Below are 72,089 nucleotides of genomic sequence, written 5' to 3' on the forward strand. Positions count from 1 at the left end.
GTCCGTATCCAGATCAGATAGTGGATCAGCACCTAGAGACGACCTCTACAACCCTGAACGTAAGCGGAGATCAGGATACCTAGATGAACCCCAGAGATAGATCCCCAGTGAGGGCCTCGTCACCTAGACAGACATCGGGACAAGACCACGGGAACCAAATGAGTCCTTTACAAAATCGGACTTTGCTGCAGTTGGAATTGAACTGCTGTTTCGTCTGGCCAGAGGAGAACTGGCACCCCGACTGAGCCTGGTTTCTCCCAAAGTTTTTTTCTCCATTCTGTCACCGATGGAGTTTTGGTTCCTTGCCGCTGTCGCCTCTGGCTTGCTTAGTTGCAGACACTTATTTTCCAGCGATATCGGTATTTAAACTGAACTGAGCTGGATGATGACATCACTGAATTCAATAATGAAATGCCTTTAACTGAAAACTGAGTGTTTAATCTTGTCATTTTACATTATTGACACTATTTTCCTATTCTGATATTGGAAAGTTGCTTTGACACAATCTGTATTGTTAAAAGCTCTATATAAATAAAGGTGACTTGACTTGATGTAATCCACTGCGATACTCAGCTATAATGACCAATAAAATGGTGGTTAAACTATCAGCATTAGCCTGAGGAGTGTCAGTAATTACAGTGACAATTCTGATAGGACTATGTACACCTGTCTCGCAGCAAATATAAAATTGAAAGCCCTTTCTGTGATAATGCCTCACTGTTTAAACTGTCCTGTGAGGACAGTGTGGCTATTAAAAATGTGGACATCAAGAGCCCTTCAGCGACAGAGTCGACACCATCAATACATGCCAATGTAAATGCTGGAAACAACCTGATGGGCATCACACCATGATCGACATAACCTTTCACCTACACTCTTCCAACAGCCTGCCACTCCCTCTCGGAGTAGTCTGGTCACAGTCTTGGAACTCGTTCTTCCTCACCCTCACACTGAGCAAGAAAATCTTCCCAAAAGACAGTGTACAGTTCACGTGACACTGGCATTTTCATCATCATCAATGGCATTTTCATTAGTGAATTCTATGCGCAGGACTTGTTTTAATACTTGGGGTTTTGAGAAGATTTCCAAAACATCTTTCACTATATTGACCCTTCTCACTTTCACACTTTGGATTTCTTTCATGCTCTCAGGATCCTCTGATTCTTCAATCAGCTGTTCTGCAGAAGATGATCCTTCTATCTGAGGTTGGTCAATTAATGGTGGATTCTGCAGGATTCAAAAATACTGTATTATAACATGAGAAGATAACATTAAAAACACTGTCCCTTTGTGGGGTTATTTACAATTAACTAAAACCACATCCAACCCATTTCATGAGTACTGTTGATAATTTAATTGTATTACATCTATGATGTCAGGTTTAGCTGTTATAAAGTTTAAATACATTAAGAATAGGAACATGTAAATATATACCTCTGTCATGAGAGTTATGAGTGTGATACAGTGACATTTTACAAGTTTCAGTAATGTTAAAATGATACAGTAATTCTGTAATAATTTACTCACCAAATGTAATTTCAAACCAGTTTAACTTTGTTTCCATAGAACACAAAATGAGAATTTGTGGGAAAAAATTAGGTTGAATTTATAAAGTGAACTGTCCAAAGTGAGAAAAAAGGAACCGCAAGCTATATTACATTATTCATTACATTGTAAAAAGATTCCAAGATTCTCCTGTTGTGTTCCACAGAAGAACAAAAAAAATCCAAACAGAGTAAATAACTGATTTTTAAGCATACTATCCCTTTAAGGGGATAATAAAAAAGTAATATATCATATCATAAATATAACTACCTGTCTAGGATCCCCATCTTCTGTATTCCAGGGGAGAGTTAAATCCAGAATGGCAAATTTATCATGTGGAATTCCAATCTGGATCTCTGAGTCCTCCAGTTCTAGATCATAAGATACAGCAACGAATGACCCTGGCTCTTCACTCAAACACACCACATCATCGGATTCATGGTCATCAGGAGTGGATGCCCAATTTTCCTCTCTGGAATTTTGACTGATAGAGAAGCTATCCTCCTCTTCAATGATTGATGAATGACTGACAGGCACAGGATCACTTGTTTAAAGAAGTGGTTGTCCTGATATTCATGCCATGCTTCTGGTTCTCTTAGTACTCTCTGTCTGTTGAAAGGAGGCATATAAACATCAGAAGATATACAGAGTATAGATGTTTATGTGCATATATAAGCAGGCATATAGACATCTAAAATATTCTCTCTCTCTCTCTCTAAATGGATACATAGAAAGCATATAAACATCTAAAGATATACAGTGTACATTTTATAACATTACACCATTCTCTCTCTCTTTCTCTCTCTAAAAGATACACAGGAAGCATATAAACATCTAAAGATATACAGTGTACATTTTATAACATTACACCATTCTCTCTCTAAAATAGATACACAGGAAGCATATACACATCTAAAGATATACAGTGTACATAACATTATTAACCCATTCTGTCTCTGTCTATAAATAGATACACATCAGACACGCACATAAATTATTTTATTTAATCCATAACTTACCACTCTTGGCCGTCGTTCCGGTTCGTCAAGAGCAAAATCTGAGGACGAGTCTGATGAATCTTGCGGAGAATTGACCAAGCCCTTTTCCATCGTGCATACATACAGTCGTAGCATTTTGAGTTTACTCTGCTCTGTAACAGTTACCTTCTGTTACAAGGTTTATTTTGGTGTTCCTTTGAGTGCATGATTGCACCTGTCCAAGGATTTTACCCAAAGCTTCCCGGCCTACCTCTGCAAGGATTTTATAGTGCATCTATCGTCTCATCAACAGATAAGACTGTTAAACTACTTATGAATTGCATTACTTACCAAGATCTTTACAAAACGTCATCCGCATATGTGGACATTCCGTATTTGAAACCCTACTCATCTATTCTGGACATTGTGGTTTACTTTTGTTTTGTGACTGTTTGCTGGGGTAATTTGTGTATTTTGGAAGCATGATGAACACCCAAGATGGCGGCGCGAGTACATCGCGAGGCTCTGGGTCTCTCCAGATTTTGCAATTTTGCGGTATTTTTCTTACTCATCTCGGGCCTGTTCATGCAGAACAGTTGTGCCTTTACATCGTACACCCGTTGTGAGCTTTTGGATATCGGTTTGCGAATTTCCGACATTTTTATGGACAATCTTCGACTCCTTCCTGAGATCGCTAGGACACCCGAGGCTATGCACCCTACCCGGCCGGGCGGAAGTGCTCGCAGGCGGCGTCGAGATCGTAAACAAAGGCGGGAGAAGCACGGAGGACTAAGAGCTAAGCTAAGGCTAACACCACACCGGCTCTCTTTACCCAGCATTTTCCTTGACAATGTACGGTCGCTAGTGAACAAAATGGAGGAGATTCGACTCAGCATCACACACAGCAAGAAACTTTTGAACTGTATCGTCCTAATCTTCACGGAAACCTGGTTAAACAGCGGAATACCGGACACCGCTATTGAGCTAGCGGGACGCCACACACTCCGGGCGGATAGAACATTAGATGGCTCCGGTAAGACCAGAGGTGGTGGATTGTGGATTTACATTAACAAAGCTTGGTGCACAAACTCTGCTATTGTTGGGAGTCATTGTTCAGCTAACCTTGAGTTTCTCATGGTTAAATGTAGACAGTTTTATCTACCGCGGAGTTCACTTCCACCATTATAACTGCAGCCTATATTCCCCGGATGCTGATGCCAAGCTTGCTATGAAAGAACTTCACGCAGCCATCAGTAAACAACAGACTGATCACCGGGCGGCTTTTATTGTTGCAGGTGACTTTAATCACTCAAACTTAAAGTCAGTGCTACCCAAGTTTCACCAGCATGTTTCCTGTCACACCAGAGGAAACAAAACCTTAGACCATGTTTACACAAACATGGCTGGAGCTTCGTTGCGACACCCTCCCCCACCTGGGACAGTCAGATCACCTTTCTTTGTTCCTCACCCCAAATATGCACCCCTCATCAACCGTGTGAAGCCATCAGTGAAGACCATCAAGGTGTGGCCTGCGGGGCAGATTCCACACTCCAGGAAAGGTTTCTACACACAGACTGGAGTATGTTTGCTTCTCAAGCCACCAGTGGCGCTCACACAGACATTGACTCTTACACCTCCTCTGTATTGGATCATATCAATATCACCATTGACAGTGTTACAACCCAGAAACAGATCACCACATATCCAAATCAGAAGCCTTGGATGAACAAGGAAGTGCGACTCCTGTTGAAGTCACGCAACACTGCCTTCAGATCAGGAGATGCACAAGCCTACAGCACATCCAGAGCAAACCTGAAGAGGGGCATCAAAAAGGCCAAGCACTGCTACAAGCTAAAGATAGAGGGACACTTTTCCAACTCTGACCCTCGACGCATGTGGCAGGGCATTCAGGCCATCAGTGACTACAAACCCACCCACTCCACCCCCGCAGCCACTGATGTCAACTTCCTGAACGAGCTAAATTACTTTTATGCTCGCTTTGAAAGAGACAACAGAGAAACTGCCACCCTCAGATGACCACCCACCAATCATACTCTCCTCCACAGATGTCTGCAAGGAACTGAGCCGGATCAGCGCGCACAAGGCTGCTGGACCAGACAACATCCCTGGTCGTGTTCTCAGGGCATGTGCGGAGCAGCTCGCTGGGGTTTTTACAGACATTTTCAATCTGTCTCTTGCCCAAGCAGCCGTACCAACATGCTTTAAATGCACTTCCATTGTGCCAGTGCCAAAACACTCTAGTCCGAGGTGCCCTAATGACTACCGCCCTGTAGCACTCACACCCATCGTCATGAAGTGCTTTGAGCGGCTGGTCCTGGAACACCTAAAGACTCTCTACCATCCACATTGGACTCACACCAGTTTGCCTACCGTAGCAATAGGAGCACAGAGGATGCAGTTTCCATGGCACTGCACTCTGTGCTCACTCACCTGGACAATAAGAACACTTATGCACGTATGCTGTTTGTTGACTTCAGCTCAGCATTCAACACTGTCATCCCAACCAAGTTAATAGCCAAACTTGGAGACCTGGGCATCAATACCTCAATGTGCAACTGGATTTTGGACTTCCTGACCAACAGACCCCAGAATGTTCGATCAGGATTCACCTGCTCCACATCCATCACACTTAACACTGGTGTACCACAGGGCTGTGTGCTAAGCCCGTTTCTCTACTCCCTCTTCACCTCCGACTGCAAGCCTGTGTATGGATCTAATTCCATTGTCAAGTTTGCAGACGACACCACGGTGATTGGCCTCATCAGTAACAACGATGAGACTGCCTATAGGGAGGAGATCCAGCACCTGGCCACATGGTGCACTGAAAATAACCTGCTCCTCAACACCACCAAAACGAAGGAGCTCATCGTGGACTTCAGGAAGGAGTCACACACGACACCATCCACATCAATGGAATGGCTGTTGAGCGTGTCTCCAGTTTCAAGTTCCTGGGGATCCACATCTCGGCGGACATGTTGTGGAAAACCAACACCTCCAGCCTGGTCAAGAAGGCTCACCAGCGCCTCTTCTTTCTGAGGACACTGAGGAAGAATCAGCTCTCCTCGGCTATCCTGGTGAACTTCTATCGCTGCGCAATAGAAAGCATCCTAACCAACTGTGTCACAGTATGGTATGGGAGCTGCTCTGTTGCGGAGCGCAAGGCACTGCAGCGGGTGGTGAAAACTGCCCAGCGCATCACAGGGACTCCACTACCTGCCATCGAACACATCCAGAGGAAACGCTGTCTGCATCGAGCTCGCAGCATCCTTAAGGACTCCTCTCACCCAGCCCACAGACTGTTTTCTCTCCTGCCCTCCAGCAGGCGTTTCAGGTGCCTCCGGACCAGGACCAGCAGATTAAAGAACAGTTTCTTCCCCAGAGCTGTCTCTTTACTGAACTCTAACCCCCGTTGATCCACTTCCTCATATATTATTAACTCTTCTCTCCTACCTCACATCGGCCTTATTTGCACTACTGAATGTAATTTTTTTTTACAGTAACAACTGTTTACTTTTGTATCTTGCACTACCATACCTAAATTGGATTATGCTCATTTGCACTGCCGACTGTTGTTTACATTATCAATGTTTACATTAACATTTTGCACCGAATGTCTAATTGTAATATGCAATCACTTCCACTGCACTTTTACACCTTGTTTATAGTAATAGCCATCTGTATATATATTATATTGATAGTACATATCACCTGTAAATTCTGTTTATAGTAATAGCCATCTGTATATTTATTCACTATACATATTCACCTGTAAATTATGTTTATATTAATAACCATCTTTCTATATATATTTATACATATATTCAGTACATATCCTTGTCCTGCACTTATTCAACCATTGTATATCCTGCACTTGCTGCTATTGCACTTCTGGTTAGACCTAAACTGCATTTCGTTGCCCTGTACCTGTACTTGTGTAATGACAATAAAGTTGAATCTAATCTAATCTAATCTAAAATGTAGTATGGGGTTTGTGAATATTTGGTGTAGATAGTTTAATACAGTTTGGAAAAGGGATATACATTGTCTTTGTTTTTTTTTAGCTTTAATCAAAACTTTATTACACTGTAACCTATAGGACCTCTTGCAAAAATGATTCCCCCCTCTTACCTGTAACAGGCCCGGTTTAAAATAGTCGGGACAGTTATAGCTCATACAGTTCATTCACTGTAATACTGAATGGAATTGTGGTCTGGCTGAAATCTCAAAAGTATAGCTTTCAGCTGGGCCTTTTGAAGAAATCCCTTTAGGAAAAAACAAATCCTTCCCAATCATCATCAGTTCCTCAACCGAAGTGTTCTTTTTAACCGTCACATGTTGCGTTCCTCCTCCATGTTTTGTCCGAACCTGGTGAAATTCTCCTTTATGAAAATGAAGCCACCCAATTTCCAGTCGTCTTGTCTCTTTAGATGCATGTTTGTTGCCGATACCTGAAAGTTTGCTTAATAAACCCCCGTCATTTCCCAGTCAGCAAACAAATTTGGCCCAGATTTGGCATGCATCTGGCACAGCTGGCATTCATCCGGAACTGGCATACAGCATGTGGGCCAAACATGGCCCGGGTTTGGCAGAGGTGGTACCGGGTTTAAGACGGCACACAAGACATGGGCCAGATATCAAATGTAGTATTTGGCCCAGATGTCAAATACAGATATGTGGGCCACATAAGTATTGCAAGATATTGACCCATATTTAAAATCCATTTCAAATATTTTTGAGTAAAATGCCAATGTTTTCCCATACAGAAAGGTAATATATTCACATAAATGTGAAACTGTTAAATATATTTTTAAAATATATTTTTAAAATGCATAACAGGAAGCTCATGTTGTGTGTTATTATGTGTTTACTTGTATGCAAAATTATATTCATGCCTCATATGATATTATATAGTATATTATAGAATAATATATTCTGTTGTTTTATATATATATATATATATATATATATATATATATATATTCATTCATATATTCATCTGCCATTCATCCGGCACTGGCATACAGCATGTGGGCCAAACATGGGCCGGGTTTAAGATGGCACACAAGACATGGGCCAGATGCAGTATTTGGCCCAGATGTCAAATGTAGATATGTGGGCCACATAAGTATTGCCGATCTTATATGTGAAACACTGTTAAATATATTGAAATATATTTTGAAAATATATTTTTAAAATGCATAACATAAAGCTCATATTGTGTGTTTAATTGTGTTTACATGTGAAATTATATTTATGCCTCATATGATATTATATTATATGTTATATTATAGAATAGTATATCCTGTTTTATTTATATACAACTGACTTGAAACAATGTTTTGCATTCACTGCTTTTCATATTCTCATTCAATTTACAGTTTGATGTAGGCCTACTAAACAATACATGATGAAATTTCAGGACATTTTATTTGACTTTTGTACTATTTATCTAAATGACTAACTTTGTTGTGTTTTAGGCCATGTTGGCCAATCAGAAGCCTGACAAAGTTTCAAGTAGGCGGCGATAACAGCGCAGGCTCCGACGTCACAAGCCAAAAACTCCGGTTTTGCGGTCTACACGATAACACTGCAACCGGAGTTTTTGAAAATCTTCACCCTGGCAGAAGTTTTCACAATGTTCGGTTTCAGTGAGTGCAGCGTTTGCGTGAGGACGAACGGCCAAACCCCATAGAAAAAGCTTCTGTTTTGAAAATAACCGCGTTCGTGTGGACGGCCAATGAGCGCGCGCGTTGAGCATTCAAATCGCATTTAAACTGGAGCGGAGGAGGTTACCATGGTAACGGTGTCAACTCACTCAGCTGACAAGCGGCGAGAGGCTGTCTCTCTGCTGTTTTCACTGCTTTCAGGTAAGTTTAGTCCCTAAAGTTACACAAATAATACATACAACTGTTCCTGACACTTTCTTACATGTTACTGACACGTTTCTGTTGAATCTTTACTTTACAGGAGTGGTATAGTGTCTTCCAAAAGACCGTTAGCATCACAACCGTTAACTATAGAGGCTAACAATTAGAGGTAAGCTAACTTATAGATTTGAGCTCTTATTAATTAACGTTTGAGCTTTTAAGCACCTTTTATGTGTAGATGAGCGGCTTTGATAGTTTGTAAATGTTTTGCTGATACTTTGTCAATAGATAAATGGAAGTCATAAGCTAATTAATTTAACCTAAAAGTCTGCACTGTGGGGGTCAATCGGTGACGTCACTTACATGAACTAATGGGCTGAAACTATTTCAAACACGTTTTGAACTTTCATTGCAAACAAATATTGATAAATTGTACTGTGATTTCAGGAGCATCAGAAAAAAATACCTAAAAGAGGGAAAGTTACAAGAAAATTTGTAATGAGAGCTGCTGACAGAGATACAGGAAACACAGGTGATCTGGGAAATCTTATTAAATAGCTTTATATGAATTTTTCACAATATATTTCAATTATATCATCATGCATCTGTAAAACTTAAAATATGAATTCTGCTATCTTAAGATTTTTGTATGTTTTGTATATTATTATTATTATTATTATTATTATTGCATTTCACTTCTGCTGTAGTTTGTTTATTTCTAATAATCCTGACATTATATACTACATTTTGTTGGCTATGTGACATATTGTTCCTATTCTTCCATGCTGATGGCTGTGCTGCAGAGCTGGAGTGGAGCGGATCTCCTGTCAAGAACATCTCCAAAGCGCCATGAACCATCTGACTAGTAAGTAAAACCTCAAACATTCAAAAGTTTGTCGAATATTTAAAAATATATCAAATAAATATCAATATTTCCCAGACAGCAAGCAGTGTCACATCCGGCCCACATCTGGCCCGCATGGATTTCACGCGGGCCAGATGTGGGCCGGATCTGGGCCGACACTATGTTGCTGTCTGGGTTCCTGTATGTCCTACAAGGCCATCTTGTTAACTCTGCTCTGAGGACACTTCATACCCAACAACCTACAGAGGGGTCAATCATAATTAAAAAAAAGACACATGATAACAAAAAAGTTCTTTGAAATTAAAATTAATAACGGTAAGACAGAACCAGTACTGTGAACGCACCTCACTTCAAACTGTAACGGTCTGTATATTATTTTCTAAACTTTAAATGTAGTGAAATTTTTGTTCAAGTAGACTTTGTTGCTCGTGGAAACCTCACGCGAGCCTGAAAGATACTTAAAACTTAAAATATTATTTGCACTCTTGAAGACTGTTCACCAAATACTAAACTTCAGTCCAGCAGAATTTTCTGCACACTTCACCACCGAAGCCAAAATGAGCATTGTGAATGTAAGAGCCTCACACTACATTGTTTGTTTGAATTGTATTTCAGGGCAGTTCGTGAAGACGGATAACCTGGACAGAAATCAGTTCCAGATCCAGCCTCCACACCAGACTTCTCACTCACAAGGATTTCTGTCTACTAGATATGTGTACTCTTCAGACTTAGGTTCATGAAGATATTATTCAGGGACATGAACACTTGAATACTGCAAAAATAGAGAAAGTACCTTATTTAATAATTTTGTGTTAATTGCGTGAACATTAAACAAATATATATTTCTTTTACTGTTTTTTGTTTTGTATTCCAAAGCACCTAAAAACCAATTCACACTGCCATACTCCAACAGGGTGAACACACTGACCAAGCAAAACAAATAAGCATGTTTTTATAGTTTTTGTGAAAGTGTGAACTGACAATGCTGTATGTTAGGTGTGAGATTCATCCAACTTGGTTTGCTGATTAAACATGATTAAATATTTGTTCAGAATATTGTCATTGTTGTGACTATTCATCTTGGAGGGGTGTGAATCAAGTGGCTTGGTTATGGTTTTGTTGAGGCTGACATGTGGAACCCATCTGGTCCAGCGAGTAGGACCAGAACAGAGCCAGCTATGGTCATACGGGTATGGTCATACAGGACCTCAGATCCCACATAGCAATTTTTCTCTGGCCCAGCTCCGGCCCACATAGCAATTTTTCTCTGGCCCAGCTCTGGCCCACACAATCAGCTTTTGCTTGGCCCACATACCGCAATGACTTACGGTCCTAGTGTGTACCAGGTCTGGATTTCAGACAAGGGCCACACATGGGCCAGAACTGGCCCAATTCAGGGCCAGTTATGGGTAATTAACTTGGCTGAGACTCGGGCCAGTTATGGCCCATGTGTGGCCCTTATCTGGAATCCAGACCTGGTACACACTAGGATCTGGGCCAACACTATGTTGCTGTCTGGGCCAGAATAGGGCCAGCTATGGTCATACAGGTATGGTCCCACATAGCAATTTTTCTCTGGCCCACACAATCAGCTTTTGCTTGGCCCACATACCGCAATGACTTACGGTCCTAGTGTGGACCAGGTCTGGATTCCAGACAAGGGCCACACATGGGCCATAATGGGTAATTAACTTGGCTGAGACTTGGGCCAGTTCTTGTGTGGGCCGGAGCTGGGCCAGAGAAAAATTGCTATGTGGGTTGCTGATGTACTGCCTCCTTTTTGGATCTTGTCTCTTTATTTCTGCAGTGCAGTGGATTTGGTGGTTTCACATGCTGCGAGTCTTTGACGGCAAAATGATCTAACTGCAAGATGATCCCCATATCTAACGATATATTTCGCAAGTTCTTCTTCAGTCATAATTGCAATGACACTTATGTTGATCTAAAAGGAAGTATCAGCTATAAATACATTGGCAATGAAAGCATGCATATGGATTAATTATAACTGTAACACAATTTACCTTATCCTCCTTTATTTTCAATTGAATTTTGAGACCTCAAAAAATCAACTAAATCTTTGTCCATTTTGCGACCTAAACACGCTCTAAACACGCTCACCCCCACATTACATTAGTAATGGTGCTAATGGAAAATACCTAAACCGGAAATTGCGACGGCGCGTGCATGCAATACGTTTTGTCATGCGCACGAGAAACTAGGCTTGCTTGAGATGAGCAAAATCTGCGCAGAACCAATCACCGGTGACCACCGCGAGATGCATGCCGGTTAGAAAAGTGTCCGAGTTAAGTCCGCCTTGCTCGGATGTCACGCTGCTGTGTGACAAAAAATTTACAGGGAAAAACCGTAAACTGACGTTCCCAGAATTCCCTGCATTGCACACACAAAAACACAAGAAATTTGTCTTGGTGACAGGAGCATCCAGTGGAGAAAGTACAGAGAGAGTGTAGTCATGCATATAATTTAAGGTAATAGAATGAAATATAAGGCTAATAATAAACAGAATAGACAATGCATTAAAAAACAATAACTATGGTAATAAAAATATAGATAAAATAGAATTATGAATGTGCAAATGTTTTAGGTTATGTACAACATATAGAGAAAATAGAAAGAATTATGAATGTGCTATTTTACTGATGAAAAGTTTTGAGAAGTTATGTACAGATGTACAGTCCTGAGATGTTAGGCTGTATTGTCCAGGTGGAATATAGCCTGAGGGAAAAAGCTGTTCTTATGCTGTTCAGTGATGATTTATCTGTGTCCGAATGCAAGAACAGAAACAATGTTTTAGTATTGAAGGCCAAAATAGATTTCAATTAGGCTAATTCATGCACATGCATGCTCTTGTTTTCTTCTTCGTAAGATGGCAGAAGTGATGCAACTGGAAACTGTAATACCTGAGCTCAAAAAAGTTTCTCATGCGCACGCACGATTAATTAGTGTACTTAATTAATTAACCCAAATTAATTAAGTACACTAAACATAAAAATTAAAATTAAGCTTATTTGAGTCTGTTGCCAATGGCAACAAAATGAGGAACGTGACACAAAGAAGCTCATTGGTCTGACCTGCTGTTTGAACTGACTCCTCGAGGGTGTGCATTTCTGTCAATGTTTGCTGGTGAGTTGAAACTCTTTCTTTCTTTACCTTTTGCTCTGAAACCATTATTAATAAATGAAAGGTATAACAGTTAGCTAATAAAAAATAAATAAAAAATTAAGACTGCACGAATGTCGATTGCAAACCTTTCACCATGGTCTTTTACTACGGAGCCCCTAAAGGGACATTGGCAAAAAAAAAAAAAAAAAAGACTTTCGTGTGCGCACCCTCGAGGAGTCAGTTCAAACAGCAGGTCAGACCAATCAGCTTCTTTGTGTCATGTTCCTAATTTTGTTGCCATTGGCAACAGACTCAAATAAGCTTAAAATTTTAATTTTTATGTTTATTGTACTTAATTAATTTGGGTTAAATCAATTTCAGGGATAACAGCATATATTCGCAAAAGAATTGAAGTATTGCAAATGAAAATAGAAAACGTTTTTGCAAATGAAAATGAAAGTATTGAGAAAAAATGTTTTTTAACAAACAATAATAAAGCATTGCAAAAGAAAATTAAGTATTCTGAGAAAAAGATGTTATTTTTTTATCAACTTTTTATTGCTTTTTTTACACACAAAATAAAAACATCCATTCAAAAAAAAAAAAAGGGAGAGAGGCCCTGGTTATCATATATATCACCGCACGTGTTTACGCCTAAAGAAGACCAAGAGGGTTGGACAAATTACCGATTTCCGCATACAAAATTTAAATTGTGCCAGAAAAGTGTACTGTTACAAAATTTGGAAAGGGTCCTCCTATCAGACGTTTTCCAGATTTTAATAGAATTAGCAACAACTAAACCAAATTTATAACTATCACCTTTTTTTCCTCTGCCGGTAAATACCATATCTTGGAGTCTATTTGGTTTAACCTTGTCAGCTTCAATCACTCTCCATGAAACTTTAGATTGAGGGAACCCAATTATGAAGAGCTTTAATCTGGAACGACCAATAATACTATTCAAAATTTGGTACAGCCAGTCCTCCTGCACGATTAGGATGTTGTAATGTGGTAAGTTTGATTCTGGGACATTTATCATTCCAGATAAAATGAGAAATTATGGAGTTGATCTCCTTAAAGTAACCTGGAGGGGGAGAGAGTGGTAGCATAGAGAAAAGAAAGTTAAACCGAGGTAACAAATTCATCTTAACTGTGGAGATTCTTCCTTGAAGACAGACTTTAAGATTCTTCCATATTTGAATGTCATTTTTGACCTAAACTACAGTAGAATACTATTAAAATTGTCTCTGGAAATCTTATGGATGTTTTTATATATGGGAAGGCCCAAACAGATTAAATATTCCTTAATAGGGATAAATGAGGGAATAGAAGAATTATCTTCTATTCTCTAGTAAACTGTGGTATCATTTATAAAGGCTATGGTGATTTTTAACTTCACTATAATTACTAAATTATATTATAGTATACTACAGTTTAATATTTGTATCAATGTCATGTAAGATATATAAGTAGTAATAATACAATAAGTAGGCTACCCAGTACTTGGTGTAAGAATATGTTGCATCATATACTTTGTGTTAATACAATAAGGCAAATTGTTCTGAATCATAATATTGTTGCACAGTAGGATATAAATACCACGTAATCCTAGAATAGTTACACTTTGCTTATGAAATGCTAAGTGTAAATACTTAAATTTTCCAAGTCATTACCCCCTTATTCCCCACTTGTTTCCGTTTACCTACATGTACGTCTGAGCTTTAAGTTATGCTGTCGCGGAAAATCGCGGACTCTACATACACGTAATTTAAGAATTGGTACCCTTTAGTTATAAAATACTTACAGTATAAATGCTTTATAATTCCGCAGGTTATTACCCCCTTATTCCCCAAACATTGCATATCGTTCCCTTATACCTACGAGTAGGGACTGTGGAGGTTCTTTATAGTTACAAATAGGTAAGCTGTAAATTCTGTTTAATTACGCGGTACATTGCGGGCTGTAATCTAAAGCGTTACCGAATATTGCATAACACAGCAGAATGATCAGATAATAAAATTGGTAATATAAAGATGGAGGAATTAGACGAAATTAAAGATGGGCTGAGAAATATGTATTCTATCGATTAAATTTAGCTCAGTGATAAATTTATTCAGTAATTTGGAAGATGGACTGACTGTTGTATCAGATTAAGATTTACCCAAAGCAGGATTTACGACAGCATTAAAATCACCACTAATGGGCAATCAGTATGCTCAAGTAGAGTTTTGGAAACATTTGTAAAGAATGCACTGTCTATCTCATTCGGACTGTAAATAGAGACCAATGCTAATCTATTATTATGTATTTTGCAACGGATAAAGACAAATCTACCCTCCTCATCACTTCCGGTATGTTCAATTGTTAAATGTAACTTCCTATTAACAAGGATAAGCACCCCCTTTGTTTTATTAAGAGCGCAGGAGAAGGCTGCCGATTTATAATACTTATTCTGGTAACGTGCCACGTCAGATTATTTTAAATGTGTCTCTTGTATCAGCGCACAGGAAATCGACTTACGGTGTAAATATTCTAATACACGAGTTTGTTTAACAGCAGAATTTATGCCATTCACATTCAATGATAAAATATTTAGAGTATGCATTGAATATTCATAATCCCAAAACTGTATTCAGTAAATGAAGAAAAGCAAAAGCACTCCCATTCTGTAAGTAACATGTAAACACTGGTGTGCATTCTAGATACCAAACCTCCTAGATGAAAAATCCTTTTAGAAATAAGGTAAAGTAAATAAAAGTATGAATGTCTGTTGTGAAAAATAAAAGCAACACAGAAACAGGAACAACAAACAACTATAAACAAGAAACAACTCAGACCGAACATTACTGAGAACGTAGGTCTGATTGAGCAACAAAAAATGGTGATGATACGTGACCAGTCCACTTCAACGCAAGATATGTCCCCAAAAGGCCCACATAGCCAACAATTATTGTAATTAAACCTACTCTCCATCGGACCCCTCCAAAAAAAAAAAAAAAGGTTGTTATTCTTACCAGTAAAGAGACAGTTGTGCTGGATAAATAGGAACGATATATCATGAGGAGAGAGAGAGAGATGGGGGAAAAAAAGAAAAGGAGATTCAACAAGTGTCCATGTCCACCTTGTTATTATCCTCTCCTGGGCAACTGAAATCGCCTCCATCCCAGTCTTTAATGGCGCTTTTCCACTGCGTTGTACGACTCGGCTCGGCACGGTTCAGCACGGCACGGCTCAGTTCGGCTCGGTTTGCGTTTCCACTGCAGTTTAGTACCGCTTTAGAGTGGGCGGGATTATTCACATGTCGTTATATTGCACCGCCTCTACTGCCGCGACTCCTGAAAAACTTTTTCATTCCGCGTCGCTCCATCACGCTCTCGCTGGATCCGCTCCTCAGCTATCAACGAGAGGACAGTCTGTACTTCCTCATCAGACCACGAAACAGCCATTTTTTGGGTTGTTAAAAGAAAGGTGTGCTCATTCAAAACAGTTGCGTTCGATCCTTCGCTGGCTGTGCTGATTTAAATCCAACGGGTCTGTTGTGTATCGTGCCGCAAGTTCAATGATGCAGGCAGTGATGATTTTCTCCGGCCAATCAGTGATCAGCAGAGTTTACACGTCATGTTTTGGTAACGGTACGGTTCGCTTGGAACCTCGGCTGAGGTGGTACTAAAAAAAGTACCAGGTACTGTTCCCAGTGGAAAACCCCCCAAAAGTGAGCCGTACTGAACCGTACCGTGCCGTACCATGCAGTGGAAAAGCGCAATTAGTTCTTCTCGCTGGGCCGAAGAGATGGAGATGGTGGCCGCTGTTTTCATAAGTCATAAGTCTTCTTCTGTGACAGTGAGCTGATAAAATCCTCAGCTTTCTGAGGAGAGTCGAACATCATCTGCTCACCCTTGTGCCGTAGTTTAATTATCGCCGGATAGGTGAGGAAGGGCTGGAGACCAAGTGCTGTCATCATCTTCAAGACTGGATTAAAGCTCTTTAAACCATCTTAGTACACGGAAGATGAGAGTGCGTGGCCGATCGGAGTTTTTCCTTCCGCCGTACACGCGATGGGCCCAATCAATCTCGATGTCACAGCCTTTCAGGGAAAGGGATCCACTTGGAAAGATTAGCTCTGAGGATGCCAGCTGCATAGGAGCCTTCCATCCCCTCCGGCAACCCCACCAGTTGCACGTTATTTCTCCTGCTCCTATCCTCAATATCCGTCATCTTCTCAGTGAGTTGCTCCAGCTGATTTCTTAAGTCCACGACTGTCCTCCTATCCTCACGTGCAGCTGCTTGAATGGAATCGACCCGGTCACGTGTCTGCTTCGCGTCGCTAGCTAGTGCCTCAAGGTCCACTCTTAGCTCTTTAACAGAATTGTTGGTCACTTGAATGTCCGCACGCAAGTCACGCAACGCTGGGGTCAGTACAGAGTCTACCGCATCTCTTACTGTCGAGGCCACAACCAAATCCAAAGTACTTTGCTGCTATTTAAGTGCTAGCTTGGTACCTTTAGTGATAGCACGTCGAGATACTCTCTGGAGATGGTGGAATCTTTCAATTTTTTCTTTATTGAGGATCTCTCTTTTCCGATCATCTTTGACTGTTGAAGTAATCATGATGGGTTAACACTAGAACTGCCATGACAGTCAAAATGACCGTTTTGAAATGTATATGTACAATAACTTTGTTGAATAAAAAAATACAATCTTGCTGGTTTGTGACTTTTCCTAAAAGTGTTTCTATTTTTACTTACAATAGATTTTATATAAATTACATAAAAGGCAAAAAATATGAGCATTTCTACCTATTAAAGCCATAACGGTCATATTGACCGCTTTAAATCTCGCGCGATTCTATTGTTCTTTCCCGCGGTTTATTGTCTCTGTCAGCGTCTCCAGTACTATTAGCATATGCTCATTTGATTATAAATACAAATTCTTGGACTACAAATTAGTATTGCCTTTTAAAAAATAGATTTATAAAGAGTTTATAGGGAGCGTTTAGAAAATGTACCAAAAGCACAATCAACCCCCACAACTGACACCAAAACGGAGACAGTGCCAGGTGCGGAGAATCTGCAAACAAAATAAAACGCTACGACACCTGTTGCAAATGTCACAAACCCGTGTGTGGAAATTGTGCGAGAAGAACAGAAGTAACTTGTGTTGACTGTGAATCTTAAATAGCCGAGCATGATATAGATATATTTATTTAATATAAAATTTGTAGCGTAATTGTTTTATGGTTCCAAACTTCGTTCGTGACTCTTTTTAACTTTAGAGCTGCTTGTTTCCAGCTTATGTTCTGTGTTATAATGTATCATAAATGTTGTAAAAAAAAAATCATAATCAAATAGATCATTTTAAATGTTATTTTGTTGTTCTGAGTTATGTAAAATAAATACAGAGAAATACTGAATATGCAATAATTACATTTTACTATGAAATGATGCGAATATTTTTTAAATTTATAATTATCATTTTTAACTAAATAAAAAGTCTACATGTTGGTGTTATTTGTTTTTTTTTAAAGATATCCTAACACAGTTAATACATTAATCTCTCATTTGGGCAATTTATTTAGAGATTATAGAGTTTATAATATAGCGGTCAAAATGACCGCTCACGGCTGTTCTAGTAGTTTTGGAATTCTGGCGCTTCTAGTGTTAAATAGAGAGTGGTTCCAAATTTACTGACAGGATTATATAATATTTGATAAGTGAGCAGAGCGAAGGACTAGATGTGTATTGCTGTTGAAGGGTCATGTGATCTCCAGAAAAAGATGATATTTTGAAGAATGCTGGGAAATCAAATAACACAGAAGCCACTGACGCCCACTAGACATTTCCCAAAATATCTGTTTATGTGCCACAGAAGAAAATTATATGTTTTTGTGGCGAGTGCAGCAATTGCCATCATCGAAGATGCACCAGAAGACAAGACAGTTCTTCACCGCATCTGGTGGTTAACTTATGCTGGTTTTGCGTGGGCACCATTGACCCACCAGATTCACACAACCACTGCATTGCCTGCCTGAGCCTGTCCCATTTGGAGGTGGCATTCTGCAAGTCAACTTGCCGGCACTCGTTTTGAGGACTCGGAGGAGCATCGCTGATGGTCTCACGCTGGTGGGCCCTCCCCTCCCCTCCCCTCCCCTCCCTCGGTGTGATGGTGACGTCCTCTGCCGTCGCCCCTTTCCCCAGTTCTTTCCACCGACGAGAGCCTTCGCTCCACTCAAGCCATTAGTCATTCAATGGGATTCATGGTAGTCCTTCACAGGCACCTATGGCTGGCATTATATGACCTGAAGGATTCTGACTCACTCCCTTCGGCCTCTTCGGTGACACCATGGAGTCAGTTGTTGTCAGTTCTCTGAGGTGCAAAAGCTTTTTTATATTCAGATAACACCACACCACAGACATTTCCTGAGGTTTGTTTTTGAGGGTGTGGCATACCAGTACTCAGTGCTCCCATTCGTACTGGCATTGGCCAGCATGTAGTGCATAAATGTGGCACTTTCCCCTCTCAGAGCGAGCGGTATGTGCATTCTAAACCATCTGGATGACTGGCTGATTTTAGCCCATTCACAAGACAGGGCTCCAAACTGCGACTAAAACGGTCGCATTTGCGACCAAAAATATTCATTTGTGAGTGAAGTTTTTGCTGAGGTCGCCAAAGGTCGCGACTGTTATGACTTGATTTTTTTTCCTGATTGTTTTGCGATCACATCTTTTATGTCCACGTATTAAACTGAGACGATGCGGATCAAAGTTTTAATGGAAAAAAAGAGTTTCAAACAGTCCTCATCTGCCCCGAAATGCCTGCTAAACGCAGCTCAGTTGTGCAGCGCGAGAGATCAAAATGACAGAGACGTGCAAAGTGAAAGTGCAGAAAAGCAGTGTCTATTTCATGCACAACTTGAACAAACTTCAACAGGTAAAGCTGTCAGCTGTGTGGATATTGGCAATATCGTTAACAATTCTCATTTATAATCATTACTAACATGGCTTCTTGTTATCAAGATCTTTAGTCTGAGTTCTGTAAATGCGTGAATTTCATATTATCCTGTTTGCAGCGCACTTGCCGTCCAGTAATCACAATAAGCTTTGTGCTTTGTTAATTTTTAATAAACAAAGTATCAGCTTTAACATTCTGCCAAATTCATAACAAAATTAATAAAATAAATACGGTTTTGGCGCTCTTTAATGCGGCAGGCGCAATCGCTTTTCAGTTCAAGCGGCAAGTGAACCTGTGTAATATCTTTCTCTATTATAATATGAAATGAATGTGATATCAAAAGGTAGGCTATTTTTTAAGAGAGCCTACACTTATTGAAATGTCTCATGTAATCAATCGCTCATTCTGTGTCAAACTGTGTAAAGCTTGTGAACAATGCCACGTAACAATACCTAACCACTCGCAAAATCACGGGGCTATTGCGTTTTCCAGTTGGGCTAACAAAATGTATCACTGCCCTGCCCAACGGGCTAACTTAAATACTGTGGGTCCTTAAAAAACTCACAATTTACTTGTATAAAATTTAAGGCCATAAAAAGTTTTAAATATGTTAATAAGAAATGTCTTAATTATAATTTCAAGAGGTCTTACAGTTGGGGATGGAAAGACAAGAACCGCAATACAGCTGGATTAAACTTCAAAAGGCAATGATGTCATTGAATAAATATGAGTTTGGTGTAGGGAATATTAACAAGTCCCGCCCATTTGGAGCTGGCTCCAACCTCCGTTTATACCTATCTCGGAGAAGCCGCCAACTTAATGCATAATTAAAGAAATACATTAAGTGAACTTGACAATTCTGAATTACACTGACAAATAACAGTTTGAAAATGTTTTGTTCACTTTTTATTTTAAGTTGGACCAACTTAAATTTATTAAATTGCAGTTACTCAAAAGTTCTTATGGTCCATGATATTGGTACAGATTCTGTGTAATAAACAAAATGTTAAAAAAACAAATAAATAAAACACATTTATTCTGTGGCACCTAAAAAAGTAATTTGGCCCCTAAGTTTTTTTTTTTTATGGGAGCCAATGGCTCCTTACTCCTTACTTACTTTTTTGTCTGGAGTCCTGCAAGATATGCTTATCAGTCATACAGACAAACTGATTCGCCATCTGGAGTCCCCGGGGCTACTTGTGAATATGCAGAAGAGCATGTCCACCCTAAGACAGTCTATAAAATATCTGGGTGTGTGTTCTCTCAAGAGCACATAACAACCATTTCTTCAGCGCTGCACCACTTCAGATCACTAGCGTAGCCAGAAATGTTTAAGTGGGTGGGCCCACATAAAACTGGGTGGGCCGGGTGTGTAGCATATGAAAACTGCCAATTTCCAACAAAAAATACAGCACCAAGGTTCATTACACGTACTTCTAAAGCATGCATTAACATTAGTAAGTTATGTTAATGTTCATTTCAAAATTTACTAATAGGACATTATTAAAATTAAAAGTTGTATCTGTTAACATTTGCCTGAGCTGGTTAACAAAGATGAATAAACACGGTAACAAATGTATTGCTAACGTTAGTTAATGCATTAACCAACGTTAACTAAAGGAAGTTTATTAAAAAGCATTACCTCAGAGTGAAACAATGGGGCTTCGCTGATGATTTCATAATCAAACATCTTTGTCAGTTCACGCACATCGAGGACCGCAGAAATGTGCACAGCTGCAAATTATGCAGTTTGTCGTGGCGACCAGGATCTAGCACAATGTTTATGTGTTTCTTTCCACAAAGGACGCATCTGTTTAGCGGATCAAACGCTGTACCTATGCTAATATGATGTTTCAAACACGCTTGGTTCAGAAGTTTCCGATCTATAAATCCAGCACCCTCAGGTGGTCTGTCAGGTTTCATTTGTAGACGGTCCGGATTTATTGCTAATACTTTTACTTTTTAAAAGAATTGATCTGATTTATGTTTGCTTAACTCGGCTAATTTCAAATTTAACTTCACAAACGCGCGCATTTTACTATTATATCCTTACGTCGTAAACATAACATTGTGGGTGGGACTAACAGAAACGGACGAATCATCATTTTGACAAGCGGGATATATGCACCTATAGGAAGGAACTAAGAAACGACCTGTAATTGACCATGAAAACAAGAGTTTAATATTGTTAATAAATAAAGTTACAGTGAAATAAGACGTTTATTAGTATCATTTAATAAATTGCATCCATTTGGAAAATTACAAACTTCTCATTGAGTGGGCCACAGTGAGGCCCACCCATAGCTACGCGACTGCTTCAGACCAGGGTGGTCTGTTCCCTTGAGAGAATTTCAGAGGATTCTGGGACTTGTGGTGTCAGCTTCATCAGCTTGCCACCTGAGTCTTCTGCACATGAGTCCACTACAGTTGAGCATCGAGGTAACACACAGCTGTATCAGCACCCAGAGACCGTGGCACAACCCAGAAATGTTCCTGAATTGGCCAAATCAACCTTGGTTTCCAGACTTCAATGACATGCTGGTGGCTCCCCCTTGGTGAGTCCCCCTCAGGAAGGACCTGCTGTCTCAAGTGAACGGCTTGATATGGCACCCCAGCCCAGAGCGTGTGGCCACTTCAAGGGTCTTACAGGGACTAAGCGCCCTGTCTCCCAGTGTGCTTGACAAAATCACGGAGTCTCATGCACCTTCTACTAGGCATCTGTATGCTCTTAAATGAGGAGTGTTTATAAAATCAGAATCAGAATCAGAATTAGCTTTATTCACCAGGGCCCGTATTCTTAAAGATTCTAAGAATCCTCTCAGAGAGCTCCTAATTTAGCTTAAAAATTTCTAACCAGGAGTCTTAGCTTAAAAGTGATTCAGGACCAATCTGAGAGCAACTCTGAGCGAGGAAAAGACAAAAACTTTTATCTTAGTGAGGAGGCGGGGCTGACCCCATTGCTAGCTATGACACAGTCTTTTGAAGACTGTGATTGGTTGGTTGTCCAAGAAGGAAATAAAAGAGCGCTTTTAAGAGTAGGGTTTATTTTAAGCTTTCACTTTGAAATTACAGGTGTAATTTTTTCCTGTTTTACCACACTCTCTCCCTCTCTCTCTCTCTCTCTTGCTTTGCATGCTGGGGGTTTTGGGTTATGGGAGCAACAAACGGGTGAGAAGAGCGAATTAGTTTTTTCTACTTTGTTTCTAAACCTCTTTTTTTTTCGTATTTTCTTCCTTTATGTTTTCTTTTGCTTTGTGTATAATTTTATTAACTTAATTTCGAGTATCAAATACGCTTCGGTTCTCGGAAGTTTTTCGGTTTCGTGGCGGAGGCCTGAGATGGAGGCTCACCCGAGTGGGGGTGTAGCCTCACTCTCGCTCCGCCATGGAGTTAGATGTGTACCTGACGCGGATTCTAATGTGGAAGACGTGCTTGTCGCTGTTGGTGAACAGATTGGATATGGAAATATAATCTCAGCGTCAAAGATGAACAAAGCCGTGGTGGTTTTCCTTAAAGATGAAAGTTTGGTGAGTAAACTTAATGAAAGCGGCGTTAGGGTGAATGGAGCGTTTACTGTTGTGTCACCGCTTGTATCGCAATCTGTTAGAGTTATGATTTCGAACGTGCCGCCCTTTATATTAAACAGTGACATTGAAAAAGAATTGTTGAGGTTTGGAAAAATGGCCAGCGAAGTGAAAATGATTCCTTTGAGGTATAGGAATGAAGCATTGAAACACGTGTTGTCTTTTCGGCGTCAGGTGTTTATGTTTCTTGATCAACAAACGCTAGATATTTCTTTCCGAATCAAACATGAAGGTAAATCGTACATGATTTACGTGAGTACCGGAAATTTGAAATGTTTCGAATGCGGAGACGTTGGACATAAAAAGATCGCTTGCCCACATAACAAAGTACATCTAGAAAATAATACATTTGAAGTTATTTCTAGTCTAAATATTGGTGAAAATGCAGAGATCAGTGAAGAACCAAACACAATAACAATTGATGGGAAAAATAAAGACAAAAATGCAGATGAAGGGACGAGCAATCAGAAGCAAAGGAACTCAAATGGCAGTTTAGTTGTTAGGCCTACTGAAAAGAGAGGAAATCCGTGTGTAGATGTTAATGAGGGTGATGATGAAGACGAAGAGAGTCTTCGTTTTAAGTTACCAAAGGTTGTTAAAAATGATGCACAAAATACTGGGCAGATTTGTTTGTCCCAGTTAAGGAGCAAGTTGACACGGAGGATGATGACAAGTTTTCAGAGGCATCCGATATTCTTTCCCAATTTGGTGAAGAACGTCTCGGTTACATAGGTAACCCTCGTTCCCTGAAGGAGGGAACGGAGACGTACGTCGGACTGACCGACGAATAGGAATCTCGCTAGAGAGGCCAATCCACTTCGAGTGTAACTAAAACGAGCCAATGCATATTGGCATGCAATCATATGCAGCTGCTGCTCACCTCGCAGCGCGGGTATATAATGAGAAGCAGGTGCGTTGCATCTTTAGGTTTTCGCTGAGGAGCCGAACAGGTAAGGCGGCAGCATCAGCGGGGTCCAGCGACTGTGGCGACGGACGACGCCTCGCTCCTCCTTCAGGAACGAGGGTTACCTATGTAACTGAGACGTTCCCATTCAGTCGGTCACGTTCGACGTACGTCGGACTGACCGACGAATAGGAATCCCTACCAAAGCGCCACAGGAGCTGCCCCCTTCCAGCGCTCTGTAGCCAGCCACCTGTACCCTCTTGCCTAAGGACGGTGGGACAGGGCCAACACAGAGAGTGTCGATCACTGCTGTTCCCAAAACCCATACAGTGAGACTTTTGAATAACACTGGGAAAGCGTACCCTTTCACTGGAAAGGAACGCTGCGGAAGCCACATCCTTCCCCGAAGGAGTTATGTGGAGAAGTACATATGGACTAACCCACGTAGGGCTGTACTACATATGGAAGTACTGGGGTGACTCCAAACCTGACGAGAGGTGGGTTCTCCCAGAGGGAAAGACACGGGTTTGTTTAGAAGCAACCCGTGGAAAACCCCATATGGGATCCCCGTAGGGTCACACATATGGACCCTAGCCTAAATCCAGTTCTCAGGGATACAGCGGAGTAAAGGCCTGGCGCCGGACGCTCCGCCACGTCTGGCTGCCGAAGGGTGATCGGAGGACTCAACAGGGTCTGCCTTGTAGGGACTCTCTGGAGCAATAAGCGTATGTAACGCAGAAAGCCGACACTAAGCCGGGACCCCTCCGTGCCTCTGACCTGAGGTGAGAACACGGGAGGAGACCGGTTCGACACGAAGGCTATAGAACCTAGCGAACGTGTTAGGTGTCGCCCAGCCCGCAGCTCTACAAATATCTGTCAGCGAGGCGCCACGAGCCAGCGCCCAGGAGGATGCCACACCTCTCGTAGAGTGGGCATGCAACCTAAGCGGGCAGGGCACGCCTTGTGCTTGGTAAGCCAAGGCGATGGCGTCCACTATCCAGTGGGCCATCCTCTGCTTGGAGACCGCCTTTCCCTTCTGCTGGCCTCCGTAACAGACAAAGAGCTGGTCTGAGGTCCTGAGGCTTCGAGTTCTGTCTATGTACAGTCGCAAGGCACGAACTGGACAGAGCAAAGCCAGGGCTGGGTCTGCCTCCTCCGGGGGCAGCGCTTGCAGGCTCACTACCTGATCCCTGAAGGGAGTGGTAGGAACCTTGGGCACATAGCCAGGCCGGGGTCTCAGTACCACGTGGTCGTCACCCGGCCCGAACTCTAGGCACGATTCGTCGACCGAAAATGCCTGCAGGTCCCCTACCCTCTTGATGGAGGCCAATGCAACCAGCAACAAAGTCTTCATAGACAGAATCTTTAAGTCTGCTGACTGCAAAGGCTCGAAGGAGCAATCTGGAGTGCTCAAGCACCAAAGCAAGGTCCCAAGAGGGTATGGAGGGAGGTCGAGGAGGATTTAACCGTCTCGCCCCCCTAAGGAACCTGATGACCAGGTCGTGCTTACCCACAGACTTACCATCGATGGGGTCGTGGCATGCGGAAATAGCCGCAGCATGAACTTTGAGGGTGGAGGGAGACAGCCTACGCTCCAACCCTTGCTGCAAGAAGGAAAGCACGACACCGATCGAACATCTTCGGGGGTCTTCTCGGCAAGAAGCACACCATTCGACGAACAGGTTCCCCTTCAAGGCGTAAGCACGTCTCGTAGACGGTGCACGTGCCGAAGCGATGGTGTTAAGTACCTCAGGGGGTAAGTCACCTAGAACCTCCGTGTCCCGTCCAGGGACCAGACATGGAGTTTCCAGAGGTCTGGACGCGGGTGCCAAAGGGTGCCCCGTCTCTGAGAAAGCAGATCCTTCCTCAGAGGAATTCGCCAGGGAGGGGCTATCGCGAGGAGCGTGAGTTCCGGGAACCAGGTCCGGTTGGGCCAATAGGGCGCAACTAGCAGGACCTGCTCCTCGTCCCCCCTGACTTTGCACAAGGTCTGTGCAAGTAGGCTCACTGGGGGAAACGCATATTTGCGAAGGCCCCGGGGCCAGCTGTGTGCCAGTGCATCTGTACCGAGTGTCCCCCCGGACAGGAAATAGAACAACTGGCAGTGAGAGGTTTCTGGCGAGGCAAACAGGTCTACCTGAGCTTCGCGGAACTTTCCCCAAATCAGCTGGACCACCTCCAGTCGCCACTCTCCTGGCAGCGCAGCCCGTGAGAGCTCGTCGGCCGCACGGTTGAGAACACCAGGGACATGAATGGCGCGAAGCGACCTCAGATGCTTCTGACTCCAGAGGAGGAGATGGCGGGCGAGTTGTGACATGCGACGGGAGCGCAGACCTCCTTGATGGTTGATGTACGCAACGGTCGCAGCGTTGTCCGTCCGGACCAGCACACGTTTGCCCCGTAACTGCCCCTTCAGGCGGCTCAGGGCAAGGTGTACTGCTAGCAACTCGAGGCAGTTGACATGCCAATGCAGTTGGGGGCCCGTCCACACCCCTGACACTGCATGCCCGTTGTACGTGGCACCCCAGCCGGTGGCAGAGGCATCCGTGAAGACCACGGCATGCCAGGACACCTGCTCTAGGGGCACTCCTGCCCGAAGAAACAAGGGGTCTGACCACGGGCTGAAGGCTTGGCGGAATTCCAGAGTGATTGCCACTCGGTACGTGCCGCGTTGCCACGCCCATCTCGGGACTCGGCCGTGAAGCCAGTGCTGAAGCGGTCTCATATGAAGCAAACCGAGCGGGGTTACTGCCGCTGCGGCTGCCATATGCCCCAGGAGCCTCTGAAAAAGTTTCAGTGGGACCGCTGTCCTGCCTCTGAATGCATTCAGGCAGTTCAATACTGACTGAGCACGTTCCTCTCTGAGGCGTGCTGACTGCTCGACCGAATCCAACTCCATACTGAGAAAAGAGATCCTCTGCACTGGGGCGAGTTTGCTCTTTTCCCAGTTGACCTGAAGGCCCAACTGGCTGAGGTGACCAAGCACCAAATCCCTGTGTTCGCACAACCGCTCCCGAGACTGAGCAAGAATGAGCCAGTCGTCGAGATAGTTGAGGATGCGAACACCCTGTTCTCTCATGGGAACAAGGGCTCCCTCCACGACTTTCGTGAAGACGCGGGGAGACAGGGCCAGCCCGAAGGGCAGGACCTTGTACTGATATGCTCGACCCTCGAACGCAAAGCGCAGAAACGGCCTGTGTCGAGGAAGTATCGAGACATGAAAGTACGCGTCCTTCAGGTCGATCGCTGCAAACCAATCTCGGGGACGGATGCACTCGAAAATGCGTTTCTGCGTGAGCATTTTGAACGGTAGCTTGTGAAGACTCGATTCAAAACTGCAGGTCCAAGATCGGTCGTAACCCACCGCTCTTCTTGGGTACAATGAAGTAAGGGCTGTAAAACCCCGACCCCATATCGGCTGGAGGGACCGGCTCTATCGCGTCCTTCGCCAGTAGGACTACGATCTCCGCACGCAAGACATGGGCATCGACCGCTTTCACTGAAGTGAAGTGGACACCTCTGAACTTGGGGGGACGCCGGGCGAACTGAATCGCATAGCCGAGCCTGATGGTCCGAATGAGCCAACGAGACGGACTGGGGAGCGCTAACCAGGCTCGCAGAGACCGCGCAAGCGGGACCAAGGGGACCATAGGCGTACCCGCAGTGGGGCAGCGAGGTGGAACACAGGGACGCGGCTCGGGGGGCTCTCTTTGGGAGGCGGCCCATAGCAGGGTCTGAGTGTGCTGCGCAACACTTACCTGGTTCCACGGTCGGACAGGGGGTGCAGGAGAGGCTTGGGTGACCTTCTCGAACTGCGCGCTGCTGTCCGCTGGCGACAGAAGAGGTGGATGAGAGTGGAGAGGTTTTACTCCTCCCACTACTCTCCGAGCCCTCTTCGGACCCGGAGATGATGGAAACTGCTCTTCTATTGAAAATTTGGGTACCGCTACCGTTGGGCCAGCGGCGGAACAGAAAGAAAAGGATTTACCACCCGGCCCTCCTCCGGGGGAAGGAGCGGTGCAGTCACCACCTCCTGAAGAGCAGTCCCAACCATCTCCGGGTCGCCCGTCCTAGGGCCTCTTGCTCTTGGCTTTGCCGCCCCTCTTGGCGGGGGCCTGGACGGGCTGGGGACCCCGCCTACGACTGGCTCTACACGACCCACTGACCGCGCTGTAACCTTCGTCGCCCGAAGCGCGAGGTCCGTCGCGGCACGAAGTTCCTGAAGAACTTGCGGATCATGACCACCCTCGTGCAGGTCCTTCAGTGCCTTGGCCTGATGGACCTGCAACAACGCCATAGCGTGTAAGGCAGAAGCGGCTTCCCCACAGGCCCGGTAAGCCCTGCCGGTAAGGTCCGACGAGTGCCTACAGGCCCGGGAAGGGAGAGACGGCTCCCCCCGCCAGGTGGAGTTAGGGCACAGTTGCATAGCAACGGCCTGCTCCACAGGGGGGATGCGCGTGTAACCCTTAGCCACCCCGCCATCAAGGGTGGTGAGGGAGGAGGGCCCACCGGCACGGTTTCGGGCAGTAAAAGGTGCCTTCCACGTACCAGTGAGCTCTTCATGCACCTCCGGGAAGAAAGGAACCGGGGTGGGTGGCTGAGAACCAGCTCGTGCCACCCCGAGAAACCAATCGTCCAGCCTTGAGGGCTCGGGACACGGTGGAGGATTCCACACGAGCCCGACCCTGTTGGCGGCCCGGGAAAGCATAGCCATCATTTCCGGATCTGTATCGGGCACAGCTACCGTACCCGAAGGAGGCAACTGCGCCGACGCGTCATCTCCAGAAAGGTCTGACTCACCCTCCGATGCAGCTATCGACATCTGGTCATCGGGAGGAGTGCTGAAGGAAACGGATGGTACACACCTTGAGATGGCCCACCGTGCTCCCCCGGCAGCTCTACTGGCTGCGGAGTGCAGGAGGAGTGAGGGTTCCTAGGGGGTTGGTTCCCCGAAGGAAGCGCACTCACTGTAATCCTCAGGTCACCAGTGCCACTGCTCGCAGCAACCCTCTGAGGAGGATTGAACGAGGCAGCGGCACTGGGACTCCGCCTTTGCAGGAACTGGAGTCTCGACCGCAACTCCGAGATGGTCATCCTCCCACAATGGGTACATGACTCATCCACAACGCTGCCTCAGCGTGCGCTAAGCCCAGGCACGCGATGCAACGCCGTGACCATCCTCGGCGCCAGGTAACGACCGCACCCAGAAACACACAAGTAGAATGTCATCTTTAAAAGACGCAAGCTCTACTTGTGTAAGCTCTTTAGGGACTTTACTCTTTTATCAGTGCTGAAGCACGCAGGGGAACGGCGGCAACATGGACAGGGATTTGTGCAGCCTGTCGGTGCTCTCTCTCTCTCTAACGTTCTCTTACCAGCCGTAAAACGGCTTTTACGCTGTTTAAGCGCCCGCTTACCAACCGTGAGAACGGCCTTTTCAGCTCTTATGCTCAGAAAAAAGGCAAAAAAAAGAGAAGAAAAGGAATAAATGGAGAGGATTCGACCCCGCTGCTGTGCTGTACGCCCGCACTTCCACAACCAAAGAGATCGTCCTGCAGAGACTCGTCTTTCTACACTTCCAGCAGAGAACAACCGTTCGGCTCCGAAGCGAAAAGCTAAAGATGCAACGCACCTGCTGCTCATTATATACCCGCGCTGCGAGGTGAGCAGCAGCTGCATATGATTGCATGCCAATATGCATTGGCTCGTTTTAGTTACACTCGAAGTAGATTGGCCTCTCTAGCGAGATTCCTATTCGTCGGTCAGTCCGACGTACGTCGAACGTGACCGACTGAATGGGAACAATTGTATACTGTGAATGAGGTTAATGACTTCCTGGATGCGACCTTTGGAAAAACAATAGAGATTAGTGATTTTTTTCCTGATGCAAAAAAATTCTTGCAATCAGCTGTAAAAATTCAACAGACAGCCAATTATGATGAATTGAGTAGACGGAAAAGGTTTAGATTAAAAAAAATTGTAACTAAATTGAGAAGAAAAATGGCCCTTGAAAAAGGTCTAACAACTCCTTAATGATTAAATCACTTGGGGTGTTTTCTCTGTATTTTTCTTTGCTAACCCTTCTTTTTTTCTTTCTTGATCTTTCTTTTCTTTCAATGGGTAGTATTAAGATAGGAACAATTAATATTAATGGAGGAAGGGATGGTAGAAGAAGAGCAGTGTTGAAAGAATATATTGAAAATAAGGATATGGATATAATTTTCTTACAAGAGACACATAGTGACATAGCTAATGAGACAGAATGGAAAAAGTGGTGGGGAGGCCATATTTTCTTAAGTCATGGCACTAATACTAAGGGTGGTGTTGCTATTTTGTTCTCGAAAAGAATTGACATTCAAGTGATGAAATAGAGAAGGGTCGAATTTTGGCTGTTCATGCTAATTTGATGGGTTTTTCATTTGTCTTTGTTAATGTCTATGCACCTAATAATGGTGCAGAAAGGATAAAAGTTTTTAAAAATTGCCAAAATATAATGGGGAATTATGATAAAAATGCCTGTCTAGTTTTAGGTGGTGACTGGAATTGTACATCAGATTTTACCTTAGACAGGAATGGAGAAGAACCATGCCCTCTTTCTGCTTCATGTTTAAATAATATAATAAGCAATTTTGAATTGTGTGATGTTTGGAGATCACAACATCCGGTAGAGAAGCAATATACTTGGTCGAAGTTTTCAAGTGACCACATTAGCTTTGCCAGGTTAGATCGTTTTTATATTAATAAAGACTGGTGTAATAGAATTTTAAAGGCCTGTATTTACCCCAGTGGTTTTTCAGATCACCATTTATGTATGATTGTTTTTAATTTACAAAAAACAAGATGTCATAGTTACTATTGCCATTTTAATGTAAAGTTGTTGCAGGATGCTTTCTTTTGTGAAAAATTTCATTTATTTTGGGCAAAATGGAGAGAGCGAAAGACTGATTTTGATGATGTTGTGCATTGGTGGGATGTAGGAAAAGCACACATCAGGATTTTTTGTCAGAATTACACCGCTAATGCAAATTATTGTTTTAAAAATTTTTATGGAATTAGAAAATGAAATCAAATCAATTGAAAGAAGTCTATTTAACCAAAATGGTGAATCAACTGAAAGACTGAATGAAAAAAGGAAAGCTTTGGCCTCTCTCTTTCATGAGCGAGCTAAGGGAGCTTTAATAAGAGCTCGTTTCCTCTCGCTGAGAGAGATGGATGAACCAAGTTCTTTCTTTTTTAGTTTTGAGAAAAAGGAAGGAGCGTGGAAGTCAATGCTACATCTAAAGAAATCGGATGGGACTGTGACAACTAATCCTAAAGAAATGAGATCAATGGCAATTGATTTCTATACAGAACTCTTTTCGGATGGTCCATGTGACATTGGCTGTATGGAGGACCTTTTTAAAGATTTACCAAAGTTGACTGATACACAGAGAATTCAACTGGATTTTGAAATAGACATTGGTGAAATAACAAAGGCTGTTGATCAGCTATCCAGTGGACGTGCACCAGGAATTGATGGCCTTCCGGCTGAATTTTATAAACAATTTTGGGACTTATTAAAAGATGATTTGTTTGATGTGTTTAAATCATCCTACAAAAAAAAAGAGCTGCCAACAAGCTGTCGGAGAGCCGTGTTATCTTTGTTACCAAAGAAAGGTGATCTTGGTTTTTTAAAGAACTGGAGACCAGTGGCAATTTTGTGTACCGACTATAAAATTTTAGCAAAATGTCTTTCAAACAGATTGAAATTGTTTTGGAACATATAGTGAATGAATATCAAACTTATTGTATTCCTGACAGAACTATAATGGATAACATTTTTTTTGTTCGTGATATCATAGATATTGCAAAAAGGGATGATGACAATGTTGGAATAATTGCAATTGATCAGGAGAAGGCATTCGATAGAGTCAGTCACTTTTACTTGTTTAGTTCCCTTAAAGCTTTTGGTTTTGGTGATCTTTTTATTTCATGGATCAAACTGTTATACTCTGATGTCTCTACAATGTTGAAGGTTGGAGGAGGGCTAAGTCAACCAGTGTCAGTACGAAGAGGTATTAGACAAGGTTGTCCTTTGTCAGGAATGCTATATTGTTTAGCCATCGAACCTATGCTTAGACAATTGGGGAAACATTTGGATGGTTTGCTAATTGAAGGACAAAAAGTTAAACCCAAGTTTTCTGCCTATGCTGATGACGTTACAGTGTTCATCAAAAGCAAAAGAGATGTGATTGTTTTAGAAGAAGTTTTAAAAAAGTATGAAAATGCCTCTTTAGCAAAGGTAAAAAAAAAGTGAAGGCTTCATTTTAGGAAATTGGTCAGAAGAAGAGCCTCCAGTCTTACCAGGAGGTGTGAAATGGGGTAAAGAAGGCCTAAAAATATTGGGTATTTATTTAGGAACTGAGAATTATATCCAGAAGAACTGGGAAGGAATGAATGATAAGATGTGTGATCATTTGTCACGGTGGTCATGGATCCTGCCTTAGTTATCATTTAGGGGGAGAGTCTTGGTCGTAAACAATCTGGCTGCTTCAGCACTCTGGCATAAACTAAATGTGTTGAATCCACCTGATGAAGTAGTTAATTCACTACAAAAGAAAATTAAAGATTTCTTTTGGTCTGGTCAGCACTGGGTAAAATCTGCCATCTTATATCTACCAGTCAGTGAAGGTGGACAAGGCCTAATAGATATAAAGAGCAGAATCAAGGCCTTCAGGCTGCAGACTGCACAGAAGTTGCTGTACTCTGGAAAAATCTGTTGGGCTGATACAGCTTGTTCCTTATTACGTAGCATGAATTGTTTTAAATATGATTTTAATATGTTTTTAATCAGTTTGAAAGATATGGAATGGAATGATTCATCTTCATTTTATAAATCAGTTTTGAAAGTGAGTTCTGTCTTTCAAATAAGGAGAGATTCAAACCTTGAAGGTTGGATAAAAAATGAACCACTCTTTAACAATCCTCTAGTACAAGCAAATGTGCTGAAAATTAAAAGTTTGCAAACATCAATGGTGAGAGCAGAATGCACATGTTTGTCGAATCTAAAGATTGGAAACAAGTGGAAAAGTCCCCAAGAATTGTGTAGTTTGACGGGAATTAAGTCTGTTAGATTTATGGAAAAAGTAATGAAGGAAATTTTCTCAGTTCTTCCTTCTATCTACAGACAAAGTATTAAAGAAAATCACTGTGGTAAACAAGAGGATGAAATGAAAGAAAGTTTTCCAAAACTTCAGATTTCAATGATAATAGATGAAGAGCCCGAAAGGGAATCAATTCTTTTTTTCTGTATACCTGAACTGAATTTGTTTGAAGACGTTTCAAAGAAAGCTTTGTATTTATCATGTGTGAAAGTCTCTCATCAATCTGAGCTGAAGAATTGTAAAGTATTAAAGTGGTTGGATGTGTTTGGACAGAACTCCTCTCCTAGGAGATGTTGGAGGTCTTTGTATAAGTCACCTATAGAAAAGCGCACTGCAGATCTTCAGTGGAGGATTGTGCATTCAGCAATTGCGACTAATAGATACTTGGCACGTGTTGACCCCACTGTGGGGATAGAATGTAATTTTTGTGGTCATGAAGAAACCTTAAAGCATCTGTTTTTAGATTGTTCTAGGCTGAATGTTTTGTTTCAGATTTTAAAGGGTTGGCTTAGAACACTTGGAGAGGATATGAATGAAAATATGTTTATATTTGGCCCAAAATATATTGCAACAGATAGGAAAAGAATTTCTTTAATCAATTTTTTAATTGGTTAAGCTAAGCTGGCAATATGGATTACAAGAAAAAATAAATTTAAAAATCAATTACACATGTTTTATACATATTCAGCTCATCTAAATCAGATATTTGGTGGTTTTTGGTGGTTTGTAAAAAAATGGAAGAGCAGAGGTCATGTGGCTGCATTTGGATGGAGAAGGAACTGAACGGTAGGAGGAAGGTTAACATTTTGAAGGGGCAATAGTGGCCCAAAAGAAGAGCAAGAACTCAAGACAAACGTCTGATTTCAGTGCATTATTATGATATAAAGACAGTAAACCAATCCATAACATAGCCATCATCTCTATGCTAACACTGATTTTAATTTGGAAAATCGCATCTGCTTAATGAATACGTTATTGTAGGAGGGCAGCAGTGGAATCACTCCAAACAGGATGAGATGAAGTTGTTTTTAATTATGAATGCATCATTGTGCGTTGGATGAGTTAGGTTAAACGTAAATATTGCAAGAAATCCACTGTCATTCACTGATGTTTGTGACATAGCTGCAGGTGGAAAATTTATAAACAATTTTGCAGTGTGCCATTTTCATTAATCTTTCTTCTAGAGCATGTTTGATTTAGTTTACCCCAAAGTGTTAATTAATACATTAACTAACATGCAGGAACTAACATGTAATTAAGGTGGTGTTATTCATGCGGTAATTCATATGACTCATGTCGTAGTTAAGTTAGTTCTTCATTAGTTCTTGATTAATACATGTCTTAACTCTTCATTAGTTCATAGTCAAGTAATTATTAATTAAGGTATTAGTACATGATAATTCATGTACTGTTATTGTAAAGTGTTACCAACTGTATTCCTAAATATGTAATTTTTATTTTTATATTTTTACTTTATTATTTATTTTATTTTTTATTAATGTGATTTTTTGTGAATGTATATGTTTTTGATGTTTAATGTACGTATGTTTTATGTGTGATAAGGCCATTTTTTATGGCTATTGTATGGCAATGATGTTTTTAAAAAAAAGAAAAAACACCTTTATTAATCTTCGTGAATAAAGAGTTGTTAAAGTCAAAGTCTCTCTCTCTCTCTCTCTCTCTCTCACACACACACACACACACACACACATTGCATATGTAATTATATTCTTTATTTTTTTATTTACCATGCTGTCATACTTAACCTATTTTATAGGAAATGAACAGCGACACAATAAGGTTCTGAAAGTGCTGTAACAGACCCAAATCATCGCTGCTGCATAATTGCATTTTTCCAGTTGCCAAATATGTTAATGTAGTTAATGTAGTGATTACGTCCATTTCTGGCGCTATGGCATTTCTGCGCGGTGTCGGAGATGTTAGCGTGTCTTTAATAAGATCGGTCACAAACATGATCCCTGCATGATCTAATGTGTAACGTCTTAATAATTTACTGTCATGCATTGTGTGCAACACATTTCTTCTCCCTGTTCATGTTTCGTCCATTTTCTCCACTGCTAAAGAAACTCTTAAGCCTCTTAAAAGTCCTCGTCCGTACTCCAAACAATTTTGGACCTTAAGACCTCTTTTAAGGGTTAAGATGCTTTCTGAATGACTTTTTTCTTTACTAGGATCTTTTCTTTAATTTTAAGGGGAAACACCCACATTTCTAACAATTTTCTTAGAATTTTGTTACTAGGAGCAACTCTTAGCGCTAAGATTTTTCATGAATACGGGCCCAGGTGTGCGCAAACACACGAGGAATTTGTTGTGGTTTTTTTAAGGTGCTCCTGGTACATACATACATACATACATACATACACATCTGACATGAGAACAGAAAAAAAACATTTTAATAGTAAGACTTAACAATAGATAATAATAATAATAATAATGTGTATGAATCTGGAACAGTAGATTTATGTACAGATTTGTGCACTATTTACTTTATATACAGCTGTATAAATAAACATATGTATATGTATTTACATAATACTTGAGAAAGAGGCAATAATTAAAGATGGAGAATGAATTACAGAACACAGGTAATGATCTATGTGTTAGCTATTTAAGCTGGAGATGGCATGGGGGAAAAAACTGTTTTTATGCCTATATGTTCCAGTGCACAGAGATCTGTAGCGTCTGGCTGAAGGGAGAAGTGCAAACAGGTTGTGTCCGTGGTGAGAGGGGTCTTTGATGATGTTACCTGCCCGTTTCTTCACTCTGGAGTTGTACAATTCCTGAAGGCTGGGCAGGTGCACACCAATGATCTTTTCTGCTGTCCTAACAGTCCGTTGAAGTCTTCATAAATCTGATTTGCTGGCTGAGCCAAACCAGACAGTTATAGAGGAGCACAGAACCGACTCAATAACAGCTGAATAAAACTGTTTCAGCAGCTCCTGTGGCAGGTTGAACTTTTTCAGCTGACGAAGGAAGTACAACCTCTGCTGGGCCTTTTTCACGATGGAGTCAATGTGATTGTCTCACTTCAGGTCCTGACAGATGATTGTGCCCAGGAACCTGAATGACTCCACTGCAGCCACAGTGCTGTTCATAATGGTGAGTGGGGGGAGAGCAGGGGGGTTTCTCCTGAAGTCCACTATCATCACCACAGATGTGGAGCTATATATAAATATAAATATAAAAATAAAAAATATAATGGTGCCTTGATAAAAAAAATGGTGCTTTGATTAAAAATATCGACCCGACTAGCTGCCCCATGTCAGATGTTCTACAGTTCTACATGTTCTACGTTTTCTGCAGCACAAGCTAGATAACAGTAGTCTACTGTCAGTGCTAAAGGTTTATGTAGCTGCTATTGCTTCATTTCATTCCCCGGTTGACAGGCAAACGATCGGGAAGCATGTGCTGGTGGTCAGATTTCTCACAGAAGCGAAGACCGTGGGACTTAGCACTGGTTCTGAAAGCTCTCTCTACCCCCATTCAAACCCTTGGAATCTGTTGCTGTGAGGGATCTCTCCCTCAAAACTGCTCTGCTTCTTGCCTTTGCATCGGCTAAGTGCATAGGAGATTTGCATGTGCTCTCGATGGATGACAACTGTATTCGCTTTGAACCTGGAGACTGCAGTGTTTGCTCTCCATCCCAGACCAGCCTCAGTTTGGACTGATATTCGCTGCTCTCACAGTGGGATTGTATATTGTTCCCATCGAAACTTTTGCAAAGTATAGTGAACCAGAGGTGGAAAGTAACTAATTACAAATACTTTCATTACAGAACTTGAGTACATTTTTAAATTTTTAAATTGTAGTACTTTTACTTTTACTTGAGTAGAATAAAAATAAAGTATTCAAATTCGTTACATTTCTTTTTCACCAAAAGTACAAAGTACAAAAATGACAGGTGCCAATGGAGAAACAGGGCGAGCTGGAGTTTGACGGACACTTTTCAAACTACTGAGGTGGAGCTCTGTACTTCATGCAGTAACAGACAAATGTGACTTATGGTGCTTTTCCACTTCGTAGTGGAATCGGCTCGGCATGGCTCAGTACAGTATGGCATGGCACGGCTTGGCTCGGTTTGCGTTTCGACTGCAGTTTAGTACCACTTTAGAGTGGGTGGGATTATTCACATGTTGTTACAGTTGCGCCACCTCTACGTGGCTCCTGAAAAACTTCCGCGTCGCCCCATTAACCTCTCGTTGGATCCGCTCCTCGACTATCAATGAGAGGAACGTCTGTACTTCCTTAGCAGACAACGAAACAGCTATTTTTTGGTTGTTAAAAAAGGTGCACTCATTCAAAACAGTTCGATCCTTCGCTGGTTGTGCTGATTTAAATTTAGCGAGTCTCGTGTTGCAAGTTCAATGACGCAGGCAGTGACGATTTTCTCCGGCCAATCAGTGATCAGCAGAGTTTACACATCACGTTTTGGTAACGGTACGGATCGCTTGGAACCTCAACCAAGGTGGTACTAAAAAAGGTGGTACCCAGTGGAAACCCCCAAAAGTGAACCGTTACCGACCCGTGGATATTTTTCAGTCCAGTTTTTTTTCAGTCTTTTTAACAAAAAAGCAAGCATGGGCATGGTTTGGCATGGTAGAATGTGAGCAAACAGCGCTCCCTTTATTATCACTAAAAAGCTGACTTCTTGGTTCATCACGATCTCATAAAGCTCTGTTATAACAGTGAATACATGCATAATGAATCTTTCATAATGTCTACACTTAGGGCCAGTTTAATTAACAGCTTGCGCCTGCGCAAACAGTCTTTTGGCGTTAAACTAGTACTGTCAGGTTTTACTGTTCAAATTGCACTTTGCTTTGACAGTCAATTACTGGCGTTGGCGTTTTGAATCAGTAGCTATGGTTAACGTTTCAATATTTTAGTGAATGCAAATGAGATATGACTGATTTTAAATTGTGATTTTGGCAGTGTTACAGTGTCTTTGCTAATGAAGCACACGATGAGGAAGAATAAACCAAAACAGAGTCTTTTAATATTAATCCACACAAGAAACAGAAATAATCCAGTTGCGAGGGGTAGCAAACACAGATCAAATAATTGCAGACAAAGAATCAGGGGAGAACACAGGCTTTAAATACTTGAAGTAATCAAGGGGAAACAGAAACAGGTGAGCTAATTAACTAATCAGGGAACTAAGGAAACTAGGTCAACGTAACAGGCAGCTCCTGAAATGGGTCATTCTACTGATATTACCAGAGCACTCCGCAGTTTAAGTAAATAGAAATCTCAGCTATTAGAAGGATGCAGTTATTGCATGGACGAATTAAGAACAATGTAAGTGTCTAAAATGCATGCACACAGTTTAGTTGAATGGTAAAGCTCACCCTCTTTAACAGTGCAGTTAAACTAAATGCACGAAGCAAACTAAGCTGAAATAACTCGAAACACTGAAACATGATCGCATGCAATTTTTATGTGCATCTGACTGAAAGATAAAGAAGACTCGCATGCTGTTTTCATCCAAAGCACGTCCATACAAAAGCGATTTTAATGTGATTTTTTTAGCATTCGAGGCAAGGAGACTCACACTCTATTTTCTCTGCTGCACACACATCCAAGACTTGCCCACAGAAAGCCACCTCTTATACTGTATATTAGAGACCTTTTTCATTCCCGCTACCGCAGGATTCTCTCCCGCACCCGCCCACTCCCGCAGAAATGTGTTATCCTGTCCCGCTCCCGCCTGCAACATTCATGTTTTGTCCCCATCCCGCCTGCAAAAGCCTGCATAAAAGTAGCGTTCATAATGTCTACGCCAGTGGTTCTCAATCATGTTCCTGGAGGCCCCCCAGCCCTACACATTTTGAATGTCTTCCTCATCTAACACACCTGATTCAACTCATTAGCTCATAAGTAGAGACTGCAAGACTTGAATTCGGTGCGTCTAAGGGAGTAAGGTAGACATACAAAATGTGCAGGGCTGGGGGTCCTCCAGGAACATGGTTAGGATCCACTGGACTACGCAAATTTCAGCACTGCACAAGAACTCCAGCCTTTTGAGGGGTGAGTGGATTTTAACACCTCTGATTGGTCATTGCGCTCCAGAAATCAACTACATTTGTTAAGATTGCCAGCTGGAGTGCCGATGAGCTCTGCTAGAGGGCACTCCATTCCTTCCCTTACTGTTACCACGCATAGATGCCACAAAGGGGGTGCTCGTGAGCACCCTTCCGAATGCAAAAATGACAAATGGGACACCCTACGGTCTTGTTGACTTAACAGACACGTGTACATGGAGGACATTGTAAGTCCATAAGACCACAAGTGCACATGAAGTGTTCCATTTGGGACAGGGCAATACACTGCTGATTATTGTTAGCCTGTAACGTTTTCTTGTACCCATGTTTACCCGTATTTCCTTGCCTTGCCTTCGTGTTTTGATCTTGATCTATATTGGTTTGCTTTAAATCACTTTGTATCATCAGTCCGGTTTGAAATAACTTGCTTCTGTGGTTCCATATAGCTTCTTATCACACAATGAGACAGAAAATATTATTTTATAAAATTCTATACTATGATACAGGCTATGTCGTTTAGCATTGTATTGTAAATACACATCATTATGAAAATACCCAAAATGGTATTTCAGCTGTAGTGACATGTAGATGCATTTGTCCATATAAGAGATTTCCTGGAACGTCATACAGTAAGTTTAATGACTCACTTGTGAAACAGACATTACATAAGTGTTTAATCCTCCATAATGCTCACATCACATAATTTTGGATAAAAATAGAATAAATAAATTGTAGTTTTTCAGCAAACTACTTATTTACTCTTACTTGAATCATATTATTTTCAGTACTTTTACTTGTACTCAAGTAAATTATTCCTTAAGTAGCAATACTTTTACTTAAGTACTTTTACTTAATTACTCCATCCACCAGTGATGTGAACACTCGATAGAGAACGTCTCCGGTTACTGTCATAACAAGAAATTGCAAAGGTTGCCAAGTTTGCTGCTTGATCAGTACTGCAGTGTTTCAGTCTTAGATTCTGAGGCAATTGTCACTCTCGCCGCATTTTATCCAGCCCACGGACTTATCAGTATTTAAATGCGATTTGCATAGGTTAGTGACAATTGGCCAGTTTATTAAACTGGCGTTATGCTCTAAGGTTTCAGAATTTCGGAGACGGGGAGAAGTTCCCATCATGACATTCGTAAGCAAACCGAGGTTACGAGCGTAACCAGAGATGTTTTCCCCTCTGGGATGATGGCAACGTCACAGAAACAGCATTGAACCACAAAATAAAAGCTAAGGGCAGGTAAACAGTTCTTCACTGAACATCTAGCAACCTGACTGTCATCTGTCTTGTGTAAGTGTTGGTTTATTAGACAAGCAAAAGCCATTATTTTTGTTAATACCTTTTTTTTTTTTTTGTGGATATGTATAACAGTTCAGGATTATGGTGTGTTGCACTATGGAAATATTCAGATGACAAGATTTGCATTTATGAACCATATATACAGAATATACAGACAGAATCATGTAACTGAAGCGCTCATAAATATCTAAAACATGTATTTCCTCATAGTGGAATGCATTAGTACCAGATGACATGTTATTAATGACAAAGTCTGTTTGTTACTCTATACAAATTATTTTGCAGGGCAGCCAATGGACAACCTGACTTTCACAAACGGCATTCTCCTCGTGGAGGGACTAATAGTTACACCTCAATCTTCCTATCCTGTTTTCATCCTGCTACTGTTGGTTTATGTTTTTATTATGGTTTCCAACATTGGACTCATAATTCTGATCTCAACAGAGAAAAATCTACATCATCCTATGCACTTTCTGTTCTGTAACTTGCCACTGAATGATATAATAGGGACCACTGTCATTTTGCCACGCTTAATGCAAGACATTTTAAGAGAAACTTCAGAGCGATATATGACATATGCAGAGTGTGTTGTTCAAGCTTATTTTGTTCATATTTTTGCAGTAGCATGCCATTATGTGCTGATGATCATGGCCTTTGACAGATTTGTGGCTATATGTAATCCACTGCGGTACACAGCTATAATGACCAATAAAATGGTGGTTAAACTATCAGCATCAGCCTGGGGGATGTCAGTATTCATGGTTTCAATTCTGTTAGGTCTCACTATACGCCTCTCTCGTTGCAGATCCAAAATTGAAAACCCTTTCTGTGACAATGCCTCACTGTTTAAACTGTCCTGTGAAAATGTTGTTGTTAATAATATATTTGGAATAGTTTATACTGTGATTGTTTTTACCTTTTCACTTGGGTCTGTATTTATAACATATAGCAAGATTGCTACTATATGCATAACCAGCAAAAACAAATCACTGAACAGTAAAGCCATAAAAACCTGTGGCACTCACATAGCTGTTTATATAATCATGTTTGTTTCTTGTGCTAGTTTTGTTTTTCTTCATCGTTTTCCTGAATACTCTGAAAGCAGGAAACTAGCTAGTATAATGTTCCATATTGTACCACCAGGACTAAATCCTTTAGTGTATGGTTTACAAACCAAAGAAATAAGACAGAAATTTTTACAGATTTGGTGTAGAAAAAATGTGAATCCATAATGAATGATTTTTATATTTATTTATATATATATATATATATATATACTTTTTTTTTTCTTTTTTTTTTAACATACCAACTGTATTAGATTTTTATAATAATACGCATGTGTATTTTTCTCTGGAAAAAAAATAAGTTCTCAATATTAGATGCATTTTATCTATGTTATTCTTTTCCTTGATTGTCAGTGAAAATATTGGAAAAACGGTAGCATTTTATCTTACACTAATTTTAGTATTTATATAATTTTTGTAATTACGTATTTCTCACCAGTCATAATACATCTATTTGGTAATAGTTTGGTAATAGTTTACAATGAAAATAAACAGTTATTACTTGTATAGGAGGGTTATTTTAACTGTATATTTTAACTGAATGTATAAATGTAACCACAGGACAGTATCTAACTTGACTAAACATTTCCATTTAGCTTTTATCATGTTAAGTCTGTCAATTCCCCTCCAGAATATTTATAAAGTGGTGGTCTCTGATAATATTTGTGTCATTTTCTTTTCTAGGGTATGTTAAATAATATTCTATGATAAAATAGCTTTGCTGCACTAATTGATCTACTGATAGATTTTTAATTAGATTTTAAAATGGAATAAAGTTATTTTACTGTTGTATAGACTTTTAGACTTGTATAGACCTTTTATATTAAATATTTTCAGTACATATTACCAGCAAGTTACCAGTTGTAAGTGCCATAGGGAAAGGTAAATTACTGCATAGGTTTGTGTGATTAAGAGTAAATGCAAATAATGTGAGATGGAAATGCATTTGCCGTATAAATTCCTCTATGCACATAAAAAAAGTCATGTAACTTCGTGCGACAGGGCGGCATAACCTGACTAACCAGCAGACCAATCTTATTGCACAGCATCTGAAATGTAGTTAATGTCATTCTTAAATGCCCAAGCAAAGTAAAGTCATACAGAAATACTTTGATGAGAGCAGTGCATAGAACACTAAAAGTAACAGTGATATGAACCTATTGAGTACTCCTGCCCTGAGAGCAGCGCACAGTTCAGTAAAAATACCAGTAATATGAATACTGAGTACTCCTGCCCTGAGAGCAGCGCATAGTTCAGTAAAAGTAATAGTAGTACGGACCTATTGAGTACTCCTGCCCTGAGAGCAGGGACGTGCAGAGAGTTCCTCAGGGGGAGGGGCTCAAATGTAAAAAAGGGGCAATATAATATTAAAAAAAATATTTAAATAATTATAGGTCAAAAGATTGGATGAATTACTATTTAATATTTTTGCAAGAAGTCACTTATAGTCAACAAGCCTGCATTTATTTGATCAACATTTTTTGTATTTACTTAATGCATTTTATGCAATGCTGATTTAGTAGCAATGTTGAAAACCTGTGATACTTTTTTTCAGGATTCTTTGATGAATAAAAAGTTAAATAAGAACAGCATTTATTTAAAATATAATTTTTGTAACAATATAGCCTATACTACCGTTCAAAAGCTTGTGGTCAGTATTTTTTTTTATTATTTTTTTTAAGAAATTAGTTTTTACTCAGTAAGGATTTGTTAAATTGATAGAAACAGTGCTAAAGATTGCTAAAAAAAAAATCTCTATTTTGAATAAATGCTGTCCTTTTAAACTTTTTATTTATCAATGAACCCCCCAAAAGTATCACAGATTCCAATAAAAAAATTAAATAAAAATAAAAAAGATTAAGCAGCACAACTGTTTCCAACATTGATAATAAATCAGCATATTAGAATGATTTCTGAAGGACCATGCATTGAAGAATGGAGTAATCATGCTGAAAATTCAGCTTTGAATAACAGAAATAAATGTATATTAAAATAGAAAAACATTCTTTTAAATTGTAATAAAAATTCACAATATTATGCTACAGTTTTTTCTGTATTTTTGATCAAATAAATGCAGGCTTAATAAGTGACACTTATCACGATCAAAAATGGTAATATAATAAAGTCTTTTCACCTCACCATTTCGCCAGCCTACACTTCATATAATAGGCCTGTAGGTGGCACTTGGGCTTAAATATCTATGATAGTTTCATCAAATAGTAAAAGGTGTGGTAACACTTTATTTTGATGGTCCCTTTTGAACATTCTGTTGACACCAAGTAATGTTGCAACTACATGTCAACAAACTCTCATTAGATTATTAGTAGACTGTCTGCTTCATATCTGCCAACTGTTTATTGTGATGGTCTCTCAACAGACACTCTACTGACTGTAAGTAACTTTGCAACTACATGTCAACTTATTCCAACCCTAACCCTACCATTCAACTAATACACTACTAACAATCTAATGAGAGTTGGTAGAAATGTAGGTGCATGTTACTTATAGTCAACAGAATGTGTTAAAGGGACCATCAAAATAAAGTGAAACTAAAGGTGTATATCATACATGAATATAAGTGAATTGAATGGCCAACTGATTACCATTATTGCGACTTTTAGCGCTGCACGGTTTTGTGAAGTGCTTATAGCATACACTTTGTAATTTGTATGTAATTTGATTTATAAAATGAGACAAACCGCAGATCCAGATCGCTCCACAAATAAGCTTGTCTGTCTGATGTAATTTTCAACCGATTTATGAATAAGAACGGAAAATAACCGCTCCACTTCACGTATTGTCCAATGAAATTTGAACTTCTTGTGCCGGATCATGATTGGTTGGTGTATTATACGACAAACGGGCATTGATGAATTATGTAATATTCTAAAATATATAATATGTGGATTTTTAATTAAATCGACACACTAGCTTTGATTATTGATGAAAAATGTTTAAAATATTGTTTAGTTTATTTTTTTCCTTCCGTTGACCCATAGGCACTCACTGAAAGAACCATGGCTCGAGAGCAAAATGCACGAAACACAGATATGTAAAAATAAACACTTAGTTACTGTTTTGTACAAATTGTCATGTTAATTAGAATTCAAATGCATTTAGTTTTATTTAGCACAATATCATTGATATTTGTCCGAGAGGGGCACTTTTGAATAATTTTGAAAAAAGGGCAGGGGCTCGAGCCCCCAAAACCCCACTTCTGCACGTGCCTGCCTGAGAGCAGCGCATAGTTCAGTACAAATAACAATAATATGAATATTGAGTAACGTTACTCCTGCCCTGAGAGCAGCGCATAGTTCAGTAAATATAATAGTAATACGGACCTATTGAGTATGCAGATGGGAGTTTTACTTACTCAAACATGTTCTGAGGGCAGAAAGGAAAATGATTGGTTCACAGATTCAACCAATGAAATTAAAACAGAGGCGGGGTCAGGAAATTTGAACGGAGGGAATACTTCAGACAGATACGTTACTGAAGCTTTGTGGGAGGCATTTATTGCAAGGTGAGTGAATTTACCATGTATTTTAATTAAACGAACAAACAAAAACATCTTTACTAAGATAATTAGCAAACAAAGATGCACAGAACAAATAATCATCGACTAAATATATCATATAGTATGCATTTTCATTAGACTTCTTCATCAGTCGATCGCACCAAAGCTGCTAATGAGGTAACTGGAGTAAAACATGATTTTCCAATACTACCGCGCTGTCTTTGAAACCGATATGAGCGACAACAGAACTCGTTCAAATCTCTGTGACATTTCATCAGTCAGTTAGCGTTAGCATTAGTACTGCTCTCAGGGCAGGAGTACTCAATATTAATATCACTGTTATTTTTACTGAAATATGTGCTACTCTCAGGGCAGGAGAACTCAGTATTCATATTATTTTTACTGAGCTATGTGCTGCTCTCAGGGCAGGAGTACTCAATATTAATATCACTGTTATTTTTTACTGAACTATGTGCTGCTCTCAGGTATGGAAGCCCGTTCTTGCCACCTTGAGAAAAAATATAATCCTGTAAGTCATAATAATGAGATACTTTCTCATAATTATGACTTAATTTCTCGTTATATTGAGAAGATTTCTTGTAATAATGACTTAGTTTCTCATAATAATGAGAAACTTTCTTGTAATAATGAGAAACTTTCTCATAATAATGACTTAGTTTCCCGTAATAATGACTTAGTTTCTCGTAATAATGAGAAACTTTCTCATAATGAGTTAATAAGTAATTACATTCAGGGAAAAAAATAAATAAAAATTGCAATACTTTCTCGTAATAATGAGAAACGTCTCGGGTTACTCATGTAACCATGGTTCCCCGAGAGGGAACGAGACGCTGCATCCTGGTGGACACATTGGGGGGAACGCTGTCTGCATGACCGGTACCTGAAGCATGTGTAAAACAACTCCAATCCTATTGGTCCACGTGGCCCGTGACGTCATAGGCGGGTAACCAAAAGTATAAAAGGGCACCTGCTGAATACGTCTCCAACTCAGTTGTCTGAGGAGACGTAAACAGGCAGGCCGAAGGCATGGCGAGGGGACGCAGCGTCTCGTTCCCTCTCGGGGAACCATGGTTACATGAGTAACTCGAGACGTTCCCCTTCTAGGGAACACAACGCTGCGTCTTGGTGGACACTTTGGGGAACGATATCCAATCACGCCATGTCGAGGCGCATGCCTGTCCACCTGGTGAGAGAACACCAAGGAGGTGACAGACATACACCAAACCTTTCCTCAGAAAAGGGCCAAGCCGCTGATGCCTCGGGCCACTTACATAACTTGGTAAAAAGAGGGAGCCCAATACCAGATAAGGTTGAACACCCTAACCAAGCTAAGAACACAGTCATCCTCAGATAGCTATGCTATGTGAGCGATAGTAGCCAGATACATAAGACCACTGAGAGGCTGGAAGCCTAGAGAAGTTCTCAAGATTGTTACCAACAATCCCAGCTAGGACACAGCTATCCGCAGATAGCTATATCCAAAGAGTCTTATGAAAAAGGGCTTCCTCCTTCCTAAAGAGCTGCCCAGACCAAGGGAATGGCCATCTACTTAAAACCCAGCAGGGGAGATAGCACTGTCTAAGCCATGGCTCTGGGAGACCGCTACTTAAAAACCCCCAGAAGGGGAGCAGTCACATAGCTATCCTCAGATAACTATATCCCTAGGAAGGGGCTACAGGACCAAAAACTAAAAAACCCCAGTAAACCTACCTGTGAAGCTGCCCAGACCACAGAGAGTGGGTTATTTACTTATGACCCTACCAGGGGAGATGACATCGTCTAGGCAAGGGCTCAGGGAGACCGCTAATTAAAAACCCCCAGAAGGGGAGCAGTCCCTAAGCTAGCACATATATATGCTCAGATAGCCATGTACCTAGGAAGTCTTCACTCTTGGTAGGGGAACTCTTAAGAGTGGAGGTCTCAGCATAACGACTCTCTAGAATGAGAGAAGACATGACTACACTCAGCGCTAGAGACAGTTTGTGAGGCTTACAATAGAGCCTACATACTAATAGTACTGCCTAAGTGGCGCTTCAGCAGAATGACTCTCTAAAAACGAGAGGAAGCCCTGTTCAGAAGTATCGCCAGAGATACATAAGTGGAGTGGGGCCCAAAGTGAACTGGGGCCAGAACCAACTCAGAGAATGGGAACAAAGTCGAGCGCGTAACCCATACCATACAGGATTTTATAAACTGCGCAGGGTGCCTAGCATGCACACTGACCACAATGTGGATTTTAGAAAGCCCACAGAAGCTAGCGTGTACGCTTACCATAAACATGGATTTTAGGAATAGTAGAACAGGAGGGGACCGACTGAGACTACCTGGACCACAAAGAGTGGGCTGTCTACTTGTAACCCTAGCAGGGGTGACAGCACTGTCAAGGTAGGGTTCAAGGAGACCACTACTTAAAACCCTAAGAAGGGGAGCAATCACCGAGCTATCAGCAGCTGGTCCCACACAGCTAGCCTGAAAAACCTGGTAAGCCCTCCTATGAGGCTGCCACAAGAGTGGGCTATCTACTTACAACCCTAGCAGGGGAGATGACACTCTCTATGCGAGGGCTCAGGGAGACCGCTACTTAAGGCCCTAGGAAGGGGAGCAGTCACTGAGCTAGCACATAGATATCCTCAGATAGCTGTGTGTGTAGGAAGGGCTACCAGAGGTGGAACTGACTGAAAACCACGGAGAGTGGGCTGTGTACTTATGACCCAAGAGTGGAGACAGCACTGCCTAAGTAAGGGCTCAAGGAGACCGCTACTTAAAAACCCTAGGCAGGGGAGCAATCACCGATCTAGCACATGGCTATCACCAGATAGCTAGGCTCTAGGAAAAGGGAACCACTGCAACTGCCAAGACCACCAGTAGTGGGCTGTCCAATTATAAACCCTAGAAGGGGAGACAGCACTATCTAGGCAGGGCCCAAGGAGACCGCTACTTAACAACCCTAAGCAGGGGAGCAATCACGAGCTAGCATATAGCTATCCTCAGATAGCTACGCTTCCAGGAAAGGGCAAGTTAACACACAGCCAACCTCAGAAAGCTGTATCCAAGTAAGCCCGTCCTGCCATGCAATGACTGAAATATAACCACCCTTAGGTGACATACTAAGGAGGTCCCCAATCCGTGTCAGTCCCACAGTAGGCTAGCAAGCTCACAGATATATTGACCAGGGGCTCACAATAGGAAGATCCAGACCATATTAATGATTCGCTAAGAAGCGAACACATAAAACCCACCTGTTCAGATCAAAGCCTGATGCAAGCAACGGTCATAACACTAGGTGGCTGGACACAGCTATCCTCAAATAGCCTTCCCTTCAGATAAGGCTGAAGTTTGCCCAGGCCATGAAATGGGCCATCTACTTAAAACCCGAACAGGGGAGACAGCACAGTCTAGGCAAGGGCTCAAGGAGACCACTACACAAGGAGGAGCAGTCTCCGAGCTGGAACACAGCTATCCTCAGACAGCAGATTCCAAACAAGACTTCAGCATTTTCCTTAGAAAGCTTGTGCCCAAGGGGAACCAAACCATAGCTGTCCTCAGACTGCTATATTCCAAAGCAAAACAGCCTGAGCTGGAGCACAATCATCCACAGATGGCTATACTCTGAGCAGAGACTGTTCACTTATCACACGGCTAAACACAGGAGGAACATTCCCCGTAACCACTCTAGACTACTGAAGCACCCTGGGAGATAAAGTTGTTTTACACATCCTTCAGGTACCGGTCACGCAGACAGCGTTGCCCCCAAAGTGTCCACCAGGACGCAGTGTTGAGTTCCCTAGAAGGGGAACTTTCTCATAATAATGACTTATTTTCTCGTAATAATGATAAACTTTCTCGAAATAATGACTTAGTTTCTCGTAATAATGAGAAACCTTCTCGTAATAATGACTTAATCCACACATGCACAATGCATGAGTGACGGCACGCTAGCGACATCTGTTGGTCAAAGCCATGCAGGAACACCGCAAACATTGCTTTGTTCTATAATCTAAAGTGTATAATCTGTCATTAAATAACGATTTCAGACAGATTATCTGCATGTAGTCTTTTGTTAATTTGTAGCACTTACCCTACCAACAAGTCACTCTGCCAGACAATAGTTCATGGCTTCAAACAGATATATTACTATGAGAAACTAAGTCATTATTATGAGAAAGTTTCTCATTATTACGAGAAAGTTTCTCATTATTACGAGAAACTAAGTCATTACGAGAAAATAAGTCATTATTATGAGAAAATAAGTCATTATTTTGAGAAAATAAGTCGTTATTACGATAAATTTTCTCAATATAATGAGAAACTAAGTCATAATTATGAGAAAGTATCTCATTATTATGACTTACAGAATTATATTTTTTCTCAAGATGGCGGAAACGGGCTTCCATACTCAGGGCAGGAGTATTCAATATTCATATTATTGTTATTTTCTCTGAACTATGCACTGCTCTCCGGGTGACACAAACAAAGACGGAAACCACAGGTGACTGAATGACAGTGAGGTTTATTGAACGATCGGAAGACTGGAGTGTGCAGAGAATGACGTGGGTGAGTATCTTGGTGTGAGATAATGACCAAAGGCCTTGACGGGGAGATAACAGCTTTCTCTGTATACAGGATCGTCGGAGATCTGGAACCAGGAGACTTGGGAGTTCGTCTTGGAGAGAAGTTGAGTGAACTGGGGAGAAACTCAGCAAATCAACAGGTAAGTAGGAACAGATAAGTAATAATTGAGTCAGGTTACTTTCCAGCATGTGAACCATAGACCGGACGATGAATGTCAGAGAGAGTGGGTATTTATGGAAGTGCTGCTGAGGGTTGACAGGTGTGGGTGATTAGAAATCAGGTGACTGTGATTTGGTGATTGCCGTGGGTGACGGTTACTGTGACTCTCTGACACTACACCCCCCCCCACCACCACTACCCACGCCCTTATATGGCGACGTGGGCGACCTCGGCCTCTGGGTGCGGGACGATCAGGATGGTTTTGATGGAACTCTTGTAGTAACATGGGATCAAGGATATCGTCCCGGGCCACCCAGGATTTCTCCTCCGGTCTGTAGCCCTCCCAGTCCACGAGGTATTCTACTGCCCGCTGCAGGTGGATGTGCGATGTGTCTCGCTCACTCGGAAAAGGTGGTCCACAGCTGGAACCTCCGATGGCTCTCCCGTCCATGGGAAGAACGGTGGTTGGTAGCTGAGTGTGCACTGGAATGGCGTGAGGCCGGTGGTGTTTTGGCGGTGGGAATTTTGTGCATACTCGGCCCACGGGAGGAAACGGCTCCAACTGTACTGGTCTTCTTGGCAGTATGCCCGGAGGTACCGTCCGAGCTCTTGCATCTTCCGCTCAGTCTGGCCATTCGTTTGCGGATGATATCCGGAAGAGAGGCTTACTGTGACCCCAAGCAGGCGGAAGAAGGCTTTCCACACGTGGGAAATGAATTGTGGACCACGATCTGATATGATTTCCTCTGGTATTCCAAAGTTCCTGAAAACGTTGTGGAATAGATCTTCCGCCGTTTCTAGGGCTGTTGGCAAACCATGGAGAGGAATTAGTTTGCACGCTTTCGAAAAGCGATCCACTACTACCAGGATGCAGGTGTTTCCTTCGGACTCAGGGAGATCGGTCACGAAGTCAATTCTGATATGGGACCAGGGTCTACGTGGAATGGGGAGAGGCACAAGCTTGCCCACGGGTAATTGACAGGGAGTCGACGACGTGGCACAGACTGAGCAGCTACGGACGTACCTGGTGACATCACGGGACATACTGGGCCACCAGTACTGAGCCTGGAGGAGCGAGAGGGTCCGTTGTCTGCCTGGATGTCCAGAGCCCGGTACCGAATGAACTGAGCCCAGAAGGGATTGCCGTAGGGTGGATGGAACGTAGGTTTTCCCTTCTGGACCTCCCAGCGGAGCAGGTTCTGTGAGGGTAGCGGCTCTGATGTCCTTGTCCAGGTCCCAAATGATGGGGTTGACTATGAGGGCTGGAGGGAGAATAGGTTCTGTGGGGGAGTCAGGCGAGTGGAGACGGGATAAGGCGTCCGCCTTACAGTTACGGTTTCCGGTGATGGTGAAATTAAACCTGGTGAAGAACAGGGCCCAGCGTGCTTGCCTGGGGTTAAGTCTTTTGGCTTCTCTGAGGTACTGGAGATTTTTATGATCTGTGATAACTGTAAATGTATGGTTGGCTCCCTCCAGCCAATGCCGCCACTCCTCCAGGGCCAGCTTGATGGCTAATAGCTCCCTGTTGCCGATGTCGTAATTTTGCTCCGCTGGGGTCAGTTTCTTGGAGTAATAAGCGCAAGGCTGGAGGCGAGGAGGTCACCATACTGCTGGGACAGCACGGCCCCGACCCCTGTGGTGGAGGGATCGACTTCCACCACGAATGACACATTGGGGTCTGGATGATGAAGGATGGGAGCCATGCTGAATGCGGTCTTGAGGCGCTGGAATGCCTCGTGGGCGCTGGAGTTGAAGGACAGGGACTTGGGCTTTCCCCGGAGCAGGGTGGTGAGCGGGGCTGTGAGCAAACTGAAATTCTTGATGAACCAGCGATAGAAATTGGCAAATCCCAGAAACCTCTGAAACTCTTTAACAGTCTGAGGAGTTGGCCAGTCGGTGACGGCGGTTACTTTCCCCTGGTCCATCTGGATTCCATCCTCTCCTATGATGTACCCGAGGAACTGCACCGTGGGGCGATGGAACTCACACTTTTCAAGCTTTAGGTACAGATGGTGTTGTCTGAGCTTCTGGAGGACCTACACAACGTGTTGGCGATGGTCGGCCAGGTTCCGGGAATAGATCAGGATATAATCTATATAGAATATAACCGATGGAGGAATTCCCGGAACACCTCGTTCATGAATTCTTGAAACACTGAAGGGGCGTTGGCAAGGCCATACGGCATTACAAGGTATTCGTAGTGGCCTGAGGGAGTAATGAATGCTGTCTTCCACTCGTCACCCTCCCGGATGCGAACGAGGTTGTATGCAGGTCCAGCTTCGAGAATATCCGGGCCCCACGGAGTTCCTCGAGAGCGGCCGGGACCAGGGGAAGTGGATATGGGAGCTTTACTGTTTGGGCATTCAGCGCTCGATAATCGATACATGGCCTCAAGCCCCCGCCCTTCTTACCCACAAAAAAGAAACTTGATGCCACTGAAGAACTGGATGGCCGGATGTACCCCTGTTTAAGAGCCTCCTTAATATATTCCTCCATGGCCTTGCACTCCGTGATGGACAGTGGATATACTCTACCCTTGGGGAGTTTGAATCCAGGCAGCAGATCTATAGCACAGTCCTATGGCCGATGAGGTGGTAACTGCATGGCTGCCTGTTTGCTGAAGACATCCTGGAACGCCCGGTAATCAGATGGGATCGTGGGAGTCTCGTCAGACTCGGGGCTTTCAACTAATGTGGAGGCTACCTGAGACATGGGGTTCTTAGGAGGCGGTCGTGGAATTTCCTTGAGACAGTTTTGAAGACACCATTCACTCCATCGGGTTACCTCACTAGTCTCCCATCTGATTTCTGGTGAGTGGATAATAAGCCAGGGGCGCCCCAGGATGATATCCACGGTGGAGCTCTCCAGTACCAGAAATTTGTTCTCCTCCTCGTTCAGATTTACGATCTTTAGCTTCATCGAAGGGGCCTCAAATCTGACACGCCCACGTCCTAGTGGCTTTCCGTCGATGGTTTCATTCCCGAGCACGCCGCTGAAGGGATAGGCATAGACGAGATGCGAGATCTTGTGAAATTAAGTTGCCCGAGGAACCCGAGTCGACCAGGGCAGAGGCTGAAACGGATTGGCCTGGAGTGAATAGTTGTACCGTGATCATAGATAACTTGGAAATGACAGGATCTACTTGCAGGGTACTCACCGCTGGACGTGGGGGTCGAATGGGACAGGATCTGATGAAATGGTCTGCCGAAGCACAGTAGAGACAGAGGCCTGATGTCAGTCGGCAAACTCTCTCCCTGTTGGTGAGACAAGCTGAGTCTACTTGCATGGGCTCTGGTACTGGAGGGTTGGTGGCGGGTGAAACTGGCTGGTGTGCGGCTTCGGGTGTTTGGCAGGCTGATAAACGTTGGGATATTCGATTGGCTCTCTGCATGAAACCTTCCAATCCCAGTGAATCGTCGTATATGGCCATATGCGTACGGATGGTGGTTTCCAGTAGTAATGAATTTACTATGACAATTGATACAATGTAGGCTACAGTTCTATGTATATCTGTGTAAATAGCTGTACTAAAACATTTATGAGTATTTTTGCATGTCAACAGATTTTGTCAGGGATGTGTCTCATCTAAGAATCACAGTGTTTTGTAAATGACAGATTTTTTTTTTTACATTACTACATTTAGTCATATTATCAAGATTTCAAATGGCCGTTCACAATTTTTTGTTGGACTGTGTATGTTTTTAGGTGAAGACACCTCTTTGTGAGCTGTCATCATAACAGGAATAAATGAAAATTAAGAAATTAAGTAACAGTCTTTTCTTTTTGAGAAATTTCTTTTAGTGCAACTTTGTGTCTGTCCATGATGTGCGAACACATGAAGCATCAACACAAAAATCAAGTCGTGCTGTTTTACCCGTAAAACTATTACAACTGAAAGAAATCAAACTATTGCACTGAAAGCTGTACATTCAAGTTCGAGCATGTTAAAATTTCCACACTCTTGTATTGATAAATTTAATCCATAACCTTTCATACATTCAAGAGACCAAATCTCTAAGAAAGAGAGTATAGCAAGACAAGAAAATACTTATAATGCATATAGAATTCAGAAAATCTGTTTCATAAACAATTGTGAAAGTCTAAACACGGATTTGTAAATTATATTTTTATTACTCTGCTGGATTTAGTCATCTTGCTCAGATAGCAGATGACACAATTCACATTTAGTTTGTTTGGCTGTATTTGTTTTAAGACTCCTCCGCAAGTTCATGCTAATCCTTGCATGGGAAAGAGAGCATGACGAGCACATACTTATTCATTTAAAAAAATTATTGAACATTTGACTGAACTTTTTATTATTTTGACAAACCTCCATTTCAAATTATTTCCCTTGAGGTGTTTGTCCACAGAATCTTTTTCAATACAACGACATTAAACATTAAAGAATGTTATCAGTCACTATAGCCATCTTCTGTGACTCAAATAAAGCAACATCTCTGGTGTACGTAAGCATCTACAATGTGTGCATGTGCTAAACATCTTTGTTTCTCTACTTCTGTCATATTTTTTTTATTTAATGCAAACATATTTTGAGAACTATGATGTTCCACGCTTTTGTAAAGGTTACATAGGAATTATCTTTGAACAAAGTGAATTGACTAAAAATCATTTAGCAAAATTGTATACATCATTTAAGAAAAATTGCTATAATGCATACAGAACACAGAAATCCTCCTCTTGATCTATTGTGACTGACATTTTACTAAGTCAGACGATCAGGATTATGGACGACGCGGCTCACATTTTGTTTGTTGGACTGTATATGTCATTACTATGACTGTACTGTAGGTGAGGCCTTCTCTCTGAGAGCCATCAGCATTCAGTGTTCATAGAAATAAATGAAAATTAAGAAAATTTCATGAGAGTGTTTGACTAAGTCGGTATTTATTTTTAGGACGATTATTCATCTATTTGATGTGAGACCCCATTAAGTATCGACACAAAAATTAAGGCGTGCTGTTTTACACTTACAACTGAATTGACATATCTTACCATTGTGCTCAAAGTCACACATTCAGTAAACATTCTGTGTACATTGTACACAGTCTTGAAAAGGCTACAGACACAAAATATCAAGGAATTTTTTAGTGCTCTCTATGTAACTCAAGAGTCCAAGTCACTAAGTAAATTATCATATGAATACAGAAAACCCACTCATGATCATCTGGGTATATTTTTGTAAATGTTGTTTTAAATTATTTTTTCTTACGCCACTACATCTAGAGTTCTTGTTCAGATAGCTGATGACGATGTGCACATTTTATTTGTCATACTCGTTTCTTTCAACATTTCCACTTGAGATTAAAGTGTAGGTAATGTGACCACAATTAAGAACTATGACATTATACTACATTCCCTTTGAAAAGGTTATAGATATAGTCGTTTATACAGGAAATATGTTTGCACAACATAAATATGTATCAGTATAACAAATACCTAATACTGAAATCCTCTCTTCTAAATATACTGTTAAAGTTTTAATGTTGATTTTGATGGCCTACCCCACTAGCTGATACCACGCTATACTTTTTCATTGTTTTTTAGATGAAGACTATTCTCAGAATCTGGTCAGTCATGTTGCGAGTGTTTGCAGGAAAACATGAACAAATACATTATAAGAAAATAAAAGGATAGTCCTTCTACAAGAGATTGTTTAAACTGAGATTGTGATGTACTGTAGAGCTTTTTCTGGTCTGTCTACAAAGAGGCCATAAGACACAAGCCCCCCATCTTACTGTTTCTCTGTTACATGTACATCTATTTCATTTAGAACACAAAGTTGCACATTACAAGTTGAAGATAGTGTGGAAACACTATTTTCTTTGTACGCGTCTCTAAACATGACTTTAATAAATAAATCACAGATGTCATGTAGTTAATTCATTGAAAGGTGCATGTTTTTGACCATTTTAGATGGTCTGCACCAGCACACAGACACGTTTTAGGTATTTATCTGACCAAAAGGTTTGATCCTGGGGGAAACACGCACAACAGCAGCTGTGTGTTGTCATGATTGTCTTTATAACTGATCCACTTTTATTAAAACAATGCGGCATGAAGTTACTGTATTCAACAGCACCGTCCCTTGAAATATTGTAGTATATATAATTTTTTCCTTCTAAATATCATGTATTTAGCTTAAATGTTAGTTGTCAAGTGTTTACAAAGTTGTCATGCCTGTTGTTATATTTTATAACATATATTTCCCCAAACCTAAAGGACTGAAAAATAGGTTTAGCATAAGTCCGCATTTCAGCTGTTAGCCGGAAAATGCAAGTGAACTGAGATTTCATTACTGAGATAATCTACAGAACATAAAACAAGCTCACAGTTACATTAGAGTTTTGGATTCTAGTTTATGTTGAATATTGTTTGTTACTGATTCACAGCTTTAACACCTAATTACGTACTGTATAAATCACAAAGTTTTTCACTGTAGTAGGCAGACTCTGAAACCAGACCAAAAAAATTAGCTTGAGACTTAGTTGTAGCAGTATGAAAATTGTTTTTTTTATCTTTCTATGATTTGTTTGTGTTCGTCATATTCGTCAATATTTATGTGAATTTGCTTGATTTAATCAAATATTTAACAAAATGTTTGGGTAATGTGTGTGAATATAGAATGCAGCACAAGGATCTTTGAAAATATTTTATCCTTAAATATCCATGTAACACTCGGAATCATTTAAGATTGAGAATAATAATACAATTAACACATTAACATTTTACAGGAGATATAAATGTGAGTTCTTGGCTGATTTGTACATTATTAAATTAAAATAATTATATTAGATTATATTAATTATATTAATTGTCATGAACTGAAGGTGTAAACAAAAACACTGAATTTAACAGCAAGATACTTTTAATGCCTTGTTCGCAAGAAAAACATGAGACTGTTTAAAAGATAATAATCTCACTGAATGTATCAAAGCATCCAATGTTTATTACTACTGAAGGCGCCACATCCTTGGTTGGTTCACACCTACAGGCCCTACCTACATTCAGAATTTGGTATTTAAATAAGGTTTAGTGGCCACATAGTTAACCAGAGAAGACATTGCAGTCTCCTGTTACAATGGCTGCTGCTGTTCCAAACAGTCCTGAAACATCTAGAAGAATGATGTGTGTAACACTGCCAAGAAGTTCTATTGAAATGAGAGAGGTGCTGACTCTAGCACCAAGGAAAAATCAAGGGAAGAGCCTAAGAAAGGTTCTCATTGAAGATGAATATATTGTGAAACAAGATTTCACTGTCTCTTGTGATTGTGTGGGGAGATTTGTGTTTGGCAAAGAGTTGCAGATTGTGAAACTCTACGTTTTGGAATCTTACGATGAATATACATCCGAATGTTCCTACCTGCTTTTGACTGCCATAGACTGGACATACTTCTACAATAAAATTTGGAGAAACTTTATTATGGATGAAAAAATTTGGTACAATTTCCAGTGGGTTTGTACAATGCCTGGGATGAGGTATAACGCGAGCAAGCCGCCAAACTACATATCCATATCATCCTGTTAGAACAAAACGCTTCATGACCAAAATTATCTTATGCTGGTAAATAAACATCGGGCGGACTCTGAAACAAACCTTTTGTCTCAAAGCAGCGATGAGTCTGACTCTGATTAGTATGATCGAGACTGGTCTGAGGTCAACCCTTTCGAATGCTGCAAAAAGAGTCTATATTTCGAGCAAAGCGATGTACCTGTGTTATATACAATTTTTTCAATGATAGACGAGCTGTTTCAGTCAAGTTAAATTTATTTTAAACCGAATAATCAGTCTGTGTATTCAGTATAATTGTGTATTCAGTATAACCAAACCTGAACAATCATATTGTAATGTTTCTTTTTCAGCGTTTACTCACCCATCTATGTGTTCCTTGCTGTATGTTTAATTGATTAATAATTAGCTATTGGATTAAGTTTTCCCAAGCCACAATACAATACTGTTACTTGAAACAAATTGCCAGCATCTTAACAAAAATTTTAATAAATGACAGAGTTATCTCATAATCTTTAATCAAAATATCTTTCAGTGAAAACGACAGAATTCTCTTTGGTGACATATGCGAGGCTTCGCCGGTCAAAGCAAATTTCTAACCATGCCCCTTCACCCTCCTCCTCTATTGAGTGCAACACCCCCATCTCAACAACCAACCAACCAACATCCGAAATGTAGAAACAAGACCTTTCCCCCAACAATTTATTTTGCTCGAATGTACAGAAGATCCGCCACTACTTCCTCGTGACTACGCTGCATCCCCTGTGAGCAAAGAGAGCGGCTGTCCTCATAAACTCTGCAGTTATCGCAGGCTTTCCTAGATCTTGACAGCACGGTCAACAGAGCTACTGCTACATATTGTTGATCAAAACACTATCTACAGTATATGGACCAACAGAATCAGCTTCAACAATCCAATTTGTCTGAGCCTGACACACTCTGCAATTTTTCAATTAATAAGGCTTTGATGGATCTGAACCATAAACCGGAAATTGAAGCTGAAATTGAAATTGCACAAGGCCTGGACCATCGTGGATTAAAACAGTCGGTCCAGATTCTAGGAAACGGCAAAAACATTCTATATCGATTAGGGGACAAAGTTTATCTCTTAGAGAGAACTGAATTCTGAAAAGGATGTCTGACGCTGTGCAAAAGCTGATGGAGCGTGACTGGAGTTCTAGCGCCGCTGCGGATGATCAGCTGAGGTGCTGCTGCCCCGCGGGGAAAACGTGTCATGTGATTGACATCATAGACACTACATTCAAACCGCATTACCAAGTACAAATGATCAAACTGATGCAAACGGTCATCGAGCATGCTTAAGATCCGAATCATGATTGTACGGGGGATACCAAGCGTGTAAAAAATTTCAAGAACAAAACGGACGTTGAAAGAAGCCTGAAAAATAACCCATGGCCTGATTTGACTAGCATGTTTATTTACAGCTAAGAGTCAAACTGTTTAACCATCAGAGAAATTCTGGATGTGATGACTGAACATAGGGATCAGATGGGAATTCACAAGGTTCTCTGTCTGTGTATGTGTGTAACAGATTTATGCACGTCGCTGGCTGCAAAAAAAATTGAATCCATGATGAGTGAAATTGTTGAATCGCTGATCAATTTCATATTACACAAAAACATATTGGCCATCAGAGATTTTCTTTGCTGGCTAGACCACTGTGTGTAACGGCGATTTGATCATTTTCTTCACTACTTCAACATATGTTAAAAATAGTAGAAACAGTAAGATCGGGGGCTTGTGTCTCTTGGCGGCTTTGTAGACACCAGAAAAAGCTCTACAGTACATCACAATCTCAGTTTAAACAATCTCTTGTAGAAGGACTGCAAGATAGAGTGGTATCAGCTAGTGGGGTAGGCCATCAAAATCAACATTAAAACTTTAACAATATATTTAGAAGAGAGGATTTCAGTATTAGGTATTTGTTATACTGATACATATTTCTATTGTGCAAACATATTTCCTGTATAAACGACTATATCTATAACCTTTTCAAAGGGAATGTAGCATAATGTTATGGTTCTTAATTGTGGTCACATTAGCGGAAATGTTGAAAGAAACAAGTACGACAAATAAAATGTCCACATCGTCATCAGCTATGTCAGGGGTACTCAAATATAAACTTGAAAGGTCCACTTACCAAATTTCCATTCAGTCCGAGGTCCGGAAAAGTGATGGTCAAATTCCAAATAGAGCACTCCAACAAAACAAAAAAAAAGGCAACCCCCAGAACTTTCGAACTATACACAAAAAACGACATGGTAGGCCTTTTAGTGTGAAAGGTGACACCTTCTTTGTGCCACCAGTTGTTTAAACTTGGGCATAAAAGGTGTGAGGGCCAGGCGGAGGCACTGATGTAAGTGTTCATTGGTGAGTGTGCTGCGGTATGCGTTTTTCACCATGTTCATGGTTGAAAAGGCAGATTCACAGCAGTATGTTGAGGGAAACATTGTGAGAATTTGAAGGGCCATCTTCTGCAGGAGAGGAACACCTGCTGCAGTAACCATCTTCGTCCAGAAGGTGACAGGGTCACAGTGAGATTCCTGCAGTGCTAGGTTTTCTTGGAGCTCAATTAGCTCTGTTTGCAGAGAAGCAGCACTGGCCCATGGGAAGACTTTTGTGGCTTCAGTTGAGAATTCTGCAATATTTTTCACAAGAAATGGATTTTCGATACACAGCAAGACTTGTTTTCCCAGAGTGAAATCTTCAAAGCGAGTTTGGAAATTTTTAATCAGCTTGTCCAGGAATTCAGCATAATTGTGATGGTGATGTTTTCCTGCAGTCTGATCCAAAAGTCTTGGGAAGTGAAGCAGGTCCTGCTGTAAGTCACATTTGAACACCTCCAGCTTCCTCTAGAAAGCACGGACAGCTGACATGAGGCCACACACTGTGCTGTTTTTGCCCTGGAGCTTCATATTAAGGTCATTGAGATGGGAAGTAATGTCAGTTAGAAAAGCAACAATTTCCATTTTCTCTTCATTCTTCATGAAATCCACAAACGTTTTGGCTTTTGCACTCTTCTGATCCAACAGAAATGTCTCCAGCTCTTTCCGCAGTGCCCAAAACCGCTCCAGGACCTTGCCTTTACTAAGCCACCGGACATGGTTGTGAAGGAGCAAATCATCAAATGTTGCATTCACCTCTATTAGAAATGAGCGCAACAAACGATGTTGCAGAGCAGAGGATGCTCTCAGATAGTTGACAAGTTTCATGACTGTTGTCATGACTTCCGAGTACCTTTCTCCAAGGCTGGCACACAAAACCATCTGGTGAATTATGCAGTGGTATGCCATGAGGTCAGGGTGGTGAGCTCTCAAGCGTGACACTAATCCCCTCTCTCTCCCAATCATACATGGCGCTCCATCAGTAGCAATGGAAACAACATGCTTCAGGTCTATCTCTCTGTCTCTAAGCATCTGTGTCACTGCTTCATAAATCTCATCCCCCCTTGTGTGTCCATGGAGGTTTGTGAGACCCAAAACATCTTCATGAAATTCTCCCTTTTCTTCATCAAAAAATCTGACAAAGACCATGAGTTGTGCATTGTCTGTGTTGTCTGTGGATTCATCCACAGCCAATGAAATGAATTTGGCTTTTTTTATAGCAGAACTAAGTTGTTCAAGCAAATCATCAGCAAGTATTTCAGTTCGTCTTGCAGCAGAGGAATCAGAACAGGGTATTTGGCTTATTTTCTTAATTATTTCATCCTTTTGAGTCCCTTCAAACAGAGCAGTCACCACTTCACTCATACACTCCTTGACTATTTCAGCATCAGAGAAGGGTTTCTTGTGTTTTCCCAGGACCCATGCTACTCTTAGTGAGGCTTCCGTTGACCGCTCCTGTTGTGTGGCTGATCTAACTATTACACTGCTTGTAGCTTCATAGGATGATTTCAGCTGGTTTATTTTTGTGGTCCTTAACTCTGTGTTCTGAGGGTAATTTTGTTAAAAATGTGTATGCTTGGTTTCATAATGGCGTTTCACATTACCACTTTTGCTACGATTGCTACGTGTCGTTGCAGATTAAACACATTGGTTTTGTGCTTCCCACAGGGAGCACGAATGCATATTTTTCTGTCCACTCACTTTTAAACTCGCGGTTTTCTAAATCAACCTTTCTTTTCTTGTCAACGGGCAGCTTTGAGCACGGCATTTTCACTTTTAGTCAGCAAAAAAAAAAAAAAAAGTTACCGATATTTGCAGTGCTCGCAAACGATGAGACTGCCTGGCCCAGAGCACGTGACCGGTGGATAAATATCGCTGCCTTCAGTGACTGAGTGAATGACGTTGCTATAGCGATGCTGTTACAGCTGCTGTGATTGGACATAGATGAAGCAGCCAAACCGAGTAGAAGCCTCAAAGATATATAGCGCGGAATCACAATTGCGCACTGCACTGAAAACTCATTTGGATTATGATTAAAATAGCATGTTGATTTTGGCGTTGGTCCAGATTTAACCGTGTCTGGGTCCGGATACGGACCGGAGTCCGCCTATTGAGTACCCCTGAGCTATGTGAACAAGAGCTCTAAATGTAGTGGCGTAAGAAAAAAGTAATTTAAAACAAAATTTACAAAAATATACCCAGATGATCATGAGTGGGTTTTCTGTATTCATATGATAATTTACTTAGTGACTTGGACTCTTGAGTTACATAGAGAGTACTAAAAAATTCCTTGATATTTTGTGCCTGTAGCCTCAAACTTCACTGAATGTGTGATTTTGAGCACAATGGTAAGATATGCCAATTCAGTTGTAAGTGTAAAAAGTTGAAAAGAGATGGTGTTCATCCCTCCTGGGGTGGTGCCGCTCTTCTCTCTAGAAATATGGCACATAGTCTCAGAGTTCGTATTTGACTAACTGGGGCCCAGGTCAGGAAGCAGACAGACTGGCTAAACCGACCGTCTGCTAGCCGCCTCACGTCACAGAAGTCAGTTAACTCTCAGCACATAGAAACTTTTTCACCTAGATATCACACTATAGAGACTGTGTCTGTTCCCCGAACTAGAAAATACAGAAAACATCCAAACAAAAGTAATAGTAACAATTTACTTGATGTTCAACAAATAAAAAAACGATATAATACAGATAAACACATGATAAAGCTTGGCTTACTGAATATTAGATCCCTTTCTTCAAAAGCACTTTTTGTGAATGATATGTTCACTGACCATAAACTAGATGTGCTTTGTTTGACAGAAACCTGGCTAAAACCAGATGATTACATTACTTCAAACGAGTCTACACCCCAAGATTGCTGTTACAAACGTGAACCGCGTCCAAAAGGTAAAGTGGGAGGTGTTGCTACAATTTATAGCAATATTTTCGGTATCTCTCAGAGGTCAGGTTTCAAGTATAATTCATTCGAAGTAATGGTGCTTCATATAACGTTATCCAAAGAAACAAGTATTGATGATAAATCCCCTGTGATATTTGTACCGGCTACTGTATACAGGCCACCAGGGCACCATACAGACTTTATTAAAGAATTTGCTGATTTTCTATCTGAGTTAGTGCTTACTGCAGATAAAGTCCTAATTGTTGGGGATTTTAATATCCATGTTGATAATGAAAAAGATTTGTTGGGATCAGCATTTATAGACATTCTAAACTCTATCGGTGTTAACCCTTTCGCGCGTGAGTTTAAAATATTCTAGCTGAGCCCCAGGCGTGAGTTTTTTTAGGCGACCGTTATTTTAGAATTTATAGCCTTATTGTTTCCATGGCGACGCGTCATGCTTGTCATGTGACACACCGCAGCCCTAATAGCGCTGTATGACACATGGATTGCTTTTATTTCGTTTTTCCTTTTTTTAATATTAATATTCAGAAACATACTCGCTATATTATGAAATATCTGATATTCCGATTCTGAAATATGTGCAAGTAAATGTATTTGGTTGTTTAAACACTTTTATAATGACCGTGTTAGTTGATCTATACTGGGTGATGGGCGCCGCCATGTTTGTTCGCGCTGAATCCCAGCTGTGGGATTAACAACACGTAAATTCATCCTCTCCTTCCAAAACAAGTTAAAGTAAGTCTCCAGTAAACTGGGAGAAGAGCAGAGTAAACTTTAAAGTTATCTACACAATCTGTATATGATATCAATAAAACATGTCGTCAGATTATATTTGTAAGGATCATTATTGCTGCTTCCATAGACATCAGTGCATATTTTACAAACTATAAATGTATGGTTTTGCTAGTACTTATGTGTATTTAAATGTCTTAAATCTAAAATAAGCATTATATGGTTGAAAACACTGAATAAGTGATAATATGACAAGCGCTCGCGCGTCTGATCTGGCTCCGCGACAGAAAGCAGATTTGAATTCAGCAGTTGATGACGTGACGCACTGAACGTTCTAATCACACCGGTGTGATCGTACACTCCTGGGACCAGCCAAGACTGATCACACCGGTGTGATCGTACGCGTTAAAGGGTTAAACAACATGTGTCAGGACCTACTCATTGTCGAAATCATACTCTAGATTTAATACACACATGGAATTGATGTCAGTGGCATTGAAATTTGGCAGCAGAGCGATGATATCTCAGATCATTATTTAGTCTCCTGTATATTCCATATAGCTAAAGCTGTAAAGCCAACCCCTTGTTACAAATATGGTAGAACCATTACCTCTACCACAAAAGAGTGCTTTATAAATAATCTTCCTGACTTATCTCAGTTCCTCAGCATATCCAATAGCTCAGAACAACTTGATTATGTAACAGGAACTATGGACTCTCTCTTTTCTAGCACTTTTGATACGGTTGCTCCTTTACGCTTAAGGAAGATTAAGGATAAGAGTCCAACACCGTGGTATAATGAGCACACTCACGCCCTAAAGAGAGCAGCCTGGAAAATGGAGCGCAGCTGGAGGAAAACTAAACTAGAGGCATTTCGTTTAGCTTGACAGGAAAGTACCCTATCCTACAGAAAAGCATTCAAAACTGCTAGATCTGATTACTTTTCGTCTCTTCTAGAAGAAAACAAACATAACCCTCGGTATTTATTCAATACAGTGACTAAATTAACGAAAAATAAAGCATCAACGGGTGTTGACATTTCCCAAGAGCATAGCAGTAATGACTTTATGAACTACTTTACTTCCAAGATCGATACTATCAGAGATAAAATTGTATCTTTGAAGCCGTCAGCTACAGTATCGCATCAGATAGCGCAATATAGATCCCCTGAGGAACAATTCCATTCATTCTCTACTGTAGGAGAGGAAGAATTGTATAAACTTGTTAAATCATCTAAACCAACAACATGTATGTTAGACCCTATCCCATCTAAACTACTAAAATAGCTGCTTCCAGAAGTCATAGATCCTCTTTTGGCTATTATTAATTCATCATTGTCATTAGGATATGTCCCCAAAACCTTCAAATTGGCTGTTATTAAGCCTCTCATTAAAAAACCACAACTTGACCCCAAAGATCTAGTTAATTACAGACCGATCTTAAATCTCCCTTTTCTGTCAAAGGTACTAGAAAAGGTAGTATCCTCACAATTATATTCCTTCTTAGAGAAAAATGATATCTGTGAGGAATTCCAGTCAGGATTTAGATCGTATCATAATACTGAGACTGCTCTTATTAGAGTTACAAATGACCTGCTTCTATCATCTGATCGTGGTTGTATCTCTTTATTAGTTCTACTGGATCTTAGCGCTGCGTTCGACACTATCAACCACAACATTCTTTTGAATAGACTAGAAAACTTTGTTGGCATTAGTGGAAGTGCCTTAGCATGGTTCAAATCGTACTTATCTGACCGCCATCGGTTTGTAGCAGTAAATGAAGAGGTATCATATCGATCACAAGTGCAGTATGGAGTACCTCAAGGCTCAGTACTAGGGCCGTTACTTTTCACGCTTTACATGTTACCCTTGGGAGACATTATCATGTCATGAGTCCAGGTCCTGCGGTTCTCCCTCTCACCACAGGAGGCCGCCATCTCCCATCCTCCCGGACTCAATTCTCCAGATTCCATTCACCGGTCACTCATTATTACACCCTCAGCTGTTCCCCATTGTCACAGACCACATGTTCTCCTCTCACTCACCATTCTGCCCAGCTGCTTCCTCATTTATCCCCATTTAAGCTCCCTGTGTTTGCTGTCCGGGGTTGGTACGTCTCACTATAGTTCCATGATGTCTGCCTGGAACCCTGCCTGCTCTCTCCCTGGATTTTCCCTGTGTATGTTTATTGAGATTTTGGTTTTCCCCTTCGGGATGGTTTGATTTGTGTTTATTTTCTGTTATTATGAGAATAAAACCCTTCTTTTGCATTTGAGTCTTCGCCTCCCATTCGTACCGTGACAGAGACATGGTGTTACCTTTCACTGTTATGCTGATGATACTCAGCTCTATATTTCTTCGCGGCCCGGTGAAACACACCAAATTGAGAAACTAACGCAATGCATAGTCGATATAAAAAACTGGATGACGAGTAATTTTTTCCTGCTAAATTCGGAAAAAAACAGAGGTGTTAATTATCGGACCTAAAAACCCCACATGTAATAACCTAGAACATTATCTAACACTTGATGGCTGCTCTGTCAATTCTTCTTCATCAGTCAGGAACCTAGGTGTGCTGTTTGATAGCAATCTTTCATTTGAAAGCCATGTTTCTAGCATCTGTAAAACTGCATTTTTTCATCTCAAAAACATATCTAACTTGCGACCTATGCTCTCAACGTCAAATGCAGAAATATTAATTCATGCGTTTATGACCTCAAGGTTAGACTATTGTAATGATTTATTGGGTGGTTGTTGTGCACGCTTGATCAACAAACTACAGATGGTCCAAAATGCAGCAGCTAGAGTCCTTACTAGAATTGGGAAATATGACCATATTAGCCCGGTTCTGTCAACACTGCATTGGCTCCCTATCAAACATCGGATAGATTTTAAAATCTTGTTAATTACTTATAAAGCCCTGAATGGCTTAGCTCCTCAGTACTTGAGCAAGCTCTTATCACACTATAGTCCTCCACGTCCACTGCGTTCTCAAAACTCTGGCCGTTTGATTATATCTAGGGCCCGGTTTTTCAAAAGTAATCCACTAGGATTTTGGATAACGGATTGGATCAAATCTTGAAAATGTGTTTTTCAAAAGAAAAATCGGATTACATAATCGGATTAGATCACGTAATCCAATCTTGCTTTTGATCCGGATCAAACCTTTAGTTTGGGTTTTTTTTAGAACTTTTTTGTAGGATTTGGATCACTTTGATCCAAAAAATCTGGATTAAACTAATCCCATCAGAAGGGTGGATTCAGCGTGGATTTCATGGCCAAAATGTAATGAAAACTTTAAAAATGTATCAAATAATACTATATTTGGATCATGCAGTATCTTACAAGATATCCTATTTATTCATAAGGTTTTAATTTTATTTGTTCATCCGTCAGGCTACAGTGATTAGGTAGGCTTTAACGTATTCAGCCTTTCAGTATAGGCCTACAGCAAAGTAGAAAGAGTTTGGCCTCATAAAATAATCCCCCAAACAGCTGTCAAAATTGACCAAAAACAATAAATTTTATTCTGTCACTAATTGATATATATATTCATCACAATCGAAAATATTTTTGTTTTTAGAATATTTATTAGTGATGCATGCAATGATTACAGAATAACCAAAAAAATGCAAAGAATGGCAATCACTGATTTTTGAAATCCAAAACAAATCCAAATCAGAAATAGTGTCTAACTATTGCGTCCCTTGTTGCACGTCCTGTTTGCTCGTTCTGGCAGAATGCAGGAGGTTGGTTAGGGTCTCCAAGGGGCTCAGGTGCATCATTGTCAGCACAGAGAGGGACATTGCGTTTAGTAGCGATGTTGTGCAGGACAATACAGGCAAGGGTTATGTTGCATGCTTTCTGTGGTTCCGCTCTCAGGTAGTTAAGGCATGCAAAGCACCTCTTAAGAACTCCATTTAAACGCTCAATTGCACATCTTGCTCTGCAATGAGCAGTGTTGAAGCGTGCCTGCGCCGGTGTATTTGCTGTTAGAAAAGGAGTCATCAGCCATGGTAGGAGTGGGTAGGCACTGTCTCCTAATATTACGCCATCCAGTCAGTTGGTTTGGAGGTCTCTATATAGAGCGCTCTCCCTCAGGATGCGTGCATCATGGACAGACCCAGGCCACTTGACAACGCAGTTGGTGATGATGAGGTCAGCATCACACACAAGTTGGACATTGATGCTGTGCCTCCCCTTTCTGTTTATAAACTCCCATTCATTCTCACGAGGTGCTTGTATATGCACATGTGTGCAGTCGATTGCTCCAATAGTATTGGGCATATTCCCCAAAAGAAAAAAGCTGCGCTTGGCCTGGGCAATCTGGTTGTCCTTTGGAAAAGAAACAAATTTATTGACCAGGCTGGCCAGTGCGATTGACACATCTCTCACCACATCACACACAGCTTTTTTCACCACTCCCATATAGTCACCAACAACTTAATAGAAAGTCCCACATGCATAAAATCGGAGAGCAATGAGGATCTGGTCTTCCACAGACAGACCGTGACTCCTTTGGGTTCTGTGTTGAAGTTTTGGCCTGAGAAGGTTCACAAGGTACTCTATATCAGCCTTCCCAAAGCGAAACCGGACATACAGCTCCTCAGTGGTGTATTGCTCCAGTGGCTTGGTACGTTCAAAATACACCCTTTGACGGTATCCTCTCCTGCCAAAGTGGTGGTGGTGGTGGTGGTGGACAACACCTGCCATTTCACTGTCTCTCTGTGAATCCTCTCAGAAAGGCTTATTTATATGGCAGTGTAGTTGGTCTTTTCAAACACACCTATTACAACTGATTAGTTTTGGCTTGCGTTCAATTGAGGCAATTGGACCCAAGGCCTATAATTGATGAACAATGTTCACTATAGTAAAGCAACGGAACCATGGACTCAAGAAGCTGTAACTTCACTGCTGCTGAAACCAATGCACTACTAGAGGGTGTTCGGTGCCATTATGGAACAATAGTGGGAAGTTTTAATTCTGCTAAGGATACCAACAAAAAGAAAAATTATGTTTGGATTTTAATCACAGAAAATGTGAATGCCATAGGGTCTGGCCAGAGGAGGACCACAGACCAAATCAAATTGCGGTGGAAGAATCTTAAGGCCAGGGCAACAAAGGACCATGCTGAAGCCAAAAACCCACAAACAGGCAACAAGCCATTTAAGAGGGGAGATTACACAGATGTGGTCCTCGACATCATTGGAGGTGAGAAGTCGCAAGCTCTCCATGGTATTCAAGGTGTTGTAGGGGATGGCGAGCCTTGGATTGAGGAGGAGGAGGAGAATCTGCCAGTTCCTCCTGAGGCTGATCCAGAGAGCGTATTTATATTGAATCTCAGCTCTGTTCCTGAGGAAGAAGCTGGATCCTCATTGGTTGAGCCAGTGGTAGTTGCCACAGGATCTCAGAGGAAAGGCTTGAAGCGCCCTTCATCAAACAAAGATGATGATTACAAGGCACTTCTGCAAAAAGAGACTGAAAGGGCAGAAGCACAGCTTCGTCTGGCAGAGGAACAACTGACTCTGACCAAACTGCAGCAAACCAAGGCCAGACTTGAGATCCGCCTCCTAAAGGCTACGCTCAGACAAGCTGGTCTCTCCACATCAGATGAGGAAGTTTGAAATTATTGTGGAGTATTTGACATTAAGTCTTTTTTTTTTAATACATCTATACTTGATACTTGTTATAAATATCCTCAATGTACAGTGTTTGTGTTGTAGGTCTCAGATGAGCGGACTGCTGGAAGAGGATGGGGTGGGGTTTTTCTTGTTTTTAGTTTTTTTTAAATGTGTGGGTTTTCATTTCAAATAAAAATAAACTTATATTGACCCCACACTGGCTATTCTACTTGTTGCTCTTTACATATCTATAGTTCTACATTGTGATTTCCTATCCTGTTTGAGCACTGGTTATCCAGCACTGGTTATCCAGATTTGGTGATCCTGAAAAGTTCCTATCCAGATCAGATTGATCCAATCCGATGTTGCTTTAAAAAACTGGCTCCAAAAGTAAGCTGGATTACGTGATCACGGATCGCAAAAAAAGGATTACTAAATCCGGATCAATTTTATCCGGATTAAACCTTTTGAAAAACCGGGCCCAGAATATCAAAATCGACTGTGGGCGGCAGATCCTTTTCCTATTTAGCACCCAAACTCTGGAACAATCTACCTAACACTGTTCGGGAGGCAGACACACTCTGTCAGTTTAAATCTAGATTAAAGACCCATCTCTTTAGCCTGGCTTATACGCTTCTATTATTCAAATCCGTTAAAGGATTGTTAGGCTGCATTAATTAGATGAACCGGAACCGGGAACACTCCCCATAACACACAATGTACTCATTACATCGTAAGTAGAATGGCATCTATGCTAATATTTGTCTGTTTCTTTCCTATTCTGCGGGTTTCGTCTGGCCAGAGGAGAACTGGCCCCCCGACTGAGCCTGGTTTCTCCCAAGGTTTTTTTCTCCATTCTGTCATAGAGGGAGTTTTGGTTCCTTGCCGCTGTCGCCTCTGGCTTGCTTTGTTGGGGACACTTAATTTTCTAGCGATTATCACCAATTTGATTGCACAGATACTATTTAAACTAAACTGAGCTAGACAATGACATCTCTGAATTCAATAATTAAATGCCTTTAACTGAAAATTGAGTGTTTAATCTTATCATTATACATTACTGACACTCTATACTCCAATTTGATACTGTTAAGTGCTTTGACACAATCTGTATTGTTAAAAGCGCTATATAAATAAAGGTTACTTGACTTGACTTAGTCAAACACTCTCAAGAAATTTTCTTAATTTTTATTTATTTCTATAAACACTGTTTATATTATGTTTATACATCATTTTTTTGTTTTGTTTTTTTGTACTGGCATTTTTTTCTAATTTTATTAAAAGTATATCATTATGTAAAGTTCAAAAATCTATATTTATAAGCTTTTCCAAAATTTCTAATAAAAAAATAATAAAAATAGAATAAGAACAGGTAGAATAAGAAGAATAAGTTACCAGTCAAAATAAATCAGTATTAACAAAATTAGTTTCCACTACAAAGGTGGCACAGAAGAACACAAAAGTGGCATGTAGGTAAATTTACAGAATTTACAGAGGCTCAGAGGTGGCATGGATGTTTTAAATTCATAACAATATTGTGAGATTAATTTTGAAATATAAAAATTTGAATACAGAAATATTGTTTGATTGAAATGATTTAAATAACTGAAATAACACTTTAAAAATAAAACTGCCAGCAGGTGGATAAGTCACTGATTTTATCACTGAATCATTCATTCAGTTGATTCGTTTGAACGGCTGTTTCATTCAGGAACAAAGCAAGTGACTGTCTTTATGAATGGGTAATTGAATCATTGACTCACTAGATTCATTTAAAAACACAGGTTCATTCATAAATGAAACACCGCTTGGAGATGCGCATCGGCTCAGCTGTGACTGTTTGAAACTATTTTCGTTGAAGAAATAGAGCAAAGTCAGGCAATATTGTTAAAGTCATACAATGTATGTCACTTAATATTAACTTATTGTTTATTGAACTGTTGTATTAATTTAATATCACATTTGCAAACTCCCTTAATAATCTTTAAAAGATGTCACTCACTTCACTTCATCGTGATCTCACAAAGCTCCATTATAATCAATGAATAAACAGCAATGAACAAAACTCCAGTATTTTGAGCAGTGAGTGGATTCTGAATAACATTGCATTCACAGAATCAACATATGTCTGCGATACATTACTCAACGCTGCAAAAACACGTAAGTAGACATCTTTGAAGCTCGCCTGAGCTCAAACACAAATATGCTGATCAGGTTAGCCGCAAAGGTTCACCTAAATATTTTTTTGATAGTCGCACTCAGTACTTTTCAGTCACAGATGTGACTAAAATTGTCGGCTTGTAGAGCCCTGGCTATGTGTCTTGATATTTTCTCTTTTTTTAATTTACGTTTCACACAACCACTAAACTGATGCTTCCTATCCACTCTGACAGGGGGGAGGGGGCAAAGCTGCGACCTGATCCAACCGCAATTCTTTATGAATATATTGTATCATTAACTGTTCATTTTGTATGTATCTGCATCTCTTCCAGCAAAATAATATATTTACAAAGCATGAAAAATATTTTAAAGGTCTAGTCATTATCTTGGTGCACCCCTATTGGCTGGTGCCCCAGGGCACTTGCCCGTCTGGATAATCCCTGCTGCTAGTTGACATGTAGTTGCAAAGTTACTTACTGTTAGTAGAATGTCTAAAGATGACTATTGAAATAAAGTGTTACCGTGTCTGGCAGCGCGGAGATAGGGAGGCGCCTTCGTGGCGCAGGCACTGGGGGGCGCTCTGGAAGCTCGGATTCTTGGATGCGCTCTGGCAGCGCGGAGATAGGGAGGCACCTTCATGGCGCAGGCACTGGGGGGCGCTCTGAAAGCGCGGAGCTGGACGGAACCAGCGGAGACACAGGCGAGCTGGACGGGACCAGCGTAGACACAGGAGGGCTGGACGGGACCAGCGGAGACACAGGCTGGCCATACTCTCGGTCGGCGGGCTTGCCATACTCTCAGTCGGCGGGCTTGCCATACTTCTTGGCGGCGGGCTTGCGGTGGCCGCGAACGGCGGCGGGTTAGAGAGTGCTGGGGATGACGACTGACGAGGGGGAGCCGCGGCTGACGGGTTGGTTCCGACTCGGGCCCGGACGCTTCCCAGACACCGAAGAACAGCCTCTCTCCAACACAATCCTGTGGTGTCTGGGAGGTCTACGGGACGGTGGAGATTGGCTCCGAGCCGGAACAGTTTAATTAAGGTGGCGTCAT

The 72,089-nt window shown here is 41.3% G+C and overlaps 1 protein-coding gene and 1 pseudogene across 5 annotated transcripts; one reads left to right on the forward strand and one right to left on the reverse strand.

The window, feature by feature from the left end:
* The first annotated feature begins 38,174 nt into the window (after positions 1-38,174).
* Positions 38,175-41,577, forward strand: LOC131528939 (olfactory receptor 8G17-like). Of its 5 annotated transcripts, none has more exons than XM_058758414.1 (3): positions 38,192-38,293; positions 40,136-40,285; positions 40,631-41,577. In XM_058758414.1, exon 3 carries the CDS (start codon positions 40,639-40,641, stop codon positions 41,575-41,577), a length of 939 nt encoding a protein of 312 aa, XP_058614397.1. In that variant the 5' UTR covers positions 38,192-38,293; positions 40,136-40,285; positions 40,631-40,638. The 5 variants fall into 5 exon arrangements, with proteins under 5 accessions (XP_058614399.1, XP_058614397.1, XP_058614398.1 ...); XM_058758415.1 differs by lacking the exon at positions 38,192-38,293 and adding an exon at positions 38,916-39,022 and having other exon boundaries at positions 40,136-40,336; XM_058758413.1 differs by lacking the exon at positions 38,192-38,293 and adding an exon at positions 38,916-39,022.
* A 25,359-nt stretch (positions 41,578-66,936) lies between these two features.
* Positions 66,937-67,971, reverse strand: LOC131528337 (putative nuclease HARBI1; annotated as a pseudogene).
* Positions 67,972-72,089: the final 4,118 nt, after the last annotated feature.

The sequence above is a fragment of the Onychostoma macrolepis genome, chromosome 21 (assembly GCF_012432095.1).
Source record: "Onychostoma macrolepis isolate SWU-2019 chromosome 21, ASM1243209v1, whole genome shotgun sequence".
NCBI lineage: Eukaryota > Metazoa > Chordata > Actinopteri > Cypriniformes > Cyprinidae > Onychostoma > Onychostoma macrolepis.

Excerpts from the sequence above, each read along its gene's own strand:
- LOC131528939 (XM_058758412.1), top strand. The coding sequence starts at position 38,959 with ATGGTTAGGATCCACTGGACTACGCAAATTTCAGCACTGCACAAGAAC. Across the intron at positions 39,023-40,630 it reads GAACTCCAGCCTTTTGAGGG|GGCAGCCAATGGACAACCTG; the intron begins GTGAGTGGATTT and ends ATTATTTTGCAG.